This window comes from Cibotium barometz, chromosome 2 (genome assembly GCF_041138505.1).
Source record: "Cibotium barometz isolate CiBa-2024 chromosome 2, ASM4113850v1, whole genome shotgun sequence".
NCBI lineage: Eukaryota > Viridiplantae > Streptophyta > Polypodiopsida > Cyatheales > Cibotiaceae > Cibotium > Cibotium barometz.
In genome coordinates, this window is record NC_141047.1 from 12,429,166 (window position 1) to 12,501,254 (window position 72,089).

A 72,089-nucleotide genomic window follows, 5' to 3' on the forward strand; every position below is an offset into this window, starting at 1 on the left:
CTAGCCACAACATGTGTAATCTCCTATAATAGCCAAGAAGCCCATTGAAACCATCACCAACAAACTTAAAAAAACTTGTAATGCTTTTGAATGGTGGAGGGGCACCAGATATTGGATTTGGTGGATAAAGATTTCCATCAATCCAAAGATCAATGGCCTTTGCTCCTTGCATTTGAAGCTGATCGTATGAAATATTGGGTGCGACATGCCTACTGTGTAGGGTTGCGTATTCTGTCTCCAAATCAACCTGAAGGCGGATCTTAGAAGGCTTATTGGTGATGTCTTGTAGTGCCATCTACAAGAAAGTAGGCTTGTAAGCTTGGGTTGAATAGGAGTGGAAGGAGCAGGATATGGTATCAAAAAATAATGGGAAGAATGGAGATGAGGGTTGCTTCTCTAGAGCTGCATTGTGGATAGAGAAAGAAGCCAGAAAGGGAGCCAAAGAAACATAGAGAGGGTTGGCAATGGTGAGACGAAAATGCAAAGGAGACAATGTATCATGGGAAGCTTCTTTAGTGCAAGCTATGGCTGCTAAGCAATATAGAGAGAGAATACATCATGAAAAGGTTCTTCTGTGCAAGTCATGGCTACTACTGTGGGTTTGGAGAGAGAACCAAGTATTGTAGAGAGAATGCTCCTGGTAAGCTTCTTCCTTGCAAGCCATGGCTACTACTGTGGGTTTGGAGAGAGAAGGCTCATTTAGGAGTACAGACCTGCTAGCTATGGAGAGAGGACCAAGTATTGTAGAGAGAATGCTCATGGTAAGCTTCTTCCGTGCAAGCCATGGCTACTACTATGGGTTTGGAGAGAGAAGGCTCATTTAGGAGTACAGATCTGCTAGCTATGGCTTTTGGAGTAGAGAAGACGCTTTTTTCCATGGAGAAGGATTGCAGGGTGTTTTAGAGAGAAAGAGATCTGGTGTACACACAAAAAAGGGGGGAAGAAAGTGATGAATTTTTGGAATGTTTAGAGTTCGAAAAGATAGAGAAGGCTATGATAACTGACTGACAGCCCATTACAAAGCTTTAAAGTCACCTAGGTGGCCAGATCTAAGAATATCTCCTTTTTTTTCATTTTTTTTATTTTTGTGAAAAATCAAATATATGCTTTTAGGACTAGGCCTCTAGGCTTAGTCAAAGATGGATTAGCATTTTAAGCATTTCACTAAACGTCCAAATTAAAGGGCCCAAGAAGACTCCATTGAGTTCCTAATGAGACTAGCCCGGCGGTTCCTCCGAAACCAAACCCGAAAAAACTTCCCTCGCCCCCGGAAGACACGGGCAATTCCACCAGGAAAATCATCTAACAAGAGAATTGATCTAACAAGTCAAAGTCTTAACTAACCAAATTGATCCGACCGAACCCGAAAGTCACATGGTCAGATCAAGGAAGAGACTTACACTTGTGTTGAGATTCAAGCTCGATGTCAGCTTGTGTCAGTTGCACTATGTGCTGGCATGTTAGGTAGTAGCATGTGTGAGACATAAATGACCGCGTCTAGTTGGTCATAGTGTGTGGACAGTAGCTAGGGTTAGCTGAGTGTGGACACAACACAAGTAAGGTGTTGTATCTTTTGGATTATGGCTTTATGCATTGAGTGATATGGGACATGGCTTCCCTCTATAGTTAGGGTTTGACTAATCCATTAGGGTTTGCTCCTGTGTGTGTGACTCCTCTCCCTCTACTTGTTTTTCATCATGGTATTAGAGCCTGGTGCTCTCTATTAGGGTTTATGAGTGTGTGACTCCTCTCCCTCTACTTGTTTTTCATCATGGTATTAGAGCCTGGTGCTCTCTATTAGGGCTTATGAGTGAGTGAGAGAAGAGGGAGAAGAAGAAAAGCTGTGGAGCTTGCCATTGGAGCTGTGAAGCTTGGAGCACACCAATTTTCACCAAATCTAAGAGCTTGCCCTACCGCGTAAGGAAAACTGAACATCCTTGAGTGGATTTTAGGTGCAAAATCACAAACAATATCAGATTTGAGTTGCCCGAAGCAAAGAAATTTTTTTGTTTTGCAAGCTCTCCATTGAAGCTTGATTGTGGTGAATGTATGAGGCAAATGGTTGCAAATATGGCAAAGATTCATGTATTTGGCGAATGGGAATGTGTTGGCAACTCATGTGCAAGCCCTAGAGTGAATTTGGAGCAAGTTTGATGCATTGAAGTGATTGGAAAAATACTGTTATGAAGCCCTCAAAAAAACAGAGAATAGAGGTTCAATTTTGATGTAATTGGAGCCGGTCTTTTGCAAAAAAAAAATTAAAAATTGGTGGCTTGGGTGCATGCCTAGGAGTGTTGGGAACTCAAATATAGCTTCAATAGCCACAACCAGCTCTCCAAACCCCCCTAATAGTAGGCAATGCAGCCTGAAGGCCAGAAATAGGGCAGAATTGCATAGTTTTGCATAGTGGAGGCCAAATACTAGCCTAGTGGTTGATTAACCTCAAACTCTTCTTAGCAATAGTGTGATACACACAGAGGATAAGGTTGCTATGTGGTTTTTTGGAGCAATTATGCATTTTGGGGCTAATTATGAGTTGATTAAAAATGCTATAAATCGTGATTAGTGAAATAGAGGGGACTCATTAATTGACTAATTACTCTCTCAACTTTTACAATTGGTCTAATTCCTTTTACATGGAGATAGTAGACATCATTGCTAAGTTAGTGAATGCCTGGTCCCTCAATTTGGACAAGAGTTGAAGAAATTAGAGCACTTTTCCTATTGGTTTTACTGGTTTTCCTCAAAACAAAGAAGGGGATTTGATATTTCTAGTATGTATGCACCTTGGTTGGTGTTAATATGCAACATTGAGCTTGTTCGGGTGTCAATGGAAGTTATCCACACTTGATTGACCACTATATTGCAATTTGAAGCATTTGGAAGCCTTGGAAAGCACGCCAAAATAGGGTATTTTGGACTAAGTATGCCAGTTCAATTTGAATGCAATTAGTGTGATTTTTTACATCAACAGTGAAGTTGGTTGAGTACTTTGGAGTATTTGGGACACTTATTGGAGTGTGGTTGATCTGAGGAAGGCTCCTTTATAGAATTGGACGTGTGTAGAAGGTGAATTCTCATTGAGCAAATATGTCAGATAACCCAGTATAGATTTAAAAAGATGCAAGGGAGAAGAGAGCTTGAGCTCTTGCAAGCACACACACACTCACAAAACCCTAATAGAGAACACACAAGGTGAGAGGCTAAAGATCTTCTTCTCCTTCACTCAACACTCAACACACCATATACAAAGATAAGAGTACACACCTATAAAAAGATACTCAACCAAATACATACTAGGATTCTCTATAGTGTGAACCCAACTAAATGAGCTGGCGCTATAACTATGCCACTCTATAATGGCTGTCACACAGCCTGTCATCCCAATGGCCGCATATCACCCATGATCTCACCAGCCATGCCAGTGGTGTAAGTGTGGGGCCTATCCCCCAAGGGTGGGTCATCAGTGTCCACCGCCTCACTAGATGAGCTCGATATCTCAACACTCCCCCTTGATCTCAACTCTCATGTGTGCTGACATAAACATGGTCAAGGTCTCCTGCCAAGACCTCCTCTCTGACAAAATGGTAGTGGACCTCTATATGCTTTGTGCGATTATGAAAAACTGGGTTCCTGGCCAATTGTATACTGCTAATGTTGTCATAGAAAATGACAACTTGTCTATCCCACTGATAGACCCAAATCTGCAAAAGTAGCTTTCTCAACCAAGCTACCTCACATGCTACCATAGCAGTACCTCTGTACTCGGCCTCTGTACTGGATAGAGCAACCGTAGGCTACTTCTTGCTGCTCCAAGTCATAGCAGCACTCCCCAAAGAAAACATGAAGCCACTAGTAGATCTCCTATCTGAGATACTACCAGCCCAATCAGTATCTGTGTACCCATGTACACATTTCTCTGTCCGAGTTTCATAAAATAGTCCACAATGAAAAGTAGACCTCACATACCTTAGTATGTGTCTCAATGCATCAAGGAACCTACATAAATTGACTCACCAACCTAACAGCATAGCTCAAATCCGGCCTGGTGATCGTCATGTAGATCAAGCTTTCTACTATGCGCCTATACATAGTAGGATCCTCCAAAATCTCTCCTGAATCTGCACTCAACTTGCCATTCTGATCTAATGGCACTGAGATAGGCTTACAGCCTGTCATGCCATACTTGGAAAACGTGTCCAAGCTATACTGTCTCTGCAGTACTCCAATACCATGTGGTGACCTAATCACCTCAATGCCCAAGAAATATCTGAGCTCCCCCAGATCCTTCATCTCAAACTTCTATCTAAGCAAGATCTTTACATCAAAGATCTCTGCATCATGGTCCCCTGTAATGATTAAGTCATCTACATAGATGACAACAAGCACAACCCCTCTATCACCGTGTCTCACATACAGCGAGAAATCTGCATTGGCTACATGAAAGCCAATAGTGACAAGATATTCAGAAAATCTTGTCAGACCATGCTCTCGGTGATTGTTTTAAGCCATACCAGGCTTTCTTCAACGTGCAAACATGCTCGGGGTGACTCACATCCTCATAACCAGGTGGCTGTAACATACACACTTCTTCCTGCAAATCCCCATACAAGAGTGTATTCTTTACATCCATTTGATGTAAAGACCATTGCTTTGACGCAGCCACTACTATCACAACTCTCACTATTGCCATCTTGGCAACTGGGCTGAAAGTTCCCTCATAATCAATGCCATATGTCTGCGCATATCCTTTGGCTACCAATCTAGACTTATACCTGTTTATTCTTCCATCACTGTTATGTTTTACTTTGTACACCCACTTGCATCTAATGTCTTTCTTGCCTTCAGGCAATTGCACTAAATCCCAAGTCTCATTTCCATATAGTGCATCCATCTCCTCATCCATAGATTTTTCCCAACACACATTTCCAATAGCCTCATCAATGCATGTGGGCTCTACAACCTACACAACCTTTGGCAAGTATGCATGTGGATGTGCCACATAACCATTATAGGTAAACCTCTACACAGGATTCTTCACTCTCCCCAGATCTTTGCAGCTTTGCATTCATGGCTTCCATAGCCTTCTTTACACCAGGTGTTCTCATAGCTAGGATCCTAAGCTCCTCATCAAGGCTCATCTCTGAGCCACTAGACTCTCCATCAACATGAGAATGCCCTGCAGAAATGTCAGGCATACTAAGGGGCTCAACCACTTTCTCTAGCTTCTTTTTCAACAGCATACCAGCTTCTCATCTCATAAAAAACAACATCCCTGCTTACCCTCAACTCATATGTAGCAGGGTTATAACACTTGTATCTCTTTTGCTCAAGGGAATATCCATTAGGGAAAAACGGAGCTCATTTTGGGGCCCTGTAAGAAATTCACTATTTTTCGATTTATTTCTCTCCTAAAAGATCTCAAAAATAATAAAATATGGAAACGTGGCTCAGAACTGTCAGTAAGGACCACTGAACTGTCAGTTCAGAAAAGAATAAGATAATCTTTTGTCTAACTAACACGATTTTGCATTAAATATCTCCTTAATTTTTTTTGTTTCTCGAAGATTTCGCATCTCTTTTGACGACGTGTGCAGGCCTCTCATAAAGAATCCATCACTGAACTTAATGATTGTATGGATACCACCACACTTCCACAATTCATGTTACAAAAAGACTATGAGATTGACAAGCCAACTTTGCAACCTCAGAAGCACAAAAATGGCCGATACTAGTGAAGTACAATCTCAGAAGAAGCGATTATATCATCTTCACATTGACTTAGAAGAACAATATGCTCCAGCACAAAAAAGACGAAAGGATGCGGTGCTAAATGCTCAACGGAAAAATATGAGAAGAGAAGGGCTCCAACATATTGACTTATGGTGTGATGGAAGTATATATCCAAAATGTCTAGTACAAAACTCTACACCTCCATTTGTCAATCCAACCACACTATTGAGGTTTGCGGGCGATGGACAAAATGGACTTCTTGGTTATATTTCAGCACAGTTTGCATTTGCAGAAACATATAAAACAATGTACCTACAAGAAAAGGGAGCCAGGATTCAAGAGATAGCTATTCGTGCAAAATTGGAGCAGCAGTTGTTGCAGAATGAAATTGAGGAGCATTCAAAGAGTAAAAAAGAGTTAACAAGATCAAGAAGGAAGAGAACCATGCTTGGAGACAGACAACGAAGTAGGAAGATTAAAAACATTGCAAATTTGAAGGCTGGGACTGGTGGATGCAAGCGAAGAATTCAGGAAGCAAGGTTAGTTTGCAATTTTTTATTTTTTAAACTCAAAAATGCTCTCAAATGACTATATGTATTTTGTCCATTAATGCAAAACAGGATTGGAAGTGTTGAATAATATAGGCATATTGTGTTGTTACTATATTGTTATTATAGGAAAATATTGGAGCCTGCAAAAGAAAATATGGATCCCAACCTTCTTCCAGTTAAACAAATGAAAGGATTGCTTTCTTGTGGTGTAGCAAAAGGTTTGATTGAAGAAAAAAAATACAAAACAGTCAAACGCAATGTTGTAGAGGACTTTATATCCAATAATCAAGTTGATGGTACTACAATCCAAGAGGCTCTTGATGTTAGTGGAATTAGCAGGAAGGGATATAGTTCGATTTTCCATGCGATATCCTCAACTTTGAGAGATCAAAGGATTAAACGAGTTTTACTGCCAAATCCAGCAACAGTGTGGAAGATAAGAGGTCATTTGAATGAAAGTATAGATGAGTTTATTGGACCATATATCCATATTGAAGAAATATTTCATGGTGCTAAAGGAACCACTGTGTATGACCTTTGGAACAATATATTTGTAGATCTACAACAACTTCAAAGAAGAATGGTCGAGTTTTATGGAATAACATTTGAAGAGTGCAAAGGCATTTTGAAATTTGTTATCAAACTAGATGAGTGTGAGGTTGTAAAGGAAAAGAAAATGGAAAGGATTACTATCACATTGATGAATGGAGCACTTGATACATCATTGAATAAAGCGAGTTCGAAGTATTTTAGTGTGCAGTCGGAGAAACACATATGGTGGTTGGGCTCATTCCAGGTATGATCATTTTTTATTTTGTACTTGATTTTAGTCAATGTTTTCAAATCTTTTATAGTAAGACTTTTGTTTTGTATAATCACAGGTAAAGACAGAAGACCATGAAACACTAGATTGGGTGTTTCACCACACGGAAATACCAAGAATAATTAAAAGACAGGTGCAAGGAGAGAATCTCCATGTTGCAGGAAAAGGTGATTTTCAAGTAGAGTGGCACATGGCGGGGGATCTTAAAACACTTAAGTGCATGTATAATAACGTTAGTAAAGGAGGTAACTCAAAGTCTCCTTGTCTTTACTGCAAAGAATCAGCGCAAGTAATGGATTCTAAATGGTGGAAGAGAGCACCTAATAGAGATAAAATTGACCCTGACTTCAAGGCCATTCTTGACATTCCACTATGTAATGTTCACATATACACATTGCATGCTCTATGTCGAATTATTGAGAAATTGGTATTTTTTTATATTGGATTTGCTTGGAAACTCCGTCCCGAAAGAAATAGAAAGGATGCTCTTCATGCATTGAAAAAAGTGTTATCCGATATAGGTCTGCATGGAGGTGATGTTCATATCACAAAGGATTTTAAAAAGTCTACCAATGGCAAGGAGGTACCAATCAAGCCCTCTATTGGTGGTGTTAAGGCAAGAAGATTCTTGTCTCGACCCAAACACAATAGTAAGCAAGTAAGGCAAGGTAGAACAGTTTCAAGGATTAGTTATGGATTGTGGAAGCAAGTCCATAATGCTGTGAAAGATCATGAGGCAGATGGGGAAGCACGAAATGTGAAGGCAGAGGTGTGGAGGTCTCTTGATCAACTCTTCATGTTCTGTGACAATGTAACATGGACAAAGAGTGATTACAAGAACTTTGAAGAGGCAATAAAACATTTTGGGAAGTCAATGAAAGACGCATGGACAGCCTGCAATATAACTCACTACATGGTAAAGTGATGTCTTCTTCTTTTACTTAAGTGTGATCCTCTTTTCTTTTATAACTTACTATGCATTCTTATGTCTTTGTGAAAACAGCATATCATCTACAACCACCTTCCCTATTTTGTCAAAAAGTATGGATGCCCAGCAATTTGGTCTACCCAAGGCATGGAGAAGTCTCACTACATGGCACGTAATGCATTTTTCAGACACACACAACACTATGGAGGGAGTCAAAAGGCAAATAGTCTGAAGGAAGTCTTCCAATGGTTTTACCGAGGCATTCTACAAAGGCTGCATGCTAAAAGAAAAGTTGCTAGCTCCAAAGTCAAGCTTGCTTTTATTCTAGCCCAAAAGCAAAGACGAAGACAAACTTTGGACAATTCAATGGCAGCAGAGAGACATAGACAGTGGAGGGATTCGAAGATATTTAGAAACCATAAATGGACAAGTAAACATGAATAGCAGTTTGTAACTTATTGGTGTTATGTCCACATGTTTTCAAACTCAATCAATAGATTTTTATTCTGTGGAACAAGTGACTCTTGGTGTAATGCCTATATGTTTTGAGACTCCATCAAAAGTATTTCTTTTGTGAAACATGTGATCTATATTAACAAGCATCAATACATCCATATATTAACACACAAAAAATTCAATCAATACTACTTAATTATGCTAGACATACTGTTGATCCTTACCAATAAAGTACTGAGTGTCAAACACTTTTAGAAGCTTTTGAGTGTGGGAAGAGTACTGAAGTGTCGTACGGTGATGGGACAAATGCAAAAGGGTACTGATCGTCCGTACGGACAAGGAACTGATGAGGATCAAAGACTTTGTACAAATCAGTTCAACTTCAACATAATGTTTGTGCTATATTTGATGACTAAATCCTATTACTCCCAAGGCTTGCGAGTCGGAACTCTCTTTTTGAACTTGATTGGACTCTTTTTCTTCCTTATTGGCTTGATGTCGACTTTTTGTTTATCAATGCTTGCCTCTGTTGCTTGTCTGAGAGGGGTATCCTTGTCTTCAGCTATCTCCACGTGTTCTTCTTCTTGGATTGTGTGGCCTGATGCAATCATGGGTGGCTCTCGAAACCTTATGAGCTTGTGTTTTCCATAGCCCTCTAGACATTTGGGCTCCTTAACACCACATGCTAATGCATAAGAAGTGTAAGACAAAAAGTAAGAGGCCCTAGAGGCCTGCTTATTCACATAATCCCCAAATATATCTATGGCGGACAACCTCTCTATTAAAATGATCTTTTCCTTTTGCCATGGAAGATCATGTCCACCTAAAACCCTAGACAAACATTTAAAGAAGTAAACAATGGCTTCTCCATTGTTGCTCAACTGCCTATGGTAAATCAATATCTTAGCACTGCCTAGATCATGAATATAACGAGCTAGGCTTGACATTTTGCCAAACCCAGCCGGCCTGCTTCCACTTGATCTCTGGAGGAATGTGTCATCCTCAATTTGTAGCTGCCATGTATCAAAAGATTATAGTGAGACAATGATACATAACTACAAAACATTTAAACACAACATAAAGTATTTGATTTGAAGTAATAATATCATACCCTCTCATTTTCATCAGCAACAAGAAGTTCATCTTTCCAAAGATTTATTCCTCTCCCCTCCAGTCCAGCCTCTTCTTTAAGTTTTTCCTTATGAAGTGATGAGAGATTCATAGCTTCCTGGGTGAGCTGGAAGGCAGCTTCATCTGGCTCTTGGAAACTTTCAGCCTCTTTGAAACAAATAGTAAGGGCCTCTGCAGGATCAAAGGTTGTTTCCAAAGCTAGCAGTGAATGGTCATCCTCTATGCCAACCTCCTTGTCAAGCCTTGAAGCCTGGGCAATAAGGGAAATGGCATAGTCCTCCCTCAAATTGAACATACACTCTATATCATGGAGGAAAACATAATCTTTACCACCAATAAAGACACCTGGAAGCATGGGCACTGCATAGTTGCTGCTCTGAACATCAAAATCTTCAACTGGCTGTGCTGCCCTAAGAGTTTCAGCCCTCAGTTGAACAAGGTCAAGAGCAGCCACTTGCAGCCCCTCATCCTCGAGGTTGATATCTTCTTCCTGCTCTGCCATATCTGTTGCCATAGGAATATCCTCTTTTACCTCCGCTACAGATATATCTTCTTCTTCAGTCTCCTGCCCTTGCTCTTCTAGAGATTGCTGTTGAAAGACAATGTACATAAGGAATGCCATGTTTTCCTCAAGCACTCTACACTTTCTGGTGTGCAAGTTACAGCTGAATTTATATTCCTCAGGCAGGCTATCAAACCTTCTATTCACATGGTACCTCAGCTTGTCAATGGAGACAATATGATTTAAATGCACAAATACCTTTTCACCTTCCACAATCCTTCCTGCCTCTGTCAGTTGTTTGAAGGTATCCCAATGGTCTGCAAGGAAATCTCTGTGATGGTCCAAAAGAGAGCTCATAGTGAACTCCCTGTTGAAAATACTGTGGTATATGTGGAAGTTCCTTTGAGCCTTGCACTTGTGAAGAAAGTCAAATAGGAGCAAATCTGGAGATTTGTCCTCTTCTGGTTCCCTTTGTTTTGAAAGGGAAGACTCACCTTTCTGCTCTAGTCTCTTGCTTTTGCCTGAACCAAAATTTATATAACATGAATTCTATATGCTCACATATGCAATCAGATAATGTATAGGATATCACCAAACAAAACTCTTCATAAGCACACATGAATCACCTGGTGATTGCTGTGGTCTGAGTATAGCAGCAGAAAAGTCCAGCTTCCTCTTGAAAGGAGGGGCCTGAGGATCAACTGTTCCAAAGCAAAAACATTTCTCATCATCAAGAAAGACATCTCCATGGACATAGAAAGCAAAACATTGGAAAGGGTATAGATCTCTGACCTTTCTTTTCCTCTTCCATACTGTTGGAATAGCCCTGGAGATTCTCCTGCTCTCTTCCAAAACTGAGCTGTAGCACTGGTAACCTGGAGATCTGGTAATGGTAGTAGTCTTCAGACAGGTTGCAGAGTGGATGGAGTGTGTTGGGTAGAAAGTGATCAAAGTGGGAAAGAAAAGGATGATGGGAGGGTGCTGGCAGGGATGGAATACAGGGAGGGAAAAGTGTTAATGGATCTAATTATGAAATCATGATTGGCACAATTTCCAAGGCAAAAAGTGACCCACAAATTTCAAATTCCAAAAGATCTGGTGGGACCCACACATGTTAAAAAACGACTATATTTCACACATGTGGTATTTAATAACTCCTTTATTTGTATTTTGTAATAATCTACTCTCCTAACTCAGTTCTCTTGCATCTCTACCTCCCTACTCTACACCATCAGCATCCAGACCAGCAGCAGAGGTTCATAACCAGCACAGGATACTCATCATCAGCACAGCACACTTGCAGATAGCTTCCAGGTTAGTAAGAAAATCTTTTTCCTTTTCTTCTTGTTTAATAGTATATTAGGGTAAGGAACTGATTGATGTGATGTAGGTTACACATTATGATAAATATTATATGCATTTTTTAGATTTTCTCCACTGCATGTAGAAGCAGGAAGACTTTTTATTTGGACCTGTTGAATGAGAGTTTGATCACTTCTTGATGTCCATAGGCTCAATCCATGTTGCACCAAGCTGCATACACACTGAAATGACTAAAGGCATGCTGAAGTATGTTGTCTCTAGAATTTGCAGCAAAACGCGAGGAGAGGATTTTAGAAATCTCAAAATAGTGCAAATCGCATTTTGTTGCAAATTTTAAAATGCTTCTTCATCCACCCATTTCATTGTGATTTTGTAACTTTCTAGGGTATTCAAGGCTGCATAGTTCTTCTATAAACTCAATACATAGTTGAAAAGATAGAGAAATCATCATAGGGATGCAATAGCATGTTGTTTCAAGTATTTGCAGAAAAACGCGATTTTGAGCTGTTAGAAATTTCAAATCATCATAATCGCGTTTTGTTGCAAATTGTTCAATTTTGCTTTATCCAATTTGTCATCACCTTCTTTTATCATTCTATGTTCTCCATGTTTCTAATCTTTTTCTATTGCTTTGTATGGACCTTTTCAGAGTGATGGCAAGAACCAAGGCAACTGCAAGGAGGTCTGGCAAGGGGCCAGGGCTTGCAGCAGCAGCAGCTGGGGCTGATGTCAAGGAATCTAGTGTGCCTACAAAAGGAAGAGTTGCACATGGCAGGAAGGGGAAGCCAATGAGCATGCTGCAGCAAAAGTCCAAGAGGTTAAAGCATTCTGCTGGTGTGCTAAAGGAGATCAGGAAACAGCAAAAAGCTATAGGCTTTGCAATCCCCAAGGCACCTTTTCAGAGGCTAGTGAGAGAAATTTGTGATAGCTGGCACCTTGGTTTCAGGTGGAACAGGACTGCCATTCTTTCCTTACAGGAAATGGCAGAGGATTACTTGGAGAAGTACTTTGAAGATGCAATGCTTGTAGCAGCCCATGCTCACAGGGTAACTCTGATGGCCAAGGACTTCAACACATTGTCCAGAGTGAGGTGGAGGTATGACAAGCTGGTCCATCCTGTGGAATGGCAGGACATTAAAATGAGAGATATATTATTAATTCCACCTACAAGGAAATTGAAGGCAGACAAGGTGAAGGTTGTTGAAGTGACCCACTCAATGAGCACCAGAGGGAAAGCTGCTTATGAGGAGTCACTGAAGCAGCAAATAGAGGAATCCAAATCTGCTATAGATGTGGAGACTGTACAGATGGAGCTACAGATACAGAGAAGGTTGCAGGAGCTGGGCCCTAACATAGTTGTCCATATTGAAGATGATTTTTCAGAGAATAATTTTGACTTGACAAAAGCATGCTTGGCAGCATTGGCTCATAAGAATGAGTATTGCTCAGATACTATCATTCTTGCAATGCTCTAGTAAGTGTCTTTTATTTTACATTTGTTTGCAAAACAATCCTTATTGTACCTCCTCCCTTACACCTTACCTTAATTATTGTTTTGTCCAATGTAGCATGATGAGAAGCTGGCTGAACCATGCTGTACAGCATACAGTTTATATTATTGATCCTGCAATTTCCTTCAAGTTAAGAGATCCAAAGGAAACTCCCATGGATATTTCCAATTGGTTCAGACACTGTGATTTTGATCATGTTGATATTTTGCTACTTCCATACCATAACAAGTATGTGTGTGGCTGCTTCTTTTGGGATTTTCCTTCAAGATTGAGTACTCTTGTAGCCTTTGATTTCTTAATGCTTTTTTCCTTATGCAGTGACCACTGGAGCTTTGCTTCTATTGACATCCAGCAGAAGCAATGCTTTTTATTCAACTCTCTTAGAAACACACACAGAGAGGTTAAATTGTAAGTGGTTTGTGTGCTATTTTTAACTTTAAACTTCATTATTTGGATTTAATGCACACTAACTGAATTATATGTATTGCAGTTGTATTAGAAGACTTCTAGATGCATTGGATCAGTGTCCTCCTAATGTCAATCTTTTGGATTCAATAGAGCCAATAGATTTAGAGGTAGAAAGTTGTTCCCTCTACTGATGTCTATTTCATGCTATGCCTTTGAACTTATTGAATAATTTTATTTTGTTCAGACATTAACAGTTTCTAACATATCTTTCCAACTATCCAGACACCACAACAAGATGATTCAAGTAGCTGTGGCTGGAGAGTGCTGATAAGTGCCAAATATATACTTTCAAGCTATTTTGAGATAGGACAGCCAGAGCTTGTAAGAAAAAATAATTTTCATTTAGCTTCAAAAAATTTGATATTGGTACAAAGTGTTCTAAATCATCATATCTCATTGCAGATGAGAGAAGATAGCTTCAACTCGAGCTATGTGTATAGTTTCAGAGCTGATATAATTTGGAAGTTTTTGAAGTATGCCTTCCCTAAACCTATTGTACCAGCTACTGTCGAGTTAGGTGAGAGCTCTAAAGTCTGAGAAGGTGTCATACACCTTGATGACACAGATGATGCAGATGTGGTGCCACAAGAACAAGGACCTAGTGCTGATGAGGAGAAGCCACAAGAACAAGGACCTGCTGCTGCTGCTGATGTTATTGAGGAAATGATGGAGCAACAGCAAACAGATGCTCCAGGGGCAGTAGAGGAGACAATGGAGCAGCACCAAGAGACTGTACACGACAAGATGGAGCAACAGAAAGTAGATTCTCCAAATAAAGATGATACGGTGAGCTTGGACCATGTAGAGCAGCCTCTAGATCAGCCTGTAGATAAATAGAAAATTGTTGTCAAGAATATGTTCTACATATGTAATTAAACACTTTTGTACAGAATTTTACATTTCTGAATATAATACCTTTGTTTATGGAGTCTGTGTTATCTCAATTTTCAAATTTTCAATGTCTTTGCATTTTATTGATCTCTCTCTTCTTTTGAGCACCTGCAAAAAAGCAATATGAAACAATAGGGTAAAGTAAACTAATAGTAGTGCTTAATGAGACTAGGATAAGTCACATGGTATACCTTCTTATTGTTGTAGATAAATAAAAAGTCCTTTGAAATAGAACCTTCTGTCTCAAATAGAATGTCATTACGCAATTGAGCTAGGGAGCAACATTGTCTTAATGTGATATTGACTAGCACATCACCATTCTCAACAACATCAATATCAAGAAGTTTATTTTCTGCACCAAAAGAATCTTCATCTTGATCCATTGGGACTAGTTTTGTACCTAGCATTCGACTGCGCTTATAATAAAAAGAAAAAATGAAATTTTGTGATGCAACCATGTACTTCAATTGCATAGAAGGTTGGACAACCTCACAAAACACTGAACTACATGTCTTCTTATCCCAACCTTTATCCAAAAATTGTGGCATGCATGCCAGACTTGTTGCTTTAACTGTGAACATTGTTTTTGAAACCTTCACTGGAAAGGTATTAAACAAGTCTACAAAAACTGTGAGAGGCATGCACAAAGAAATTTTTATTATCCTTGTGGCAATATTGGGCCTCAGAGCTTTCTGTACTTCTTTGAAAAGCTTGGCTCTATATGCCTCTGTAACACTAAAATGTGGGAGAGGCCAATCCACTGAATTCCATGCTGGAAGGTCTTGTTTTCTTAACACACCATGTGTGTTTGCATTGTCCAGCAACTGATAAAAATGATCAGTAAAAAATATACCGGATTGAGCTAGCTCTGTTGCACATCGACCTTCGTATTGTTGTTCTCCTATCGATCCATGCAAAACATCTATAAATCCCAGAATACAATCGATGTTTTGCCATGTCTCATACGATGAAGGGTATAAATCTGAAATAAAATAACACAAGAATATCAATAAGTAAAGAAAGAAAGCTTTGTCTTAAAAATCCATGCACCTCATAAAGAACAAAACCACAATAGAAAAATATACAATTAGGCCTGTGTTGCGGAAGATCATTTGGATAGTCTCGCAAGACAAGTTCTTTATGCATGTACACATGCTGAATCAAAACTTCTTTCACCGATAGCTTTCCTCTGGTGATTTTAAAATCTCGTACTCTTCCCTTCCATGATGCCAAGAAAATATTTTTTGTCTAGGGTCTCTTTCTTTTACTAGGTTGCATGAGCACCCATGCTCCTTTCGAAACAATAAACCTTTCCCAAGTTCCTTCCGTTTTGACTGTACTTGAATTCTCTACCGAAGAAATAGAAGAAGCAGGTCGACGGGGTAAGGATGTGTGGTATAATTCTGCCTTCATAGCATTATCATCCACAGAGCGTCTTCCACAAGAACGACCATAGTTTTTATTCACCATGGATACCTTGTGAATCTGTAACCACAGCAAAGTAATGTAAACAAGATAACAAAGTGAAGTTTCAAGAAAGAGAAAGTAGGCAGACAGATAGTTGACAAGAAACATCTTACTCTAAGCCAAACTGGATCAAGGGAGCAGTTTTGGAAAAGAAGAGGTTGCTGCACAATGAGGTAGTGGTGTAGAATGGTAGACCTTTTGAAGGAAAGGCAGCACAACAATTCAAAGTTCAAAGGGAGGTGGAAGCGGGAAGGCCCTTGTCAGAGAAAATGTCAGACTAGATTCTATCGTCATGTCCAAAGATCTTGTGAGAATAAAAAACCAATCTCCACATTAATGTAGCACGCTTGTACCTACATAAAATATTGTTTCTTTTATCTATTTTCTTTTATTTTTGTGAATTTCCAACGTTACGTTGGCCCTCTGTTCATTGGTTGAGAGCTTATTTTTCCAAACCGTAAAAGGCCCCAAAATGAGCTCCCTTTTTCCCTAATGCAATAAACACACATTTTTCAGCTTTTGGATCCAGCTCATCTGGCACATGCACATACGCAATGTATCCAAAGACTGTTAGATGAGACAAATCAAGTTTTTTGCCAGTAAACCTCTCCTCTAGAGTTACATCATGTATGGCTGCAGTTCGAGTCCTGTTCATGATGTAAACTACTGTAGAAACAGCCTCAGCCCAATAGCTATGCGGCATATTCTTCTCTTCCATCATGCTTGCACAATCTCAGCAATGTGCCTGTTTGTTCGCTCAGCAACTCTATTTTCCTGCGAAGTGTATCTGCATGTAAACTGTCTCCGAATACCATTATTCTTCAAAAATTCAGAGAACTCATTGGAGAAGTACTCTCCCGCTCCATCTGACCTTAGGCACTCTACATATTTCCCTGTTTTCTTTTCAACCATAACTCTGAATTTTTGAAAATGAGTGAACACCTCACCCTTCTCCTTCATGAAGTATACCCACATTTTCCTTGTGTGGTCATCAATAAATGTAACATAATACCTACAGCCTCCCATAGATATGGTCTTCGTAGGACCCCATACATCTGAATGCACAACATCTAGTGCATTTCTGCTCACATTTCTGTTACGTGGAAATACATGCTTTGTTTGCTTTCCAAATTGGCATGCTTCACATATTCTCTGCATCCCTATTAACTTTAATCTTTGGTAGCCCTGTCACGATTTCTTTAGTCTGCATAGACTTCATTCTCTGCACATTCACATGTCCAATTCTCTGCTCAATCATCTGGCCAACTGAAACTATATTCTTTGTTATGTTCGAAACATGAAGTACATCTGCAAGGTACTTGACTTTGCCATCCTGCATAGACAATGGCACATCTCCAACATGGGCAATTGGATGAGCAGTGTCATCCCCTGTTTCCATAAAACTTGGTCTTTCAAGGTTTTTCATCTCCTTGAACCACTCCCCACCATGACTTGTCATGTGGTTCGAAGCACCTGAATCAACGTACCATACATCATCTTTATGTGCTACTTCAACATTTTGAGACATGGCATTAACGACATACTGCATACCAAACAACCTTTCATTATCCTCATTGTTTCTACTCGAGGATGCATAGTTGTTTTGCTACAATTTTCCATTTTGCATGTTAGCTTGCTTCTTATAACAATCTGCCTGCACAAGTCTAGGCTTACCACAATAAAAGCATCCATGTGTATCATTATACTATCTTTGCCAATTTCCACAACCTCTTGGACTCCCCCTGCCTCTAAATTGGCCTCTTCCACACCTGTGTTGTTGTTGTTGTTATTGTGAATTCTGGGACTGTTGTTGTTGCTATTGGTGGCCATAATTCTGATTTCCTGTTCGGCCACCTCCTTGACCGCGTCCACGGCCTCATGTACCTCGTCCTCTTCCTGAACTTGTGTAGAAGGCCTATTGCTCTGAACTATTTTTGTTTTATGAAGACTGTTGGTCTTCACCCAAGCTCTTCTCTTCTATAATCAACATAGACACCAAATCTGTGAAATTGGGAATGTTTTCCCGAGTCTGAATAGACGTCTTGAATGCCTTGTATTGTGGCCCGAGACCACGTAGACAGACTTCCACCTTATCATCATCATCTACTGAAACACGAGTAGATGCAAGGGATTCCACAATACCCTTTCTCTTCAATGCATAGTCATTCACAGTCATACTCTTTTTCTCCACAGTATGAAGTTCATTTTTCAACTATATCTTTCGTGCCTTGGTATTCGTTTCATAGAGTTTTACCAAGGTGTCACACGTCTCCTTGGGGAACTTGGCATCCTGTATGTGCCCAATCATGGTGTCCTATATTTGAAAGATAGAAAGGTAGAAAATGCATCAACATGAAGGAATCCGTGTGACGAGAAACATTAAAGGACATGAAAAATACAAATCAATACAATGTGATACGAGGTCTTTCGAGATCCTTGAGAGGTAGCATATCGTGTTATAATGATTTTAATAGAAAAGGACCCCAATATCTTAATATTGCATTAATTGGTCTGAAAAATGATATTGAAACTACCCCAAAAAAAAGATCATAACAGCGATATGAGGCCATCATACAAAATCATCATTATGCCCTTCTCACATTGTAATGATTTAACACAACCATCATTAAACCTCGCATTCTAATTATGCCCTTCTCAAGTTGTAATGATTTAACACAACCATCATTAAACCTTGCATTCTAATTATTTGTTGAAAAGGTGCAAAAGTATGCATGAAGTACCCAGAGACATATAACTAAATGGGGCCAAAAAGTGTAACGACAACGATATGCAGAGAAATTGAAACACAAGAAACATTTGCTGAATCAAACATTGAAGACTTTTAAAACGTACCTCGAAGTTATAAAAGGGAATAAAAGTGGTAACGACAATGATCTGAAGAACGCATGAAAAAATTCAATGAGAGTAATCATGACCTTATTTTGTGCAATTCGGTAATCAGTGTGGGTACGCTTTATCTAATGATATTTACATGTGGCACTCATGCAGCATTGGCCATTGCCTAACTTAATCTTCATCAAAATAGTTGGAACCATGTGTCAACCATGCATTTTGGAAATGTGTCACACATGCATTGGGTGTAATCATTTTGCATGATAACTATTTATTAATGCATACACATTTCATTCTACTTCTCGTTTTTGCTACTTCAATTGTTCTATGATCTTGTATACAATCTCGTCTATGCTCTAAGCTTTGCAAGCTCAACCTCTTCATCCTTAGCACTTACTTCAATCAAGGTAGCTATAGACAGCTTGCCACCCCATAATGCGAGATAAAGACTTTCAATGTTTTTTGAATTTCCTTTCTGCATTATAGTGCATCCGTTCATTTTATGCATTTCAATACATACAGTTATGAGCCGAGAATAAATCATGTCTATCAATCCCATGAATCTATGCAAGAAAACGATAGATTGTTACATTGCAAGGATGGGGTTGATGTCGGGTTGACGCTCTTAGACCCTTGTAATGTCAAATTTATGGAAATACTTTTGAAAAAACTTGAAATCCATTACCGTTTCAATCTACATTGTTGTTTACATGGTGGTGTTTTGAATTTAATAACTACCATCTATTTACATTTTGACCCCATCTTGATTAACTTTTACTTATGACTTGTAATTACTTTCATATGAAAATCTCGTTTCAATCTACATTGTTGTTTACATGGTGGTTGTTTTGAATTTAATAACTACCATCTATTTACATTTTGACCCCATCTTGATTAACTTTTACTTATGACTTGTAATTACTTTCATATGAAAATCTCATTTCCATTTGGGATAATGGTTGGTGTAGGTGTGGAAGGAAGAAGACACACAATGTCTTAGGGTCTCGTGCTATGTCAAAGGTCCATTCCAAGTATGGCCAAAGAGATGCCTCCTATGCCACCCCTATCATGAACCACTTCATTGTCAAAGGGAGTCTAGATATTCTAATGCCAAGCGAACATTTGGCCTAGCAAAAAGACTCTAATATCGATGGTGTGAACGACAACAATCGCTCACACATGCTACCCACCACAATCTCAAGGGACTGCATCCGAGTTCCAAAGAAGGATTATTCTTATGCACGTATTACAAAATGCAAGTAATCCAACTACTGCATGTAATGTCAATGCCCACTAAATGCAATTGAGATGAGTACAATGGATAATTGATGACAAAATGTTACTAGAAAAAATGTAAAAATCGATGATAATAAAGCTGATGTAGTTGAAGTTGTTGATGATGAACTTGAAAATGCAATTTCTAAGATAATGACGACTTTGTCTACAAAGAAAATACTGCTCAACTATAGAAAACCCAAAATTGAACAAAGAGAATTCAAGCTAACACTTCCTCGAGATGTCTACAAAAACCTTACACTATGAAATAAATATTCTCTAAATATGTCCAAAACATCTCAAAATTTTCCAAAACACCTCGAAATGTGTAAAATGTATATTAATACCTTCTCCACCAAGGAAGATAGCTTAATCTGAGGGTGATGTAAGGTAGACCTTCTCCACCTAAGAGGATAGCTCAATCTCAATTAAAAGAAAAACTCAAGGAGAAGATGATAAGGGGGTAAGGGCCAAGAGAACCTGCTCTAATACCAATTGTTAGAGTAGAGATGAAGGTAGCAACACACATAGATGCTATAAGTAAGGAGAGATAGAGAGATGAAGGTAGCAACACATATACATATGCAGTAAGCAAGGAGAGATAGAGAGAAGTACAACAGTCAAAGTACATTGATGAGAATAAGTGAATTACAAGTGAAGCAACATGATAAGGTCACTTACACACACTCATCAGAGTGTGTAAACATGCTTGGGATAAAGAACCTCTAAAGAGGGAAAAGGTGCCTAGACCCATTATTAGCCTACATCTACACATCACTACCATATAAATGGCTACAAAAGGCTACAAAAGAAGCTATAATTTTCTCCCATCTACCACAAATACTTGAATGTAGCACAAAGCATCTGTATAAGGAGCTAGGGTAGTAGCTAGCACAACCTCTCTATCCACCACACTGGTTAACATTATTTTTAAGCGTGGTTACGCTTCTTGTAACTCATTATATGTAACCATGCCAACCCCAGTCCATGAAAGGGTTGAGGAGGAGGAGGAGATACTATCCTACAAGCAAGAGCAGAGGTCAGAGCTTGATTATGGAGATCACTTTCTCTTTTCCTTTACGTGATGTACTAATCACATTTGCAGGACTGGTATTATGACACAGCCTGCCACTCCATGGTCTATCAATAGACCCACTAGATGAGGACTCTGCTGGTCCACTCAGAGACTGTGATTGCTGACCTGCATTCTGTGCAACCACACTTCCACTCACATCAGCCCCAACAGCTTCTTTTTCAGCAGCATACCAGCTGCTCATCTCATCAAACACAACATCCCTGCTTACCCTCAACTCACGTGTAGCAAGGTTATAACACCTGTATACCTTTTGCTCAAGGGAATATCCAATAAACACACATTTTTCAGCTTTCGGGTCCAGCTTAGTTCTCAGCTCATCTGGCACATGCACATATGCAATGCATCCAAAGACTTTCAAATGAGACAAATCAAGTTTTCTGCCAGTAAACCTCTCCTCTGGAGTTACATCATGTATGGCTACAGTTGGAGTCCTCTTCATGATGTATACTGCTGTAGAAACAGCCTCAGCCCAATAGCTATGCGGCATATTTTTCTCCTCCATCAATGCTCGCGCAATCTCAGCAATGTGCCTGTTTTTTCGCTCAGCAACTCCATTTTGCTGCGGAGTGTATCTGCATGTGAACTGTCTCCGAATACCATTCTTCTTCAAAAATTCAGAGAACTCATTGGAGAAGTACTCTCCCCCTCCATCTGACCTTAGGCACTTTACATATTTCCCTGTTTGCTTTTCAACCAAAACTATGAAATTCTGAAAGTGAGTGAACACCTCACTCTTCTCCTTCATGAAATATACCCACACTTTCCTTGTGTGGTCATCAATGAAAGTCACATAATACTTGCAGCCCCCCATAGATATGGTCTTCGTAGGACCCCATACATCTGAATGCACAACATCTAGTGCATTTCTGCTCACATATCTGTTACGTGGAAACACATGCTTTGGTGGCCACTCTTGATCCAAGCAAGAGTAGAACCCTCAATCCCTCAAGCCAAAGGATAGCTCAAAAAACCCCATGTAAGTTAGAAAATCTACTTTTTCTAATTCTATTCTATGGTTTTATGATTTCTTGCTTCTTTTAAATTGAAATTGGATGTTATGCCTTGATGGAAAGGCTTCCCCCGTCTCTTCATTGAATTCAGCCCTTCTTTATCCAAGATGTGAAATCAAATAAATAGAGTTAAATTTTTCGTATTGTTTTCTCTTAAAAAAATGGAAAGTGATTAAATTAGAGTGCTAAATTCATCTTGGGGTAAACTCTAAGTAGATTTAGAGTGTAAAAATTGAAAAATGGTCAACCATACAAAGGTATTATTCTCATTATTTTTGATTTTATGCATAGCAAGATGCATAAAGGAATTTATTTTTATTTCAAAAGAGTTATTCTCATTAATTTTGATTTTAGGAATAGAAAGATGCATAAAGGATTTAATTTTATTTTAAAAGTGTTATTTTCCTTAAAATTTAATTTATGCATACATAGATGCATAAAAGGATTTTGTTAAAAGTGTTATTCCCACTAAAGTTGATTTTATGCATAAGAAGATGCGTAAAGAATCTTTATATAAAAAATTTAGAAATTATCTTGAATTCTATGTTTAAAAGAATGTGATGTGAATCGATGTGATGATAATCAGATAAATGTAATATGAATAGAAGTGATGAGAATGTGATGTGGATAGATGTGATGAGATGTGATGTGAATCAGATGGATGGGAATGAATGGATGAATAGATGTGATGAGAATCAGATAAATGTGAATGAATGGATTGATGGATGGGATATGAATAGAAGTGATGAGAATGTGATGTGGATAGATGTGATGAGATGTGATGTGAATCAGATAGATGGGAATGAATGGATGGATAGATGTGATGTGAATTAGATAGATGGGAATGAATGGATGGATAGATGTAATGTGAATCAGATAAATGTGAATGAATGGATGGATATCATGTGAATCAGGATGTAAATGAATGATATGGGATGGATGTGGATTTATGTGAAGAATGGAAGTGGATGTATGTGAAAGAATGGATGTGGATGTATGTATGTGAAAGGATGGATGTAGATGTAGGTGGAAGGATAGATGTGGATGTGTAAGTGATAAGTATGGATGTGGAAGAATATATGTGGATGTGAATGTGATGAATATGAACGAGAATAGAGGCGATGAGATGTGATGTAAATTGGATGTGAATGAATGATAAGGGTGAATGTGATAGCCTATAAATTGGTGGAGCCTATAAATTGGATGTGAATGAATTATACGGGATATGAATGAATATGATAGCCTGTGAATCGCTGCTCCTTGATTCTGATCTGGTAGTACCTGGATTTGAGATCTATTTTTGTGAACATTTGGATCCCACTTAACCAATCCAAAAATTTATCAATCCTAGGGATATGATACTTATTTTTAATTGTTAATTGATTCAATCCTCTATAGTCAATACAAAGTCTTAACATTCCATCTTTCTTCTTTTGAAAGAGAACAGGCGCACCCCAAGGTGAGACACTGGGTCTGATGAATCCATGCTCTAACAGTTGTCTTTACTACTCCTTTGGCTTCAGGGACTGGCATTTTGTATGCACGCTAGGCTACTGGTTGAGCTCTGGGGGTTAACTCGATCTCATGATCTACTTTGCAAGACGGAGGCATCTAAGTCAGGTCTTCTGGGAACACATCTGCATACTCACTTAACCACTATGGTTCTTTAGCCTTGCATTTTATGTCTACCAGATTCATCTTAACGACATAAACACCTTGCCTCTTTCCGAGCCCTTTTAGCAATTTAAAAGCTTTGACTAATTGCAGCACTCGGGATCCAAAAATTCTCGCTCCTTGAACTTTATTCTCATGAAAGTCAAGGAAAGAGATGGCTCCATTGTGACAATGAATGTCAGCCTGATATGGAGTCAATCCATTCCAAGGATTCCATCATAGATTCCCAAGGGTAGGACTCTGAACTAGAAATCTATTACGTTCCCATCTAGATCAAACTAAATAAGGTCTGTCTCAAGGTGTGTGAAAAGAATCTTTCCACTGGCCAATTCCACTTGCATAGGTTTCCCTGATTTTTTATGTAGGACTAACTTACGTAGACATCCTAGGGAAATAAAAGAGTGAGTACTTCCTGAATCAATCAAAAGCTTGAATTGCTTACCCTGGTACTCTGTTGGAGTCTGGAGGACTGAAAAATTGACGATTATTCCCCTGATGCTCAATTGCAGCATAGATCTGTCCTTTTTCTTCCTCCACTTCCTTAACTATAGTGACGGCTCTAGTTGCTACAGTAGTCTGAGGGGGAACTCTCTTTCTTTGGTTACTTCAATTCTGGGAGAGGGAGTTCGGAGACTGCTTTGCATGGAGACTGCAGGCTGAGCTGGCACTCTTCTACGGTTACCCTGATTTTGGTACGGGGGACCCTGATTGGACTGATATATGAAGGAGTTTGCCTCTGAACTCCCTCCTTGGCCCACAGAAGGAGATGGGAAATCCTTGAGCTGGTGCCCAAACCTCTGTTCTCACTTTGAAGTTTTTTCCTCTGCATTCTTGAAAGAGCAGGGGTTCCTGAGAAAGAGCTTCGAGGAAAAGATCTTCCTTCATTCCTCCTGAAACTTCCTGTCTCCAGATTCTGATTGGGACCTTGGTGTCTCTTTGGAGGAGGAAGGTTGGAAGAATTTCCTGGTGTTTGGAATCTCTTGAAGGATGAGAGAGCTAGCTTTGGCGGGACTTTAACGATAAAGGCTTTGGCGAAGTCCTTCGCCATCCTTACAACTTCAGCCATGGAAACTGGCTTGGCATTCTTGACCATGGTGTCTAAAGGTTCGTTCATTCCCCGAATGAACCTGGCCATAAGTTTCTCTTCATCTAGCGGTGGCGAGTACTTGAGGAGAAGAGCCTGATGATATTCTTCAATACTTTTGCTCCCCTGGTTTACTCTAAGAATTCATTCATCATGGTTTCTAAAAATCCCGGGGGTCAAAATCTCTTCCTTAGATAAGCTTTGAGATCATTCCAGGACTGGGTACATTCCTATCCAGATGGTTGGTATCACAATGGTTTCTCCATGCCACCTTGCCTGTTTCCACAATCTTCAGCCTCGCAAGAGCCATTTTGCTCATCTCATTGTATCCGGTCACTTTAAAATATTCCTACATGGCCTCGACCCACTTCTTCACAGCCTCTCCTAAGTTCTTTCCTTCAACTTTGAAGGTGTTGAGATATCGAGCTCGTCTAGTGAGGCAGTGGACATTGATGACCCGCCTGGGGGATAGGCCCCACACTTACACCACTGGCATGGTTGGTGAGATCTTGGGTGATATGCAGCCAGTGGGATGACAGGCTGTGTGACAGCCATTCTAGAGACTGGCATAGTTATAGCGCCAGCTCATTCAGTTGGGTTCACACTATAGAGAACCCGTGTATGTATTGGTTGAGTACCTTTCATATTGTGTGTACTCTTATCTTTGTATATGGTGTGTTGAGTATTGTGTGAAGAAGAAGAAGATTTCAGCCTCTCACCTTGTGTGTTCTCTATTAGGGTTATGTGAGTGTGTGTGTGCTTACAAGAGCTCAAGCTCTCTTCCTCCCTGCATCTTTTCATGGTATCAGAGCCTGGTTCATGCTAAGGGCTGAGCTGCAAGCAAGAGAACCACAGGAAGCGGTACGAGGGTAAGAGCTTCAACTACTCTTCCCTATTTGTCTTGGTGACTACACCCTTATCGTTGGGAGCTCTACGGGAGGCACTGGCAACAACAATCTCTGATTGAGGAGCTTTCTTCGCGAGAGTAAAGCTATTGGACAGAAATTTTTTGGGCCAAAAATGCGTTTCGGGCGCGTTTGGATCTCCGTTTTTCTGAAAGCAGGCGATTTCGAGCACTGTGGGTAAGTCATCAATTCTCTGCAGAACTCTGTTTTAAGAACTGCAGGAAGACAGATTGAATATGCAGACACTGTGGATGCTGCAAAGAGGTCTACAGTTGCAATTGGGTGTATGTATGCACATTGAGGTCACTGGTTGTGACATTTGAGAGTACTATAGTACCGCTGCAGGAAATACAGCAGTTTGTGCAGGACAAACCAGAGTGCTATTTCTCGTAAAATTGTGTGTTTGGCAAGATGTCAAATGATGGGACAACCCAGATTGTGGCTGAGAAGCTAGATAAGAATAACTTCCATGCTTGGAGGTTCAGGTTGACGAATTTCCTGATGGGAAAGGGCTATTGGGACTACATAGAAGGTGAGCATGAAGAGGCACTGGAGATATCGGACATAAATCCTACTACTGCAGACGTGAAAGAGTTTAAAGACTGGAACCAAGGAGCCAGGAAAGTCATGTATTGGCTTTCCATTAGTATACAGGACACCATGATTGGGCACATTCAGGATTCCAAGTCCCCCAAGGAGGCATGGGACACCTTGGTAAAGCTTTATGAAACAAATACCAAGGCACGTAAGATATAGTTGAAGAATGAACTTCATACTGTGGAGAAAAAGAGCATGTCTGTGAATGACTATGCGTTGAAGATAAAGGGTATTGTGGAATCCCTTGCATCTACTATTGGTGTGTCAGTAGATGATGATGATAAGGTGGAGGTCTGTCTACATGGTCTCGGGCCACAATACAAGGCATTCAAGACGTCCATTCAGACTCGGGAAAACATTCCCAACTTTACAGATTTGGTGTCTATGCTGATTATCGAAGAGAAGAGCTTGGGTGAAGACCAACAGTCTTCACAAAGCAAAAACAGTTCAGAGCAACAGGCTTGCTACACGAGTTTAGGAAGAGGACGAGGTAGAGGAGGCCGTGGGGACGCGGTCAAGGAGGTGACCGAACAGGTAATCAGAATTATGGACAGCAGCAGCAACAACAACAGTCCCAGAATCAACAACAACAACAACAACACGCAGGTGGAAGAGGCAAATTCAGAGGCAGTGGGAATGAATAGACTAAATTCTCTAAACCCAACCTCAAGAATATCTTGAATAGTTCCACAATACTTAAGATTTTCCTCTATGACATTGGTATCATGTCTATTAGCTCAGCTCGACTCTCTTTCCATCACACTACAATCAAATGTGTTTCTTTTAGAATCTACACGGTTGGGCAAAGTGCCTACCCTTTGACCACATTGCAGTATATAGTTTGTACTAACATTAAACAAAATCATGGCATTTAGTATAGTGTATTAAACAAGGTATACAACAATTGAAGCATGAGACGGAAATGAAAAATATACTTACTTGAGGGTCACATCCTCATGTATGCTCATGCTATTCTCTTGTGATCATCTCTCCATTTTTTGATGTCATCGATATTGCCATACAAAGCCATTCTATATTGATCACATTTGGTAGAGGTTGGAATTTGAGCGAGAATGGCAAGCGGCTATTTACTCTTCTGAAATCTCTTCTAATCTAGACGAGGATGGCAAACGTGTATTTGCTTTTCTAAAATATCTTCTCTCATCCTTTCGTCTATTGATTGCATCCTTGTATCTCCCAATCCACTTCTCCATGATGGGATTGTTTAGGATGCAGAATGTATTCACCTTTTGGCATAATGCTTCATCCATTCTTCATTGCTTTCCTTTTCCTTGTGATACATTAGTGATCATTCATTCATCCTCCTCATTACTCCAAAATCGTGGCATGGAAGAATCTATACGAGAGAGAGAGTTTTTGAGATATAACTAAGAGAATCTTGCATAAACCATCCCTTTTCTACGCTTGCTTCTAGACTTTCTCTTTGTCCCACAAAGTCCTTTAAGGTTTTCATAAATCTTTCAAGAAAAAACATCCATCGAACATGAACACCACCACAAAGCACCACTTCATCAACCAAATGCACTACAAGATGCAATGGGTTAGTGAGAGTTATTCTAGAAAAGTTCTCTTTGTTCATACACACTAGCTCAATAGAATTGAGACGAGCCATATTAATGGATGTAGAATCTATCTCCTTTAAGGATATGTATCTACATATGTAGCAATCATGTGTACTATTTGTTATACATAACTTGTGATTGCATGAGAATACCAAATACTATTTGTGATTGCATGAGAATACCAGATATTAAATATAACTTAGCTAAATTAAAGAGAAGATTCATACCTCACCAAGATTCCTATTTTGTGAATAGCCTCTCTCACCTTCTTGTCTCCACAACCAACAATTTCAATTGGAATAATAAATTATGCATAGAAAACAATGGAAGCTAGTATATGATCTTACAAATTATGTACCATAAAGAGAATGAATAAGCAAATACTTGTATACCTATAATATCTTGTGCCATTCATGTGTCTTGAGGCCATATATTTGTACCTCTCCTTTATTTTTGGTCTTTGTGAGGAACCCTTGAATGGATGCATTACTCCTATTGGTGTATGAAAAGAGGCAATCACACTTTTCACCTTATTGTCCTCCTTCTTAGTTAATACCCATGATGCTTTTAGTAGGACCATGTTACCACTCTCACTTACAATTGGCCATGCAATATGAAGGCTTTCAATGTTTTGTAAGTCATCCTTTTCACCCTTTGTATCTCTTTTACCAATTATGGTCCCAAATATTTGTTGCCACATTCTTGAAGATATTATGCATGGGATCTAAGAGATGATTGATCTTCAACTCACACAAATATGGAAGTCGAAAGAAGATTGAGTGTCTAGACATCCCATCGGGTGGTAGATTGGGGGTGATTCTCCATGCCTCAAACAAATCTCTACCTCTCATCACAAGTGGTGAGACATCATGTGGCACATACTTGGGATGTGAAGGAGGGGGAAATCGATGATACCACCTTCTTTCGTGTATTGGGTCTTTCAAAAAACAAGTGATGGTCCACGAATCGAACATGCATGATGTCCAAAGGTTGCCAAACCTATTTTAAAATCGAGATGATTGAGAGGTAGAGATATAAAGTTTAAAGTTATCTATTTTAAGTATGTACCTAAGTACTCCAAGAACCTGGGATAGTCATGCATCGTCCAAAGAAAAACTCATTTCACCTCCATATCATGCCTATTTATTGGCCTTGAGACATCATGCACTTTGATACCTTATCATAGTGTCTCAAGATCCTCAATCGAAGGCTTGAGGTACACATCCATGTTTTTCACCTTGCCAAGGAGAGAAAGCATAATATGAACTTTCTTGATTACCAACCATGGAGGGAGGTTGCAATTCACCAATACAATAGGCCAAGTATACCATGATGTGGACTTGAAGTCATATCGGTGAGCACCATCCATGCCCAAGCCAAGATGTAAGTGACCGAGCATACAAGACACCACGATGAGTATATACAGGATGGCAAGTCACCCAAGGAGGCATGGGACACCATTCACTCTGATACCAGCTGAAAGATCCATGCCCCCTCTGGCGGGGGTGCTAGCAGAGCAGAAGTAGCACTTCTTAGGCGGGGCAGGATCCCTCACTCGGGGCCTCGCCCCACAGATATCCGGACAAGAGACTAATCCCTTAGTTCTTCAAAAATTGAACCTGGAAAAACTTCCCCCTACCGGAAAGCACGAGCAATTCCTCCAGGATATTTGTACTCTAACGTAGTCAGGGTCATTACATACTGACCAAACTGATCCGACCAAACTTGTGAGTCACTTGGTTAGATGAAGGAATAAACTTGCACTTGGACCAAAGAAACCAACCATTTTTTCCCCATCGAGAGGCATAGCCGCTGTTGATTCTTTTTCCATAGAACAATTACTATCCGGGATTTACTTCATCTATCGTACTATAACAGAATTGAGTCTCATTATACGGATCCATCAGTCCAGCAGGCTACCCATCCAGTCCCATGGGTTAGCCAACTGCCCACCAACCATTATAGTGATGGGATCCAATTAGGAATTTGGTTAGGTTTTGTCCTGGGTACCAAGGAAAAGAGTTAGGCCCCCTAGCCGGATACTCATGCAAATTTAATGCCAGTCACACCTAGCCGGATACTCATGCAAATTTAACGCCAGACACACCACTTACACACCCAATATGAAATTTCCTTTTTCAGAGATTCAGCTATCTTTAAAACAATCATTTAATGAAACCATAGTGTCACTCATCATAATCCTCCAAAATATCCAGTTGAATCCTAATTTCCAATCATTCCTTCATCGGTGTACCTATGGCATCATTGGCAACAACCAGAATGCTCACCACCTGTCCCTTAGGGGCCTTTTTTCGATAGTTCCTAGCTCATAGTACTCAACAATATATTCACTTATAAAAATCAAGATGGAATCTCCATTGAAGATCAGCAAGATCAACCAACAGATCCATATAAAAGAGCCATGGACTCATTCGTTGAGGATGAGCAAGGTCAATCAACCAGATCCATTCCCGATTTCAGAAAACAACTCTTACTCCTTGTTCCAATATCTTCCCCGACGCATGTGTGGGTATCTTCAATGACCCAGAGCCCGAGCACCATATGGTCAGCACCCTCTAGGATCTTTTGCAGGTCATCTAGCACTTCACTCATAGGCCGCTTCCTTGGTCCCTCATCCACCGTACCGAAAACTCACCATTTAAATCGAACTAAGGCTGGGGGTCAAGACCTCGAGCAACCTTGATACACGAGACGTCCTCCGTTGACTCTCCGTCAACTGTTGCAACTTGACCAATTAGGTCTCCAAACGACCTCATTCTCAAGACGGTCAAAATGCTTTCCCACCATTATTGACATAAAACAGTCATTTAAAAACATGTTATAAATATAGTTTCTATAATGAACTCTCGTCTTTCACATTATTCCACATCTGTCCACATTACTTAATCCATATCCAATTCATATGTATTCCTATTCTCATTACTTAATCCATATCCAATTCATATGTATTCCTATTCTCATCCAATCACATCATTTTTCATCTCATCACATCTTTCCTCATTTATCCTCATCACATCTCATCCACTCGCATCTACCCATATTCACATCCCATCACATCTCATCCACTCGCATCTACCCATATTCACATCCCATCACACCTCATTCATTTACATCAAATATCATTCATTCACATCTATCTCAATTTACATCACACTCATTTTACATCCCATCTCATTCATTCTTATCCCGATTCACATCTCATCCATTCACATCCCATATCATTCATTTACATCGGATCACATCTCCTTCATTCACATCTTGATTCACATCACATTATATCTCATCCATTCACTCACATTGACATCACATCCTTTCACATACACATCCACATCCATTTTTTCACATACACATCCACATCCATTCTTCCACACACATCCACATCCATTCTTCCACATACACATCCGCATCCATTCTTCCACATACACATTTGCATCCATTCTTCCACATAAATATCCACATCCATTTTCCACATACACATCTGCATCCATTCTTCCATATACACATACACATTTGCATCCATTCTTCCACATACACATCTGCATCCATTCTTCCATATACACATCCCACATCCATTCTTCCACATCCATTCTTTCACATACACATCCACATCCATTCTTTCACATGCTATTCTCATTTAGTAGCTTTTTTTAGTTCGATTCTGATAATGGGACTTTTTCTAAATCTCTACCAATTTCTTAGCCTAATTAAAGGTTCCTTTTCTCGAACGACTATTTCTATATTCCTTCTCAATTCCTTAATTTGATTATATTCAATATTCCTCTTTTGAATAAAAGAATATATGGGATTTACAGAAATCAATTCCACCCATATTTCCACTTTTCATAAATAATCATAAACTGATTTATACTAAAAATTCCTCTTCTTTCCATTTAATTTCTTGGATCTCAAATACCATGGGGATTCCTCTTTTTTTCATTCAAATATTTGCATTCCAATGTCATGGGAATTTCTCTTTTATCATCAATATTTCTCATAATAAAATACTCATTAATTCAATATGCTAGGAATTTATCTTTTTCCATCTAAATGATGGAATTCCAAATGCCATAGGAATTACTCTTTCACCATTTAAATATTTCTCATAGATAAAATAAATTTATCTAAAATTCATCTTTGAATTTAAATAAAATATCCCATTAATTTCAATATGCTAGGAATTTCTCTTTTCCCATCTAAATGATGGAATTACAAATGTCATAGGAATTCATCTTTTACTATTCAAATATTTCTCATAGATAAAATAAATTTATCTAAAATTCATCTTTGAATTTAAATAAAATTCCCATTAATTTCAATATGCTAGGAATTTCTCTTTTTCCATCTAAATGATGGAATTCCAAATGTCATAGGAACTCCTCTTTTACCATTTAAATATTTCTCATAGATAAATTAATTTTATCTAAAATTCATCTTTGAATTTAAATAAAATACCCAATAATATCAATATGCTAAAAATTATACTTTCCTTGTTTAAATATTTGAACTCCAATATGGTGGGAATTCCTCTTTCATCATTTAAATTTATCTATGCAAAAGAATAAATTTAACTAAAATTCTTCTTTAATTTTTAAATAAAATATATATTATTTTAGCATCCCAATTTTTCTCTTACTTCATTGATATACATGGATTTCCATTGTCATGGGGATTACTCTTTTAACATAAAAATGAGTTACTAGAAATTTCTCTTTTTTCTAATTAACTATTTATGCATAAACATAACAATCAAATTTTTCATGATTATAATGAGAATCATTCAATTAATCTAGGATGATTAATCCTAGAATATGGTAGGAAGTCCTCTTTTCATATTATGAATGAAAATGATTTGTGTTAGTTTTTTAAAAAATTTGCCATAGCTTCGCTCTGCTATTACTGATAATTCTCAATAATTTTGAAAACATAAAGTTTACTAATATAATATGATAGAATAACCATTAATTGGATCAATATCCAATTATGGACTTGATTTCTAATTTTTTTATGAATTAAATAGCATAAGAGCATTAAAAAGCCACTTATTTGACCTCGATTTGACAAGCATAGAAATTACTTTTAGATTAGAGGATTGCTTCATGAGAAGCTTCATTTGAATATAGAATAGGTCATAGGAATGACCATTCTTTGGGGAAGAGAGAGACATGCTTTTAAAAAAAACATTTAATTTAAGCATAAATGGAAATTTGTGTGTTTTATCACTACAATTCATTAAAGAACTTTAATTGTATTAAAAAGCCATTCAATTGAATGCTTCTCAAGCTTGAGAGGGGTTGAGAAGAGAGAACATGTGGAGATTTTTAAAAAAAGACCATAAACCACACTTTACCTCCTAGATTGCTTGATTCTTTAATAAATGTAGAGGCCCCCAACCAATCAATTGGTTTGGTATGTCGATGAAGACTCCAAGGAAGATTGAAGAGAGAGAGAGAGAGAGAGAAACTCCAATCTCTCCAATTTGTAGAGGAATTTTAGAGGATAATTAAAAATATCATTATTTTAGTATAATACTGGCATGGTATAGTTCTCATTTTTTTTTACAAAGGACTAAGGATCTATTTATAGGTGAGGGAGGCCTCTAACCAAGTCCAACTAGTTTCTAGAATTTTCTAGGTTTAGTTTGGTTGAATTTGGACAAGATTTGGACCTAGTTTGGCTCCCTTTTGATTTGTTTGATCCAAGAGAGAGGAGAGATAAAAATATCACAATATTTTTGAGTTTAAAACTCCACCACACATGTGAAATAGGCTCCTCCTTGAAAAGCCCCCATCTCCTTACCAAGGTGTCAAAATTGAATCATTATACCCAAAATATCTCATTTTTTTAGTAATATTCATAGTTTTTTTACAAATAAACCTTGTACTCAGTCAACTCTTCATCTTAAGTGGGCATTTACTCATTTTTGGATATTTTTATTTTATAAATTGGATTTATCTTCTCCCCACAATTGGATTGATCCTATTGGACCCCATAGGAACCTTAATTGGACTATAATCCAAAAAAATATGAAAATCTAGACCCTTAGGCTAAGGTCCTTTATACTTATTTTCAATTAATTCCAAATGCACATTGAAAAGTTTTTTTTAAATTTATTTCAGGGGAAACCATTTTAGACACTAGGAGGATTTTTATATCAAAAAATATCTCAATTTTGGATTATCTCTCTCTAGACATTTTCTCTCTCTAGATCAAAACAGGGTAAAACAGAATCTTTCTTTTATTTCAAAGAGGGTAACAATTACAAGATCTAAAGAGGAGGTTCTTACACCTGTACACCTCAAAAGCTGGAGGGAGGAATCTTACAAATCACTACAACGCAAAATGAGCATCTAGATATTGATAAATATCTTGTATTGGATCCAAATGTCAAGGATAGTTAATTCCATTCTGTTATGATGTATAGGGATGTAGTTCAATATGAAGGAAACCTTTCCATTGAAGAGGAGTTTCAAGCTATTTAGCAAAGACATAATATTTCTTACATGATGGTAAAGGATGGGGAGTCCTCATCGATCCAGGACACCAACTCAACAATCAACATATGGACAATGATTTACTTGTGTTAATGACAAGAAATAGAAGGTATGCTTACAACAAATTTTATTATCGTGCTAAAGTTTCTTATTACATTTGTTTTGTTACCTTAGACAATATTGTTTTTTAGCTTGTGGTGTTTAAGGATGATTTTTTCATGTAGTGCAGGAAAACATGTGGGAGCATTGGGAAAGGACTCAATATTGGGAGAGTACATTAGTCGATTGATAATTCCACAACTCATCATGTTCCACAAGAAATTATCAAAGGAAAATGAAGGATTCCCTTTGTTTACAATCAAGATATTATCTAGATACCTTGGAGGTCATGTCATCAAATGGAATGTAGACAGTCATTCTTTTAGAGAAGCAATTATTAGCACTACAAATCTTCGGACAGGGCCTCGGGGGTATATTCACTGAGGAGTAAATACTTCCTAGCATATATTGCATACAATTTAACATCTGGGAATAAGGATCCCAATATGTTAAGTGATTATGGAAAAAGGGAGCTTCTAAGATTCTAAAAACCTAGGGCACCTCCAATTTTACAATTACAAGATGTTGTAGAGCCATCTTCAAAAAGTGAAGGCTTCATGCACCCGAGGACGTAAATCAGCATGATGAGGAGTAGTAGTAGACCCCTATCTCTTGAATAATCACTTTTATAGAAGTTTAAATATTAATAATTGATCTATGGGTATCCAAAACTTTCCATGTCTTTTTTTTTTGCGTTGCCATTCTACATGCTTAATACTTGCATTAGATCTCCTCCATATATATTGCTTTCTTTATTTTTGCATAATTTTCACTACTTGTTTAATTTTTAATGCTTTGAATTATTCCTTATTTTTTGTTGTATGAAAAATCTTCCTATGTGTCCACACTGATGCAATTCATCTAAGTTGTTAGCTTTTCCTACTCCTTCACCATGTCTTGTATGGTTAAAATTGCCTGGAGCATGCTTGATAATGTTTTTTCTCCTTTCCTCAGGTTGATGATATTGAAAAACTACCATACTTATTTGCAAACCAAGGAGTATGATTGTAGATAATATGCTATAAATAATAAAGCAATACATTAATTAGTATATTATTCAATATATAGTTTAAATATTTATCCAATGTATAATCAATATGATACCATATAGTGGGTGATGTGTTGATCTTTCCATGCATCAATCATTGATAGCTTGAACTCATCTAGAAATGTTTGAAAGATGTCATGGTCCATCTTCTTCCACACTTTCTTGTCACAAAACTTAAACATAGTGTTTAGAGATTTCCACATGTTGGCTTTACGTGTTCTTGCTTCACCATTATTTGCATGGTCTACTACTGCATTTTGTGAATGCTCTTCAATTGGTTGTATTTCACGATCTATAGTGATCATCTTCTTCTATAACAAGGATCATCCTTTGGTGTTAATGGTGGAGAAAGAAACCTTCTTGATTTAACACCCCTAATGGAAGGCTTCTTAGGTAATCCTTCCCACCCTTGGACCTTGTTCAATCTTTACATGTCCACCATGCAAGTGGATGTCTGATAGAACTTTCTCTAGTGCATTGATTGATTTCACCTTTGCTAGACTCCATGCAAAACATGTGTATAAAAATAAGAGTTTTTCAATGATTCTGAAAAGAGCTTGCATTGTACAAATGTGGACTCTTGACCACAAATGGAATATCAAGCATTGGCTTGTAGTTTGGGTCTTTAGAATTCCTATTTGGTGCCTTCTTCTAATACCTCTTATCAAACACCTTTGCACTTCACATTTAATATATGTAGGGACTTTTTGAATTCGTTGTTGGGTCGTGCTACCCTTGACACATTGTACATACATTTCAGAGTTTTAAGATCACCTTCCATATGCCACTCCACTTTATATTTTCCCATGCCTTGCACATCCAAAATTTTGCCATTTCTCTACTCGCTTGATCTCGGCCGTAGGTGTCTTATGAGAAACCCAATGTGAAATATCAAAATTCTCTGAGTGTATATGCAACACACAAAAAACATAAAATGCAACACTCATTGCTTATTATAGACTTTCACAGATTGATTTCTAATAAATTTCACCTCAAAGCTGGACCCCAAGGAGAACCCCAAGGAGAATATATTATTTTGAGATTGAACACAAAACCATCTAGGATCATCCTTTTTAATAGAGAGGTCAAGTGCCCTGTTGATCAATATGATGGTAACCCTTTCTAACTTTCTTTCCTTCACAATTTGACACTCATCAAGATTTAGCACAAATTTGAGGACACCATCACATTCTTCAAGAGTAACTTTAAAAAATTAGGCAACATACGATTTTGTAAGGCCTCCAAATTGTAAAAAATATTATTATATCTATTGTATACCACATCTCCTTTTGGCATATAATATGTGTCTTTAATGTGAAATGGGGTTTTCAATGCTTGTAGTACCTCTTCATTTATTTATCTATAGTTATTTTTCACTAAAGAATGATTTAGCAAAACAATGATTTTTTTATACTAGAACCCTTCATCATTTCCTGCAAAGTCTTATAAATGGTTCACTACCCTCTATGTGATATACTCGCCTCATCAAGTATTTCTTGAATGTCATGTGGATTGATTTGATTCTTTTTAATAAAGTATTTGATCTGCTTTTCTTTGACCTTCTTATATTTATTTTCCTTCATCATTGCTTTTGCATATCGGAGATCTAAATGAAGACTAAAATATATGCTAGAAGGTTCTATTTATTGATTCTTTATCAGGGTGCAGCAGATATTATATCAAATTGAAATGAAAAAATTAATATACATTAATATATGTAATAATGATTAAAGTTTATAAAATATTGTAATAACAACAATCAACCGGTTAATAGAAAGGAGCTTACTTGATTGCATGTATTCTCTTCATGATGCAACCACCCACTAGTTTCATTTGGTCAATATCCCTAAGTTGTTTTTGTCTACGTACACCTAATGAGGTTTTCTTAAGTATTAATTCAGCCCTTTATTTTTCAAGTCCTAGAATGGTTTCTTTGTTGCTTAATAGATTTTGTACACATTGCTCCATGATTTGCTTCAAATGGAGGTTCTCCTTATGAAACAGATCTCTTTCTAATTTAAGAACATTGGTTTTTGCTTCCAAATGATGTGTATGCAAGCAATAGGAGCCCATTATAGCCATCTCCAACATAGTTAACTAGAGATGTCATATTCTCAAAGGGGCATGTGGAGTTTGTAAAAGGGTCTTTTGGATATAGCCGCCCATCAATCCATAAATTTATGTTTTTGTTCCTTCCAACCTTAACAATGTTTTCGAAGCAATAGACAAAGTATTGGGTTTATTTCTTTACTTATAGGCTCATATTCACGTTCAAGCCCTATGTACAGGTTGTAAATGTTGCTCCTCTCTGTATTCCTCCTTCTCTTGATCCCTCTACCATCCTCTTGACCCCCTCTGTTTTGCTTTGCTCTTCATCCCCTTTGATAGAAAAATCAAAATGGAAATAACAAGGTAGCCAAAACAAGAAAAAGAAGTAAACTATTGAACTACTTTTGATGATCTTGGTTCAAATTTTAAAAAATATGCTATTTTGGCATCCATGTAAATTTTTTGAGATATGAGCCATTGGACTTTGAGAACTGGCTAAATCATAAATTTACTTCACTTTCATGTAGTTCGTACTACATGAACAAGAAAACTTGATTGAAAAGTACAAAAACTAATAGTATTATATCATTCTCTATCTACATTTAGGAATAAAATTATACCACTCTCTATCTACATTTAAAAATAAAAATATATCTTCCATATCTTAGAAAGTGGAGAGAAAATATGCCAAAATCAATTTCAGGTTATTTTTTAGGCTTTTTGGACTCTCTCTCTCTAAGCTGAGTTGACACTTCTTAGAGGGCCCAAAGTTGAGTCCAAAATTCTCATAATGACTAGTATACCACTATGAGAGTGAGCCAAAAGAATGAGCGACAAAAATAAAGCGAGGTACCAAAAGCAAGAACGTCGGTTTTCGAGCAAGAACCTCATCGTCATTTTTTATGGTTTGCAAAAACCGAATTGCTTAGAGAGTGGTGAGGGGGAAAATGAAAACTTTTCTATGTGCCTTGAAGTGTCATTTTCCAAGATGGTGAGAAGGTGTACGTTGAGCGAGCAAAACACTTTCCAATAAAGAATTGTGTTTCTTTAATTTTGCAAATGGAACATAGTTGAAATAAAAGGTACAAATTTGATGTGTTCTCTCAAGTGGTGGTGGGTCGATATTGTCAGGTCTTCGAGCACTCGTCGTCCACATACATGCATCTCCTTCTCTTTTTTTTTAAATGGTGGCATCATACTTAAGGCATGTGACCGTTTGAAGAGTTGCATCCACTGTGTAGCCACGGAGAGTGCTACAAAAACCACAAACACAAGTACACAATACGCACATCTTGTAATGGTGCTTGAAAGAACATGTTCACCACTTTCTTGTCAAACCAAACTTTCATCCTCCTACTAACATTCAATAATACCAATTGAAAGGAAAGAAATTGAAATAAGCAAGTATATGATTAGCATGTGTCAAACCAAACATATTGCTTCAATATGGATAAGGCTTCAGACTTGTGCCTCTGAAGAGAAAAACATATGTGAAACAAGAGAAATCATCAACAAAGGTAATGAAATAATGATAGTGAGATTTGGAGGGAGGAAAAGGTCCACAAATATCCCTCTATGAATGAGATCTAAAAGGGCATGTGAATGTATAGAGGTAGAGATATGAAAAGATTGTCGATGATTCTTGCCCCCAAGAGCACAATACTCACAGATGCCCATATGAGGACGAGCTTTAATATCCATACCTTTGTTGAGATCATGACAACAGTGAATATCAAGAAGCTTTGCAAAATCCAAATGGACAAATCAATGATGCCATAACCTGCAAAATCAAGATCTCCTAGAGCAGTACAACATTTGCAACATCATCATTCAAAGAGAGCTCAAATAGATTACCACGTCGAGGAGCTACTACGATAGTATGCCCATCCTTCTCAATTCGACACTTTGTATGATCAAAACCAATAAAAAGAACAAGATCAACAAGCCAAGAAACAGAAGGAAGATTTCTTTGAGGATCTGGAACATGCAAAACTCCTCACAATATTCTGGTAAAGGAAAGGGTGCCAAGATATGGATCACCAACACCCATGACTTGACAAGTAGTGTCATCAGCAAGATACACCAATTTCTTAATTGGAAGAGCATGATAATCATGAAGCCATTAAGATTGGTAAATCATAATACAATAGCACCAGAATCAACAATAAAAAGAGAACCATCCTGAACAAGAAGTACTCTTCCAAGAGAAATATCATGAGATGAACATAGTTTACCTCTCCTAATGATTATGTTCATCATCACTACTTGTATATTTATCATCATATGTGTGATTGCGATCTTGATCATATTGCCTTTTTAAACAACAATGAGATGGATGATCTATGTATGACCACAATAGTCACAAGGAGTACGATTTTTGGAGGAATTTAAACAAGGTTGCTTGGTGATAATGCCATGTTCCTCATCATATTGACGTGCCCAACAATCAGAGATAGTACAACCATTCTTTTCTCACAATAGGAACAATGTTTATTAGGATAGGAAAGTCGAGAAGAATTTCCACCTTGATAAGAGCGATCACCACAAGTAAAACACAAAAAGGAACAATTACGAGCAGTACAAGTCGTTTCCAAATCTGTAGCTTCTTGTGTATTTAAAACAGTGTCAGAATTCTCTGTACAATGTTCATGTCATTGAGAATATTCAATGAGAGAAATACAAGTAGTGTCAAAATCAATGCCATCCTTGTTAGACAGAATAGTGACAATATTATCATATGAATGATCCTTGATCGTATGAAGAAGATGTGTAACGAACTAAATTCGTGCAATAGAAGCACCAGCAGAGCAGAGCAAGTTGATTGATGATGTCTTTGAAGGATTCAATATGTGAAGTCATAGGAGTACCGATTTTGTATTGTACATTGTTCAGGAGATTACAAAGATAAAGAATTTATGTAACAGATTTCTTCTCAAAAGTAGTAAGAAGATAGTGCCATATATCACGAGAAGTAGGAAGATTGAATACATCCAGCATAAGAGAATCATGAAGAGAAGATATACCGACGAGATCAGCTTTATCCTCACGATGGATCCAACTCGAGTAATCAGTTTGCCATTGCTCAAAAATAGGACCAACAGTAATAAGAGCGTTATCCTATTCTGCATCAACAGGTTGAGACGGATAGACAAGATTGCCCAAAATAATATCAGAAAGATCGTCACCTTCAAGCATCAACATCATCTTGGCCTTCCATCTAAGAAATCCTTGGCCTTGAAACAGGGGAACAGATCGTAGACCAAATGGAAAAATAGAGTGACTTAGAGAGAAAGAAGGAGGAAGAGAGTTACACCATATACACTCCCAAAAGACTAGTCCATATTGACTATGAATCTGTATATATAGGTGAGATCTAGGTCAAGTGAGGGTGTGATATATATAGCTCCAACACTACCAAAAGAATAAATGGAACCAGTGTAGCATGGGGATTTACCTTCCTTTTCTTCTTAAGATTACTGACATGTACTGTGTGAGGTTCTCTACTATCCATTGATCTTCTACCAGATGGTCTATCAATAGGTGGTTGATGTATCTTTTCCAATGGCAAGTTTAAAATCCTACCATTGAGCACAAGTTTCTACTATTTGATTATCTCCCTTATTTTATTTTGTTGAGTTGGGAGTGCACTTGTAACAAGCTCACCACTAGGAGTGATGATGTCAAGCTTCTCGTTGTCATCTGAAGAATCAGAATCCTCCTCGCTTGACAAATTGATGTTTTTATGAGATGTCCTCTCACCTTGAGAGCTTGTATACATAGAAGTCCTTCTAACTTCTCTATCTTGCCCTCCTTTCCCATGAGAGTCAAGTACAGAAGACCTTGGAGCCTCTTGGGGGGTGACCTCTAAGTTAGCAACGTTAGAGGCTACAGTAGTCGGAGTAGAGAAAGGTCCTAAGCTCACTAACATATTGTAATTTTTTTCCAATGCACAAGTCAATTGCATAGGACCACAGAGACCCACTTGAAGATTATTTTGGCTCATTAGAAACTCTCTAATGTTGTTCGTATCTCTGTCTTCCCCTGTATAATCCACCTTTAACACTTTACCACAAGATATTTGACCTCTCAGAAGATTACCCTTACCAGAGTGCCTAGAAATGATGAAAAAAAGACCACCATTGACCCCAAAAAGACTCCACTCATGTTGAAGATAATCAAGAGTTTTAATCTATTCACATCACATCTCATCACACCTATTCACTCAGGGACCGCTTTGTCGGCCCTCGCCCATCGTACCGGAAGCGCACCATTTTTCAACCATACCGAGGTTGGTTAAGGCTTTGCCGCGTGAGCCGTCCTCCTTTGAACACTCCCCATTACAACCGAACTTCCCTTAGAAAAACATATACCAATTGCTCTCTCCAGCATTTTGGCGTAAGACCGTCCTTTAAGAAAACAAGGTCTCTATGCAAGTTTTCAGTTTGATTTTCTTTTGAATACAAGGAGTATTTCTTGAATACAAGGAGTATTTCTTTTGAATACAAGGAGTATTTCTTGAATCAGTATCCCCAAAACTTCTTGATCGAAATTTTGAATTTCATACCAGAATTCCTCGAATTCTATAACCTTGATCCATATATCAATTTGAATGGTCTCAAACTTAGTTTCAGATTTGGCGGAGTTTTGAGTGTATTTTTCTAAACTGGTCACACCTTCTTTCCTCCTCGAAACTGACAAAAGAGTTTGGTCTTGGTCATAGTCTGATTCAAGGTTCGAGTCGGATAAGATTTTTCCTAAACTATCTTTCTCAAAAAGGTTTGATAATTCAGTTACTATTTTACTGATTCTCTTTCTTTAAATATTCACTTAACTGATTTCTAAATTAGTTACGAATTCCAATGAGGATTAGATTAATCATGTATCTGAATATTTCGATCTCGATAGACTTCATGAATTTTCTTTTTACAATCCGTGCGAATATAAAACGATAGAAATTTCTCTCTTAGAGCATTTAATTATTCATTTATCAAATACTCATAGAATTTAAACATAAAGTTTAAAGAATTATAATTTTGATATAAAAATTCTTTATGCATCTATTTAAGCATAAAAATCAACTTCAATGCAAATAACACTTTTATATATAAAAAAAATCCTTTTATGCATCTATTTATGCATAAAATCAAATTTAATAGGAATAACACTTTTAAAATAAAAAGAATTTCTTTATGCATCTATTTATGCATAAAAATCAATTTTTATAAGAATAACGCTTTTATAATAAAAAAATTTCTTTATGCATCTTTCTATGCATAAAAATCAATTTTAATAAGAATAACACTTTTATAATAAAAATTTCTTCCTTTTTGCATTTTTCTATGCATAGACAAATTTAGTAAGAATAACACTTTTGTAATAAAAAAAATTCCCTTTATGCATCTTTCTATGCATAGAATCAAATTTAATAAGAATAACACTTTTATAATAAAAAAGCTTTCTTTAAGCATCTTTCTATGCATAAAAATCAATTTTAAAAAGAATAACACTTTTGTAATTAAAAAAAATCCTTTATGCATCTTTCTATGCATAGAAATAAAATTAATAAGAATAACACTTTTATAATTAAAAAAATTCCTTTATGCATCTTTCTATGCATAGAATCAAATTTAATAAGAATAACACTTTTATAATAATAAAAATTCCTTTATGCATCTTTCTATGCATAAAAATCAAATTTAATAAGAATAACACTTTTGTAATAAAAAACATTCCTTTATGCATCTTTCAATGCATAGAAATCAAATTTAATAAGAATGACACTTTTATTTTTTTTTAAAATCCATTATGCATCTTTCTATGTATAAAAATCAAATTTAATAAGAATAACACTTTTGTAATAGAAAAAATTCCTTTATGTATCTTTCTATGCATAGAAATCAAATTTCATAAGAATAACACTTTTATAATTAAAAAATCCATTATGCATCTTTCTATAAATAAAAAATCAAATTTAATAAGAATATCACTTTTGTAATTTAAAAAAATCCTTTATGCATCTTTCTATGCATAGAAATCAAATTTAATAATTAATATCAGTGATATCCATGCATATTCATAGGTGATATGTACATGGAGTAGTTAGAATATTTCTTTTAGATGCAAAAATGGTGGGAATTACTCTTTTGGAATAACATAAAAACAAACTTTCTTTTTCACAAAATTCTAGAGAATTTTGCCATAACCTCCTTTGTATGGCTAACCATTTCTCATTTTTATCTTTCTTTCCCTAACTTACTTAACCCAATTTAGAATTATAGAACTCTAATCTACACAATAGTTTAATTAATCACTTAGTTAATCTTTCTAGGATTAAGAAAGGTTGGAATGTAAAGAAGAGAAGGGGGTGGCCTTTTCATCAAAGGAATAGTATTTGAATTTAATTCAATCATTTGTAAAACATAAAAATCAAGAAAACCATAGATTTTTCATTAAAATTTATAAACAAAGTAAGAAAATTAGCTTACATGGAGCTTGTAAGCTCTCCTTTGGCTTGAGGGATTGAGGGTTCTACTATTGTTTGAAGCAATAGTAGCCACCAATTTACTTTGGAGAGGATTAGGCCAAAAACAATTGAATTATTAAAAAATTCAATGTAGATGGCTCAGGACAGGAGTAGAGTAACAGTGCATAAACACCATTAAGCTTTTACAAAGGGGAAGGCTTCTATTTATAGGAAAAAGTGAGCCTCTAACCAAGCAAAGAATTGAATTATTAAAAAATTCAATGTAGATGGCTCAGGACAGGAGTAGAGTAACAGTGCATAAACACCATTAAGCTTTTACAAAGGGAAAGGCTTCTATTTATAGGAAAAAGTGAGCCTCTAACCAAGCAAACTGATTCTAGAATTTTCCACATCAGTTTGGTCAATTTTTTTGACCATTTTTGGGTCAATTCAGCTTACTTTTTGGATCTAGTTTTGAAATAGGAGAGAGGAGAAATGAAAATATCTCATTTTATTGATTAAAAAATGGGAGCAATGATGACAAAAAGGCACCTACTTCATGAGGGAAGATCCCCACACTGAGGTGTCAAAATTCAGTTTTTAAATTCTTTTCTTTGGTCCTTAGTCCACTCTTCATCTTATGTGAGCATTCACTCATTTTTGGGGGTGTTTTTCTTATATTCTTTAATTTATCTCCTCCCTACATTTGGATTAATCTTATTGGTCCATAGGAACCTTAATTGGACCATAATCCAAAAATTTCAAAAAATCTGAACCCTTAGGCTAAGGTCCATTATTCCTATTTTCAATTAATATTCCAATTGCACATTAAAAAGTTCTTTTTGAATTTCTGTTTTAGGGGAAACCATTTTAGACACTAGGAGGATTTTTATATCCAAAAATATTTCAATTTTGAATTACCTCCCTTTAGACAAGGTAAAATAGGATCTTTCTTTTATTTCAGAGAGGGAAATAATTATAAGATCAGAAGGGAAGGTTCTTACACGTGTACACCTCAAAATCTGGAGGGAGGAATCTTATAGAAACTATGCTTTTTTAGGCCTAAAATAATAATTGTCTCACACAGCCATTATGCATGCTTTTTTGGGCTCAAGGGCGGTCACTACTTAAGTACACTATTGGACAAGTGGGAAAAACCAGTGAGGTTTTACTATAACGGCCCTTCGGGATGGGGGGGTGCCCCCCCCTCACCCCCTGGGTATGCACCCTATCAAGTGCCTATAAGTTATTGGGGTAACTGCACAAGGTGACAGCGCCTCCAAATATAGCTCTTCTATGGTTAGGTTTAGAAATAACTTATTGCACATACATGTAAGCTAACTAACATTGTGCTAGCTTAATTAAAAACCATCTCATATGAATTTCCTAAAAAATAAAGAGTTCTTCCATTGAATCAACTTCTCCATAAAAACTTGATGTTGTGCATCAACTGGATGCATAACATCATGTTTGTGTGAAAAAGTTTATACAACTTTGCATAATGTTTTTCAAAGTTGATGCACTACATCAACTTTTGATGTTGTGCATTAACTCGATGCATAACATCAAGTTTGTGTGAAAAAGTTGATATGGTGCATCAACTTTGTTGTTGATCCAATGCACCAACTTTGCATACACAAAAAAGTTTTAAAAAGTGGATGCATTTCATCAAATTTTCTACACCAACTAGATGTGTATCAACTTGATTCATAGCATCAAGTCTATGTGGAAAAGTTGCTACAATGTATCCACTTTTAAAAACTTTGTTTGTGTATGCAAAATTGATGCATTGCATCAACTTTGCCACACAAACTAGATGTTGTGCATCACATTGATGCACAAAATCAAGTTTGTGTGGAAAAGTTGATGGCATGCAACATATTTGTACACACAAATAAATTTTCTTAAAGTTGATACACATCATCAACTTTGCTACATAAACTTGATGTTCTGCATCAACTCAATACAAAACATCATGTTTGCGTGGAAAATTTGATACAAAGCATCAACTTTGCATTTTTGTTTTTCTTAATAAAGTTTATGAAATGCATTAACTTTGCATTAAAAGATAAACTTCTTAAAATTGATCCATTGCATCAACTTTTCCAAGTCACCTTAATGTTGTGCATCTTTCAAAAGTTGATACATTGCATCAAGTTTGCAAAGCCACCTTGATGTTGTGCATCTTCTTAAAGTTGATACATTGCAACAACTTTGCCAAGCCACCTTGATATTGTGCATCAAATTGATACAAAGCATTAGCTGTTTATACAGAAACTTGATACAAAACATCAACTGATGCAATGCATTAACTTTTATACAGAAACAAATTTTTTTGAATTTGATACATTGCATCAACTTTGCATACACAAACAGAGTCAACTTGATGTTGTGTATATTAACTCGATGCACAACATCAAGATTTTTTACAAAAGTTGATGCAATGTATCAACTTTGTGTACACAAACAATTTTTAAAAATTATGTGCTACTCTCCTAATATATAAAAAACACTAAAACTGTGTCCACTCTTTGTGTGAATTTTCTTTTAAGAAAAATACTTTAGAAACTTTATTTATATATCTTTTAAGATTTATTTCAAACTAGTTGTTGTTATTAAAATTTTGTTCATCGAGATAGACATAAGTATATTCTATAATAGTTTTTCTAACATCTAAGTTAAAACATCTTCTAAGTTCAAACAAATATTAAGAATGTTATGTTACCCCCACAAATAAATCTTTTAAGTAGTAAGAAGAAAAAGAAATCTTTATGAAATATTTCTAAGGATCAACATTTTGTGTACCTTGCCATGGTTGGACTTGAAAGTTCAAATTGTTCTCCTTGTTGCTTTGCTTCTTGTGTGCACAAATAGTGCTCTCTCTCTTTCTTTATATATCTCTCTCTCACAATGCGAGGTGACCAAATAAACCTCTCAACTTCTTATGTAGCCTCATAGTTCCAAAAATAGTAGTTATTTAGTGTTTTAATTCTTGGGTTTCTTAATTAAGTGCCACCTTAATTATGTATTAAAAATTTAATGACTTTCTATATGATGGCCACATGGGCTATTAGGTTCTCATTTCTCATTTGTTAGCCAAGGAGAAAGACATGACGAGGGACATTCTGTTGGTCATTTCCCCTGCACAAGTGGGTGGGAGCTCATCCGCTACCATCGCATCACATTCAAAGGGTCTCTCATTCTAATCCTATTCCTTGTCTAAAAAACTCAAAATAGAGATAGTGAAGTGGACACTCCAAGCCATGGGCAATCACCAGGATTATCTTTTACATCATATGAAGCTACGAGCATAATAAGGAGTCCTTACTTTGCTTCTCCAAGTAAAGCCTCCACACCACAACAAGAAATAAATGATGGTAGTGAGCATGATGCCTTGGATACCATTGAGCAGTTGACATCATCTCCAATGTATCGAGGTAAGACCTACCATGGGTTGAAGCAAGATACTGAACTAACCTTCATCTGATTAAACCAGATAGAAGGGAAACTATTACAGACTTAACTTGAATGAATCAACGCTTTTTTCCTAATTGAATCAGGCACAACCATTGATCTATTCATTAGAGAAGTCTTCAGGCTTTTATTTAACTACTCGAGTTCTAAGCGTATTCCTATTAATCAATTTTATTATTAAAACTCTACAGATTTTGGCCCATGGGTTAGCCACCGCCCAACCACTGGAATTGGTAGCACCAAACAAGTACTCACCCATCCATAATTGAAAGCCTTTCTTAACTTTTGCTTTAGAATACAGATGCGCACACACTCCCCTTTAAACTTTAACTTTTAAAACAATCCATTGATAAACAATTATTGGCTACAGATGTCTTAGGTGTCCTGGCACTTCACTCAAGGACCGCTTCGTCGGCCCTCGCCCACACCATTTTACACCATACCCAGGCTGCTGGTCAAGACCTAGGTAGGTTTTTGCCACGTGAGCTATCCTTTGAACACTCCCCGCCAGCTGTTGCAACCGAACTTCCCTTAGAAAAACACATATACCAAATGCTCCCTCCAGTATTCTGGCGTAAGACAGTCCTTTAAGAAAACAAGGTTTCTATGCAAGTTTTTTGTTGGAATTAGGGTTGCAAGAAAGCATACAAAGCTTGGAGAAGAAGCAGAAAGAATGCACACAACATGTATTGGATTGTGTCGATGTACAAAAGATTTGTTAGCCCTAGAATAATGGCCGTATATACAAGCCACGGGAAAAAACCTCCTAAAGAGGGAAAAAGTGCCTAGGCGGTCCTAAGTGTGTTCACACACATCACTGCCTATATATATGGCAACAAATCCCCCCTAGGAGTGATGGTATGAACGAGAGCTGGCACTCATGTATAGGGAAGTGCCATGCCCAAAGTAGATCAGTCCACAAAGGGGAGCAAGCCCAAAGCTTTGCAGAAAGCTTCAAACTTCTCACGAGGAAGCGCCTTTATCGGTGAGGTTGTCCTGTGCTGGTACATAGGCCAAGCTGATCTCTCCTACTGAGAGTCTCTCCTAGTGAGACTCTCCTACTGAGAGTCTCTCCCTGACATAGTGATAATGCACCTCAATGTGCTTTGTGCGAGCATGAAAAATTGGGTTTCTCGCAACTGCCAATGCGCTCTGATTGTCAGTGTGTAGATAGAGGTGGCAGACTCCTATCCAACACCCAAGTCAGCCATAAGCCGTCTGAGCCACACACACACTTAACCGTAGCTATGAAAGCTGCCCTGTACTCAGCTTCACAAAACAACTAGAAGTGGCCACAGTAGGTTGCTTCTTGCTCAACCAAGATATGCATGAGCTACCAAGCATGAAACAAAAACCACTTGTGGACACTCTTGTTTCATAGCAACCATCCCAATCTGAGTCCGAAAAAGCATGTAAATCTAGCAGCAACGATTCCCCCTTGGTATAAAACAACCCAAGATGTATGGTGTCGCTCAAGTAGCGAAAGATGCATTTAACTGCCTTCCAATGTTGAGACCCTAGGCTATGCATAAACTTGCTCACCTGTGAGACTACAAACTGAATGTCCGGCCTCGTAATGCATACATAAATGAGGCAACCAACAGCTATCTGATAGAGTGTGACATCAAAGTGATCTCCAGCAGCATGAAGACTCAACTTCAAACTTGTCTCCATTGGAGTAGCAATAAAGACAATATTAGATAATTTGGAAAAAATCTCATACTTTGGGAATTACCTTTTCAACATAGTTTTGGCCATATCTTGAGCATATTAACTCCAAATTTGTCGGACGTTATAGAGTTAGATCCTACTCTTCAAGATCTTTCTAATGATATGTCACATGCTGGGGTTTTAACAAAAGCTTGGATAGGTTCACCATGATCCCATTTTTCAAATGGGAATGGGATTTTTCCCAAATTATCTAATATGGTGTTAATAGGCTTGCAGTCTTCAAGGCCAAATCTCCGTAACAATGTCTCAATATACTTTGTCTGACACAAAGCAATACCTCCATCACAGTGCTTAAATTGTATCCCTAAATAATGATGCAAATGCTCCAAATCTGACATCTCAAAAGAGGCATTCAAATCAGCCTTAAAATCAGCAATATGACTCTCATTTGGTCCTGTGAGAAGCATGTCATCGACATAGAGAGCAATGATTAGATGTACAACATCCACACGTTTAACATACAAAGTGCTTTCTGTTGAACTATTCTAAAAACCATGTGCAGTCAAATATGCATGTATCTTTTCATACCAAGCTCGTGGAGCTTGCTTTAAACCATATAAAGCCTTTTTCAACCTGCACACTTTGTTTTCTTGCCCTCTTTGAACAAAACCACGAGGCTGCAATACATACACCTCCTCATGCAAATCTCCATTCAGGAACGCAGTCTTTATGTCCAACTGATGTACATTCCAACCATTATGATCTACCAATGCACAAATGCTATGAATGGTAGTCATACGACAAGTGGGAGCAAAGGCCTCATCAAAATCAATGCCCTTTTCTTGAGCATAACCCTTTGCAACAAGTCTAGCCTTATAGCGATCAACACTGCCATCTGGCTTTCATTTCAACTTAAAAACCCACTTACATCCAATGACCTTTTTACCAATAGGCAAATCACACAAAGACCATGTACCATTCTTCATTATAGCATCATATTCACTTTGCATTGCAGCCAACCAATTTTCTGATTTTTGTGCAAATGAAAGAGGTTCTTCCTCTTCACACATACTAGACACAGCCAAAGCATAACAATCTGATGCATAAGAGGCATGCTGAAAACCTGAACGAGTGTACGACTAGGCATAGGTGCATCAATTTTACTATCACGCAAGGTTTGCACCAGCCACTTAGGCATACCTCTAGCCTGCTCATTTTCAGTCCTATCCTCATAAATTACATCCTGTAAATCTGCATCAGAAATAGGCTGATCTATGATGTCGTTTGAAATCTGCATAGGCTGAATATTTGCCTCATTAGGACTTACATTTGAATTCCCACCTGTAAATAGAGGCAACAACGTATCAAATACATCTTGTGAGCTCACACACCTCTCTTTGGTACATGATAACAAAGGCTGCACAGCATCTTCCACAAAAACAACATCTCGACTAATCAAGATACGCTTTGACTGCGGATGATACAATCTGTAAACCCTTGCTCTCAGCACTGTAACCAACAAAAATGCATTTGACAGCTTTATCATCCAATTTTCTACGTTGTTGCACAGGCACTAAAGCATAGGCCAAGCAACCAAAGATGCGCAGAGGTGACCAATAGAAGGCTTCCTGCCATGCCAAGCTTTGTATGGAGTAACAGACTGCAAGGCCTAAGTGGGACACCTGTTGAGTACATATGCATTACACATGACAGCCTCAAGCCAAAACGCATATGGCAAAGCTTGGCTCTTGACCATACATCATGCCATCTCCATAAGTGACCTGTTTTTCCTCTCGGCAACACCATTTTGCTGAGGGGTATATGGCACTGTACATTGGTGTTTTATCCCACGACTAGCCAGAAACGCATCAAACTCTTTAGACATGTACTCCCCCCCTCGATCAGAACGGAGGGTGCCCACAGTACAATTGGATACATTTTCAACCATAAGCACAAAAACACTTCCAACTTTGCCTTCATTGGATATACCCATGAATGCCTTGAGTAATCATCAATGAAAGTCACGAAGTACAAGTGTGTACCAAATGACAGAGTTTGCATAGGCCCACATACATCACTATGTACAAGTTGCAATTTGCGAGTGGCCCGCACAGAACCATCCTTTGCAAAACGTTGAACGCTTCATTTTGCCCAAATATAGCCCCTTCACAAACATGTTTTAATGGTGCCTCAAGAGGGGGCAATGAAGCAACCATATCAAATTTCTGCAAACGCAACAAACTAGCAAAGTTCAGATGACCCAAACGAGCATGCCATAGTTTTGCATCTAAAACTGCCTTTTCATCGGAACTTGCATTTGTTGAATCTTTCACACACTTGTCATAAGAATTGAGCCCATCCTGCCCACGAAACAAGGTGCCAGATACAATAATCGTATCACCAGAAGTCAAATCATGAACAGTACATCTGTCATCCACAAATTTGACTACAAGTCCAAGTCTAGCAAGTGCAGAGACAGACAATAGATTCTTCTTTATCCCTGGCACATATAGAAATTGCATTTGCTGAATCTTCCACACACTTGTCATAAGAATTGAGCCTATCTAGCCCATGAAACAAGGTGCCAGATACAATAATTGTATCACCAGAAGTCAAATCATGACCAGTACATTTGTCATCCACAAATTTGACTACAAGTCCAAGTCTAGCAAACGCAAAGACAGACAATAGATTCTTCTTTATCCCTGGCACATACAAAGCATCTGAAAGTATGAAAGCGCTGCCATTAATTTTGCAGTAGTAAGCATAATTTTACCAATGCCCTTCAGTGGGTAAGAAGCATTATTGGCATGTGACAGTATTCCCATTAGGGACAGCCTCAAGACAAGTGAACATATCACGATGCGAGGTAATGTGCTTTGTAGCACCACTGTCAAAATATCATACATCAGAGTCAACAGAAACTGCAAAACATGCATCATGTACAGATGGGTCATACTGGTAATACACGCTAAACGCCCATTCTGTATCCTGCACAACATTTACAGAATCTGCATTTGTAGAAGCATCCGCTATTGTGGCTACATTTGACTCTTTCTTCTTTGCCTCTTTAGCCTTTAGCTTAGGGCAATTCTTAATGACATGATCAATTGCCTTACAATAGTTGTACCTAATTTTTTTATTGCCTTTATGAAGAGCCTTCTCAGACATATTGTTGCTACCTGTGGAAGGAGAAGAAGTTGCAGACCTACTAATAGGAGAAGAAATAGTGGAAGGGGCTGCCTTACTACTTCTGGGCAGTAACAAATGCCTGATCAACTGCACGTTGTCTAGCCCTGTTTTGCCTGGACTGCGCTTCTTGCAAGAGCTTGTTGAGGACTAAAGTATCATACTTGACAACATCAGGTTTGTCCTCAGTAACAAGTCTCCACGTGGAAGCAAAAGTCTGATATGACTCAGGTAAAGCATCAAGAACAATCTGCACAAGAGAATGATCAAGAATAATCTCACCTGTAGAAATCAACTGTTCCTTGAGATCTTTAATCTTAGCAAGAAAAACATTCATGTCATCATCTTCTTGCATAATATTCGATTCTAGCTCTTTACACAGGTAAGAGATTTTTGCCTCGTTATGACCTGCATACAAACCAACTAGAATATCCCAAGCCTATTTTGTTGTTTTAGCTGAACGAATATGTGGAGTGCTGTTACGTTTGACAGAAAGTGCAATCAAGGCATGAGCCTGTGCATCTTTACCATCCCAACGAGCTTGTTCAACGCAGTGGGTAAAACAGCAGCAACAATAGAGCTGCTAGAACCTGCAACATCCTCAACAGATCCTACATCCACAGAACCTGGACGTACATCCATACCCTGCACAATGTTCCACACTCCTTTTGCAATCAAAACATGCTGCATCATGTATGCCCAAAGTGGGTAGTTGTTGTCTCCATCCACTTTGTCATCAGCGCAGACAACATGCAAAATACATCATTGCTGTTATTATCAGCCATGGCCACTGACTGAAATTGATACAAAAGCTACCTCTAATGAAGTAAAGGCTGAATAGAAAACAACTCATGCTATGTAGCACGGTCCACAATAGAATATGTATGCCTGTTTTGCAGAAAACTGCACTGTCGAAATTTTTACACAAAATGACGAAAACACCTGTGCAGAACTTGTAATGCAAAAACCGAGCCCGGAACGACCTTAGATGTTTTGCAGAGTATAGAGACCTGCAAGCGCTCGTGAAAGCTCACCTCAATCGGAGAACGTGAGTCGGAGGGTGCTAGCGACGTAGTCCTGGGAGCCGATGCCTGCTCTGATACCAATTGTTGGAATTAGGGTTGCAAGAAAGCATACAAAACTTGGAGAAGAAGTAGCCAGAATGCACACAACACACAATGTATTAGATTGTGTCTATGTACAAAAGATTAGTTAGTCCTAGAATAATGGGCGTATATACAAGCCGAGCGAAAAAACCTCCTAAAGAGGGAAAAAGTGCCCCGGCGGTCCTAAGTGTGTTCACACACATCACTGCCTATATATATGGCAACATTTTCAATTTTGATTTTCTTTTGAATACAATGAGTATATCTTAATTCCGTTTCCCAAGACTTCTAGATCACAGGTCTGGATTTCCAAGCACAATTCCTCAGATTCTGAATTCTTGATCCTCAGATCCTCAGATCAAAATCAAACGTCTCAACAGATTCGGTGGGTGATTTGAGTGTAGATTACTGAACTCGTCACATCGTCTTTTCTTGAAACTGACGAAGGAATATGAAACGGTATAATTTTCCTTCACTGAGTATTTACTTATTCATTTTCTAATATTCATGGGATTTAAACATAGGATTAAAGAGAACTCTTATTTTGATATAAAAATTCTGTATGCATCTATTTATGCATGAAATCCAACTTCTATGGAAATAACAATTTTATATAAAAGAAAATCCTTTTATGCATCTATTTATGAATAAAAATCAAATTTGATGAAAGTAACACTTTTATAATTAAAATAAAATTCTTTTATGCATCATTTTATGCATAAAAATCAATATTGGTGAAAGTAACACTTTTATAATAATAAAAAATCTTTTATGCATAGAAATCAATATTGGTGAAAGTAACACTTTTATAATAATAAAAATTCTTTTATGCATAAAAATCAATATTGGTGAAAGCAACACTTTTGTAATAAAAAAAGTCTTTTATGCATCATTTTATGCATAAAAATCAATATTGATGAAAGTAACACTTTTCTAATAAAAAATTTTCTTTTATGCATCATTTTATGCATAAAAATCAATATTGATGAAAGTAACACTTTTATAATAAAAAATTTCTTTTATGCATCATTTTATGCATAAAAATCAATATTGATGAAAGTAATACTTTTATAATAAAAAAATTCTTTTATGCATCTATTGATGCATAAAAATCAATATTGATGAAGTAACACTTTTATAATAAAAAAATTCTTTTATGCATCTATTTATGCATAAAAATCAATATTGATGAGAATAACACTTTTATAATAAAAATAATTCTTTTATGCATCTATTTATGCAAAAAAAAATTAATATTGATGAAAGTAACACTTTTATAATAAAAAAATTATCCAATATACATCTTTCTATGTATAGAACTTAAATCTAATGAAAATCACTCTCTTATAATAAATAATAATAATCAATATGCATCTTTCTATGCATAAAATTTAATTTTAATGAAAATAACACTTTTATAATGAAAATATTTCTACTATGCATTTTTCTATGCCTAGAATGAAAATAACACTTTTAGAATACACAAACGATGGTGGGGATTACTCTTTTTGAATAATAAACGATAAAACATATTTCACAAAATTCAAGAAAATTTTGCCATAACCTCCTTTGTATGGCTGACCATTTTTCAAATTTTCCTAACATTAAATTACTTAAAAATTATCCCCAAACGGTTTAAAGCATTCTAAACTAATCAAATTCCACTTTTAAAGGAGAAACAATATGAAAAGTTTATTTCCAACAATTAGATTACTTTTCTAGGATAAAGAAAGGCTGATTTTAAGAATGAGAGAGGGGGAAAGCCTTTCCAACAAGGCATAGCATCAGTTTATCATTTTAAAGATAGTAAAAATTAGAAAACCATTAAAAGAATAAAGAAAAAGTAGGATTTCTAGCTTACATGAATTTTTGGGAGCTTTCCTTTGGCTTGATGGTTTGAGGGATCTACTCTTGTTTGCAACAAGGGTGGCCACCAATTCTTTAGAAGAGGGAATGGTCAAAAACTAATGAATTATTAATAAATTCACAGTTTTTGGCTCTGGGGAGGAGTAGAGTAACAATGCATAAAACACTATTAAGCTTCAACAAAAGGGGGAGGATTTTATTTATAGGAAAAAGTGAGCTTCTAACCAAGCAAACTGATTCTAGAATTTTCCAGATTAGTTTGGTCAATTTTTGACCATTTTTGGGGCGGTTTAGCTTACTTTTTGGAGCAAGACTTGAATTAGGAGAGAGGAGAGATGAAATATCTCAATTTTTGGGAATTTAAAACTCCACCACACATGTGAAATAGGCACCTCCTTCATGAGGGGGAATCCCCACTCTGAGGTGTCAAAATTTCATTTTTTTAGTATTTCCTTTGGTCCTTAGTCCACTCTTCATCTTATGTGAGTATTTACTCATTTTTGGGGAGATTTTCTTTATTTCTTATATTTATCTCCTCCACACATTTGGATGAATCTGATTGGCCCCTCAAAACCTTAATTTAAAATTCTCAAAAAATCTAGACTCCTAAGATAAGGCCTTTTGAACATATTATTATTTATTTCTAATGCACCTTCTGAAAATCTTTTTGCACTTCTGTTTTGGGGGAGTTTATTTTAATAAGAAGAGATATTTTTCCATCCTAAAATATTTAAAATCTGAATAATCTCTCTCTAGAATATTTTATCTCTCTAAGCCAAAATAGATAGAAACAAGACCTTTTATATATCTGAAGAGGGATTTGATTACAGGGGAAGATACTGGACATCTTGAGAGGCTGGGGAGGAATCTTATATTCTCTACCACTTGAAAAACGCAAGATGTTCTCATCTCACAAACTGGGGGTAATCTCGTAACACTTCCGCTTCTTTCTCCCAGGTGGCATCTTCAAAAGGATAGAACTTCCATTTGACCAATAATTCTCTTAGAATTCTGTTCCTGAGAACCTTTTCTCGAACATCAAGGATTTCTTCAGGTGTTGGAGTTCGATCTGCCCTTGGGTTGAAGAAGTTAAGATTTCATCATCATCAAGCACATGATTTGGGCTTGATATATACTTTTTAAGAAGGCTGACATGAAATACATTATGTACTTTGAGATGAGGAGGCAGAAGAAGCTCGTAGGCTAAGTCACCTTCTTTCTTTGTAATCAGATATGGTCCACAATATCTGGGGGATAACTTCTTGTACTTCCCAAGAGATAGAGAACTTCTTTTGGGGCGTCCTTTGGGATCCTGAAATTCCGGTTCCTTGAACTTTATTTCTGTGAAGGTCACAAAAGGAAATGGTTCCATTATGACAATGAATGTCAGCTTGATTTTTATGGAGCCAATCCATTCCAAGGATCCCGTCAAAAACTCCTAAAGGTATAACTCTTAACTGAGAGTCAATTAAATTCCCATCGAGATTGAACTGAATACGATCTGTCTCAAGTTGCATAGGTTTCCGTGATTTCTGATCTAAGACTAGCTTATGCAAGCATCCAGGGGAAATGAAAGAATAAGTACTACTTGAATCAATCAAAAGCTTAAAAGGCTACCCTGATACTCAGCTGGAGTATGAATGATGAAGAATTGACAGTTTGGCCCTTCGTTTTCAATTACTGCATAAATTTTTCCTCTTTCTTCTTCCACTACTTCTGCTATTGTGACTGCTCAGGCTACTACAGTCTGAGGAGGCGGAACTCTTTCTCTTTGGTCGCCCTAGTTCTGGGAAGGAGTTCTGAGGCTACTCTGGACAGAGGCAGATGGCTGAGCTAGAGTTCTCCTGGGATTGCCCTGATTTTGACGAGATGGACCCTGATTTGACTGATAGGAAGGGGCTAGTCTCTGCACTCTCGATCCTTGACTTCCCTGTCCCCTTAACATGGCAGGAGTCGGGCAGTCTTTCAGCTGGTAACCAAAACCCTGACATCCAAAACACCGGTTCTCACTTCTGAGCTCATCCTTCTGAGTCCTTGAAATAGGTGGGGCTCCTGAGAAAGTGTTCTGGGGGGGAAGGGTCTTCCTTCACTTCTGAATCTTCCCGCATCCTGATTCTAAATTGGGCCTTGCTACCTCTTTGGGGGAGGAAATTTTGAAGTACTTCCCGGGGTTTGGAATCTTTTAAAGTTAGAGGGTGCAGGCTTTGGCGGGACCCTAACAACAAAGGCTTTGGCAAAATCTTTTGCCATTCTTACTACTTCGGCCATTGAGACAGGTTTGGCATTCTTTACTAAGGTGTCCAATGGTTCGTTCATTCCTCGAATGAATCTGGCCATCAGCTACTCTTCATCCAATTACGAGGAATATTTGAGGAGAAGAGCAAAAGCTTGATGGTACTCTTCAATTGTCTAGCAATCTTACTTTAGCTCCAAGAACTCATTCATTTTAGTTTCAAGGAAGCCTGGAGGACAAAACCTCTTTCTGAGGTAAGCTTTAAGATCGGTCCAGGTCTGGGTATTTCGGTCGAGACGGTTAGTCTCGTAGTGATTCCTCCAAGCGACCCTGGTTGTTTCCACAATCTTTAACCTAGCGAGAGCCATCTTGCTTCTCTCATTGTAGCTAGTTACATCAAAGTATTCCTCCATTGCCTCAATCCACTTTTCCACTACTTCACCTAACTGCTCCCCTTCACCCTTGAAGGGACTAGTTTGGGATCTGTGCAAGGCTTTTGGAACATTCGGATCTAACTCTTCGTTCATCGGTTAGAGGATCTGGTTGCCTTGCACGGGCCGCGCGCCTCATGACTCTGACAAAACGAGATTTTCGTCAACTTAACTTTGACAACAAATTTATGATTATTTAATTTTTATAATTTATTCTTTAAACAGATAATTATTTCATCATACATCATGAAGCAAGATTTACTCTGATAATTTTATTAACCATATTCACAATCATGAAAACAATTTGGAATTTTTATTACAAAACATCATTTATTATCAAAAGTTTTCGATATATACATAGAGCATCAGAGATCCCAAAATCACTGCCTCAATCGTATACGCATAAAGAAGAGAAAATGCGAAGGAGACATGCCATGGTACATACGATTCATTACAGAAAGAGGTGATGTAATTCTACTTCTAGGGATAAAGCGGCTAAGAAGCCTAAAAACTTGGCATGAAATTCTGAAGTTCTTGGGTGAATGATCAAAGAGTTGAACATGTTGAACAAGCCCTAGCCTTATCAGAATCATGGCTAAGGAAATATTTTGCCTGAGCCTCTCACGCTAACTCGTACTGACATTAATACATCATCCTCCACAAAACCACATATACCGACATCGCTCAAGAGGATCAGGAAAGTAAAGACTCTCAAAATGACATGCGAGTCTCACTCTACTTACTCGGGTCGTAAGCAGAGTTGATGAGGTGCTCGAATGTAAAGGCCATCATATCTTGACTCTGGGAGAGTTCACGAATGCCAGATAGATTCAGGGTATCCATCTATAAATTTCCAATTCAATTTATGAGTTTTCAATTTTTGAAGTTCATTCAACATAAATTTAACAAACGAAAACATTATTTCTCAGATTTACTTTAAAATTTTAAGCAATTTCTAATGCTGTTATGTAAATTTACAACAACGCTCTAATACCAACTGTGAGATCCCACTGCCCCCTCTGCGCATTGGATTCCCGGATGGTAGCAGTAGCGGAAGTAGCTTCCTCTTTCGCGGGGCACGGTTTCTCACTTGGGGCCTCGCCCTCGAATGTCCGAGCACGAGACTAAGCTGGTGGTCATTCCAAAAACCGAAACCGAGAAAATTTCCCATGCCCAAAAAATGGGGACAATTCCACCATTTTTATTTTCTTAATGAATTTTTCTAACAAGGTCAAGATACTGAACTAACCTTCATCTGATTAAACTAGATAGAAGGGAAACTATTACGGACTTAACTTGAATGAATCAACGCTTTTTTCCTAATTGAATTAGGCACAGCCGTTGATCTATTCATTATAGAAGTCTTCAAGCTTTTGTTTAACTACTCGAGTTCTAAGCGTATTCTTATTAATCAATTTTATTATTAAAACTCTACAGATTCCAGCCTAACTCCATCCGGCCCATGGGTTAGCCACCGCCCAACCACTGGAATTGGTAGAACCAGACAAGTACTTACCCACTCTAATTGAAAGCCTTTCTTAACTTTTGCTTTAAAATAAAGATATATGCACACACTCCTCTTTAAACTTTAACTTTTAAAACAATCCATTGACAAACAACTATTGGTTACAGATGTCATAACTCAAAATTTCCATTCAATCCTTGTTTCTCACAAAATAGTGTCACTCTGGACTCTCCCTTGAGACTAGCACCTCAGCAACGAGATCCAGTAAAACATAATAATTTTTTCATCGTCATACATAATATATCTTCCACGACATATGCATGGGTATCATAAGAACCGCGAGCCCGTGCATCGCCTGGTCAGAACCCTCCAGGATCCTCCTTAGGTGTCTTAGCTTTTCACTCAAAGACCGCTTCGTCGACCCTCGCCATCGTATCGGAGGCACGCCATTTTACACCATACCCAGGATGGTCAAGACCTGGGCAGGTTTTTGCCACGTGAGCCGTCCTTTGAACACTCCCCGCCCCAGCTGTTGCAACCAAACTTCCCTTAGAAAAACATATATACCAAATGCTCCCTCCAGCATTTTGGCGTAAGAAAATCCTTTAAGAAAACAGGGTTTCTATGCAAGTTTTTAGTTTTGATTTTCTTTTGAATACAATGAGTATATCTTAATTCCATTTCCCAAGACTTCTAGATCACAGGTGTGGATTTCCAAGCAGAATTCCGGGTTGTTGCAAGATCAGGGTGTCCAGTTTTATCCGGTTTATGCTGGAGTGGGACAATGCTTGGAGAGTAAATTTTTGGGGGACAAGGTAGTTAAAATGAGATCAAGCAAATAATAGAAAATACGCTTGCCCTTGAATTAACCCAATATAACTTAAATTAATATAAATTAGTCTAATTAATCAAAATTAATAAAAAATATGATGAAATGATAAGCAAATGATCTTTCCATACTTAGAGTGATCCAATTTATTTTCCCATAGATGCACCATTACAAGTACACTAGTCCCTATAGGTTTAGATGATTTACATCAAGAATGTAATTTTACTAATTAGATTATTAATATTTGCAGGCCTTCTAATAGTCTGGAAGAATTTTGAAAAAGAGATCATTAAAAATCCAACCATTGGATTTGTAATTTTTACTAACCACCATATTCTACTAATGTCTCAGTATCTACCCACTCTTTTGATCTACAAGATTGAGAATTTTAAGTGGTAGCTATTGTGGGTACAAAAAGTGGCGTATATTATAACACTTTAAAGACCTTGAAATATTTAAAGAAAATAGACAAATATCTTAAAATTTTCTCAAAAAATCAATTTAAGCTCCATATTATGTGAAGATCTAAGGTACAAAGTGGGAATGTCATATGAGTTTATATGTAAAAGATATTAGCATTTTATGGAATCAGTTCAAATTTGGGACATGGTGTATACATTGACTTTGTACCTAAGAAAATGAGGACTTTTGACTATCTAATGCTTAATCAAATTATGCATTGTATTTCCAACTTTGAATATGATGTTCCAACAAAAGAACTTGAAACCAAATTCCTTCATTTACTAGGAGAGGTTAGCCACTAAAGGTAAACAAATGCCTGTTTTTTACTGTTTACAGGGTGTCTGAGTGGACAAAACTGGGCACCCTAATCTTGCAACCACCCTTCCTCGAATTTTGAATTCTTGATCCTCAGATCAAAATCAAAGGTCTCAACTTAGTTTGACATTCGGTGGGTGATTTGAGTGTAGATTACTGAACTAGTCACATTGTCTTTTCTTGAAACTGACGAAGAAGTTACATCTTGGTCATAGTTTGATTCAGGGTTTGAGTCTGGAAAAGTTCTCCCTGAACTATCTTTCTTGAAGGGTAATATTTCAATTACTACTTTACTGAATTTCATTCATTGAGTATTTTGCTTAACTGAATTCAAAACTAGTCACGAATTCCTATGAGGAATAAATTAATCATTTATCTAAAATTCTGACTTCGATAGTTTTTCTAAATTTTCTCATTATCATCCTAGAGAATATGAAACGGTATAATTTTCCTTCACTGAGTATTTACTTATTCATTTTCCAATATTCATGGGATTTAAACATAGGATTAAAGAGAACTCTTATTTTGATATAAAAATTTTGTATGCATCTATTTATGCATGAAATCCAACTTCTATGGAAATGACACTTTTATATAAAAGAAAATCCTTTTATGCATCTATTTATGAATAAAAATTAATTTTGATGAAAGTAACACTTTTGTAATTAAAAAAAAATCTTTTATGCATAAAAATCAATATTGGTGAAAATAACACTTTTATAATTAAAAAAATTCTTTTATGCATCATTTTATGAATAAAATTCAATATTGGTGAAAGTAACACTTTTATAATTAAAAAACTCTTTTATGCATCATTTTATGCATAAAAATCAATATTGGTGAAAGTAACACTTTTGCAATAAAAAAATTCTTTTATGCATCATTTTATGCATAAAAATCAATATTAATGAAAGTAACGCTTTTATAATAAGAAAAATTCTTTTATGCATCATTTTATGCATAAAAATCAATATTGATGAAAGTAACACTTTTATAATAAAAAAATCCTTTTATGCATCATTTTATGCATAAAAATCAATATTGATGAAAGTAACACTTTTATAATAAACAAAATCTTTTATGTATCTATTTATGCATAAAAATCATATTGATGAAAGTAACACTTTTATAATAAAAATTTCTTTTATGCATCTATTTATGCATAAAAATCAATATTGGTGAAATAAAAAAAATTCTTTTATGCATCTATTTATGCATGAAAATCAATATTGATGAAAGTAACACTTTTATAATAAAAAAATTCTTTTATGCATCTATTCATGCATTAAAATCAATATTGATGAAAGTAACACTTTTATAATAAAAAAATTCTTTTATGCATCTATTTATGCATAAAAATCAATATTGATGAAAGTAACACTTTTATAATAAAAAAATTATCCAATATACATCTTTCTATGTATACAATTTAAACCTAATGAAAATCACTCTTTTATAATTAAAAATAATAATCAATGTGCATCTTTCTATGCATAGAATTTAATTTTAATGAAAATAACACTTTTATAATAAAAATATTTCTACTATGCATTTTTCTATGCCTAGAATGAAAATAACACTTTTAGAATACACAAACGATGGGGATTACTCTTTTTGAATAATAAAAGATAAAACTTATTTCACAAATTTAAGAAAATTTTGCCATAACCAGCTTTGTATGGCTAACCATTTTTTATTTTTTCCTAACCTTAAATTACTTAAAAATTATCTCCAAATGGTTTAAAGCATTCTAAACTAATCAAATTCCACTTTTAAAAGAGAAACAATATGAAAAGTTTATTTCCAACAATTAGATTACTTATCTAGGATAAAGAAAGGTTTATTTTAAGAATGAGAGAGGGGGAAAGCCTTTCCAACAAGGCATGGCATCAATTTATCATTTTAAAGATAACAAAAATTAGAAAACCATTAAAAGAATAAAGAAAAAGTAGGATTTCTAACTTACATGAATTTCTGGGAGCTTTCCTTTGGCCTGATGGTTTGAGGGATCTACTCTTGTTTGCAACAAGAGTGGCCACCAATTCTTTAGAAGAGGGAATGGTCAAAAACTAATGAATTATTAATAAATGCACAGTTTTTGACTCTGGGAGGAGTAGAGTAACAGTGCATAAAACACTATTAAGCTTCAACAAAGGGGGAGGCTTCTATTTATAGGAAAAAGTGAGATTCTAACCAAGCAAACTGATTCTAGAATTTTTCAAATCAATTTGGTCAATTTTTAACCATTTTTGGGTTAGTTTAGCTTACTTTTTGGAACTAGACTTGAATTAGGAGAAAGGAGAGATGAAATATCTCAATTTTTGGGAATTTAAAACTCCACCACACATGTGAAATAGGCACCTCCTTCATGAGGGGGATTTCCACTCTGAGGTGTCAAAATTTCATTTTTTTAGTATTTTCTTTGGTCCTTAGTCCACTCTTCATCTTATGTGAATATTTACTCATTTTGGGGGGGATTTTCTTTATTTCTTCTATTTTTCTCCTCCACACATTTGGATGAATCTGATTGGCCCCTCAAAACCTTAATCTAAAATTTTTAGAAAATCTAGACTCCTAGGATAAGGCCTTTTTAACAGATTATAATTGATTTCTAATGCACCTTCTGAAAATCTTTTTGAACTTCTGTTTCACGAAAATTTATTTTAATAAGAAGATATATTTTTTCATCCAAAAATATCTAAAATCTGAATAATCTCTCTCTAGAATATTTCTCTCTCTAAGCCAAAATAGGTAGAAAAACAAGATCTTTTATATATCTAAAGAGGGATTTGATTACAGGGGAAGATACTGGACATTTTGAGAGGCTGGGGAGGAGTCTTAATAAGGAGCATAATAAGGAGTCCTCACTTTGCTTCTCCAAGTAAAGCCTCCACACCACAACAAGAAACAAATGATGGTAGTGAGGTGAACATGATGCCTTGGAGACCATTGAGCAGTTGACATCATCTCCAATGTATCGAGGTAAGACCTACCATGGGTTGAAGCAAAAAGCATTCTTGTGTGCAGATAGACAATTAAGAGATGTAGTTAAAACAGAATGTTGCAAGCAAGAATGTCTAACAAAGTTCAGGTTGCAAAAGTTAAAGGCATTACGAACACGCTATTTTGACATGAGCAGTGGAGAGCAAGATGCACTTCTTAGTGGGATGCTAATACCTTGTTTGCATGGCAAATTTAAATATAGCCTTGGCTCTTATTTGGCATGCAGGAGAGCGTTTAAGGTTGCTTTGAGTCTTGGAAAATGGGGCAGACCAAAGCAGTTAGATACTTTATTAAACATGGGTCCAACGGGGCAAAATTCTTTAACATGGCTTCATTGTTATTTTAAGCAGAATGTATGTCAACAATAGGAAGGTTTAACTTATCTGAAAATTTTACAAGGTGAGAGGTATTCTCATTGTATAGAGATGCTATGACAACTAAAGAAGAGTAGTATACAAGCTACTCTTATTTTACCAGGATTTGGATAACCTTCTTTGCCAACGTGACTATCCCATGAAAAGTTTGAATGGGTGTGTGGAAAACTAAAAACAAGAAGAAAGGTTGCAAGTGATCCAGATGAGCGAAGGATAGTCAAGGATGCTTTGACAATTCACAAGGAAGAGAAAGCAAATGAAAGAAGGAAGGAAATGGACCATAGAGAAAAGTGTTTTTCATCTCCAAAAAAGTATCTTGGGCTAGTTATTAATGGAATAGAGCAGAAAAAAACTTGCTTGCCTCAATTTTCTAGGCTGCCTAAGGACATTAGAGAAGGCAGTACACTTGTGCAAATGCATTTGGTTGGTTTCCTTGTATACAATGATCAAGCTCACCAGAGGGTTTTTTTCACATATCCAAATATCCATAATGATCTGAATCTAACCATCACAATTATTCATCATGTGATATCTAATTGGGAAGGTACATTGCCAAGCATATTATATTTATAGCTAGATAACACTGCAAGAGAGAATAAGAATCAAATAGTTCTTGGATACCTAAGCATGTTAGTTTCCTTAGGGTTGTTTAAGAAAGTGAAAGTGAATTTTCTACTTGTGGATCACACTCATGACCACATTGATCAGATGTTTAGCATGTATTAAAAAAAATTATCTATCCATAATGCATTTACTTTGCCGACCATGATGACACTTATAGAGAAATCTTACACACCAAAGCCAGTGGTGGTAGAGCATTTGAAGGAGACAATGGATGTCAAGTTTTTTTGTTAATGGGCCAAGGATTTTAAAAAGGAGGTGCTTAGAGCACTTGAATGATCTAAGTTATCAACATGTCTTTATAATTAAACCTGTAGAAGAAAGTGGATAAACTTCACTATGTGGAAAGATTTTCTCTCTACTGAATGGCAAGGTAATAGCTATCAACAATGTGTATAAACTTTACTATGTGGAAAGATTTTCTCAAATATTGGTTTTGGATTGGCAAGGTAATAGCTATCAACGAAGATGAAACTGGCAAGCATACATTGTCAAACTAACAATGCACTGGATGACAATAACTCATGCAAATGCATTTGAGGGAAAGTATATCTTGGAAATGGTAAATACAACAAAAGGAAAGGGTAAGCGCAAGAGGGGAAAGAACACTGCTAGCATTAGTGTACTACCACTTGATGAGGTAGATATTTTGGTGTATGAATTTACTCTCACAAAAGCAGGTTACTTGAGAAAGTCAACCATTTCTATTTTACAAGAGAAGATCCCTTGCTTCAATAACTCTGAACTTGGTAGCACATCCTTGGGTATGCCAACACGACACGAGAACCCAAGGAGGCTTAGCTTCAGGTATACACATGGAAGAAAAAAATGTCTTTGTGAATAGTGATGAAGAGGATGACTCATCTACCTCCTCAGGGGGAAGGCACCCCAATGAGTGATGGTGATGGTATGATGATGAGGAGCCATAACTATGCCATGAGTATCTAGAGAATATCTCCTTTTTTAGAGTTGTATTAATTACTTTTCTGGATTGAAGATGTCAATGAAAAATGGTCTCTATTTGGTATATTTTTTAAAACTTATTATTAGATTTTAAGTTGTAATCTCAAAAAGTAAGCAAAACCATGTCTTTTTTTAATTACATTTTTGTAAAAAAATAGGCAAAGTGTCCTAAATAGGCAAAGTGTCAACTGCAATAAGGAGCAATAAATTCACTTATCTTCTTTGTAGAACTCTTTTATATGAAGAGAAGAAGTAGAACAATTTTCAGCCTCTCATCTTGTGTGTTCGCTTCTAGTGTTTGTGAGAGTGTGTGTGTGTTTGAAAGAGCTCAAGCTCCCTTCTCCCCTGCATCTTTTCATGGTATTGGAGCCTGGTTCATTCTAAGAGATGAGAGGCAAGCAAGAGAAACACAGGAAGCGATACAAGGGTAAGATCTTCATCTACTCTTCCCTTTTTGTGCTGGCTACTACACCCTTGTCAGTAGGAGCTCTTCGGGAGGCACCGGCAAACGAACTCCGATTGAGAAGCTTCTTCGTGGGAGTGAAGCTTAAGGGAAACTATACTGTCCTTCAGAAAACGCATTTTGGGTGCATCTAGACTTCTGTTTTTCAATTTGTAATAAGCATTCATGGGCACTTTAGGTAAGTTTCAAATCTCTGCAGAATTCTATTTTTGGTACTATAGGAAGGGTGATCAGTTTTGAAGACACTGTGTGTACTGCAAAGTGTTGAAATATACAAGTGAATAAGGTGTGTGCGGGAACAAGCCCTTGGCTAGAGGCTATAAAAGAGAATCTGTAAATGTCAAAGAACCTGTGAAAAGGTGAGAAGAATCTACTAGGAGAGAATAAAGGCTAGCATGAGGAGATTTAGGAGGTGTGGAGATATTCTGGGAGAGGTGGAGATAATCAAGCAAAAGAGGTGGAGTGAACAAGGAGAAATGAGTGGAATTAGATGCTTGGATGTAAACTCTATAAATTGAGGCATTGGCCTAATGAGAATTTGTTGGTTTTTTATTATCCATGCCTACAGTAAGCTATCAGTTAATTGCTCACTAATCAGTGATCACATCTTAATTATCATCTAATCTCTTTGTTAATGATATTGATTCTAGCATTTGGTCCACCATAGCTCATCACATTGCTATAATTTTAACATGGGATCAGAGCCTAGCCTAGAATCCATCAAGTTTATGTGCCCATTATCTAACTAATTAGGATTAATAGATGATTAGAAAATAATTACTTTTTTAGCTATATTCAACTAGCTCACTCTACCCCAGCCACCAGTAGAGGGGCTTGATCTCCCTCCAAGAGAAAAATTAGCTCAAGCCCTTGTAGACATACAAATCTATCTCATTTGTGCTCCAGCCAAGAGATTCAGCGCAGCAAACCGCCTACCATAGCTCACAATTTTTGCTAATCTGCACGCGCCATTTTTTTTGAGGAAAAATGATATCTCTTCTTCTCCAGTTGTAATGGGTCTACTTCCTCTTGGCCCTAGGGGTTTTCAAGGTGCTCTACAAGTTGGTGAAGTCATAATTTGATTTGATCAAGTCTACAGTGAGATCCAAGCTCTTCATCAAATCTGCAGGTGACTTTGGTAAAATAGAGATTAAGCATTCAATGTTTGGTCAAATCTTACGTTTCTTGGCTTAATCCTCTACTAGATTGATTGCTATTGATGGCCTTGAAAGCATTTGAGCTCATTTGAACTCTAAGGCCTCAGATCTGGGCTCCCTGCATACTCTATTTTTTGCACACAAAACAGAGGATTAATTTGCCAATTAGTGATTAATCAGTGCTAATCATTGTATTTTGGTGCAATTGAGGGTTCAAATTAACCACCATTAGGTAGTTGATTTAGATTCCTATAACTTGAGATTGCAACTCGGAGATGGTTTGATACTCTAATCATTCTATACAAATTGGTTACCCTTGATTTAATCTGGTAAAATTATGCTGATAAATTTGTGGTAATCATCATTTTGCATTTAATCCTTGGTTAATGCCTACAAATCACACTCAAATTCAAGATTATTCACAGCCATAGTTTCATTTAGGAATGTGCATAAGAATGAATGCTATATGTGAAAAGATGCAGGGGAGAAGAGAGCTTGAGCTCTTGCAAGCACACACACACTCACAAAACCCTAAAAGAGAACACACAAGGTGAGAGGCTGAAAATCTTCTTCCTCTTCACACAATAGTCAACACACCATATACAAAGATAAGAGTACACAACAGTCAACACACCATATACAAAGATAAGAGTACACATAATATGAAAAGGTACACAACCAAATACATACTAGGGTTCTCTATAGTGTGAACCTAACTAAATGAGCTGGCACTATAACTATGCCAGTCTCTAGAATGGCTATCACATAGCCTGTCATCCCACTGGTCGCATATCACCCATGATCTCACCAACCATGCCACTGGTGTAAGTGTGGGGCCTATCCGCGAGGCGGGTCATCAGTGTCCACCGCCTCACTAGATGAGCTTGATATCTCAACACTCCCCCTCAAGCTCAACTCCATCTCATGTACACCAAGCAAAGCCCTGAATCTGTGGAGCTTCTCTATACCCAATGCTTTGGTGAAGATGTCAGCAACCTGATCCTGTGTGGTGCTGACATAAACAAGGTCAACGTCTCCTGCCAAAACCTTCTCTCTGACAAAATGGTAGTGGACCTCTATATGCTTCGTGTGCAAGCATGAAAAACTGGGTTCCTAGCCAACTGTATACTGCTAATGTTGTCATAGAAAATGACAACTTGTCTATCCATTGATAGACCCAAATCTACAAGTAGCTTTCTCAACCAAGCTACCTCACATGCTGCCATAGCAGCACCTCTGTACTCGGCCTCTACTAGTGGTAGAGCAACCATAGGCTGCTTCTTGCTGCTCCAAGTCACAACAGCACTCCCCAAAGAAAACATGAAGCCACTAGTAGATCTTCTATCTGAGATACTACGAGCCGAATCAGCATTTGTGTACCCATGTACACATATCTCTTTCCCACTTTCATAAAATAGTCTACAATTCAAAGTATACCTCACATGCCTCAGTATGCGTCTCAATGCATCCAAATGTGGCTTCCGAGGAACCTGCATAAACTGACTCACCAACCCAACATCGTAGCTCAAATCTAGCCTCGTGATCGTCATGTAGATCAAGCTTCCTACTATGTGCCTATACATAGTATGATCCTCCAAAATCTCTCCTGAATGTGCACTCAACTTGCCATTCTGATCCAATGGCACTGAGATAGGCTTACAACCTATCATAGTATACTTGGACAACATGTCCAAGCCATACTGTCTCTGTAGTAATCCAATACCATGTGGTGACCTAATCACCTCAATGCCCAAGAACTCCCCCAGATACTTCATCTCAAACTTCTATCTAAGCAAGATCTTTACATCAAAGATCTTTGCATCATGGTCCCCCGTAATGATCAGGTCATCTACATAGATGACAATCAACAAGCACAACCCCTCTATCATTGTATCTCGCATACAACGAGAAATCTGCATTGGCTACATGAAAGCCAATAGTGACAAGATATTCAAAAATCTTGTCACTATTGGCTACATGAAAGCCAATAGTGACAAGATATTCAAAAATCTTGTCAGACCATGCTCTTGGTGCTTGTTTTAAGCCATACAAGGCCTTCTTCAACCTGGAAACATGCTCGGGGTGACTCACATCCTCATAACTAGAGGTGGCTGCAACATATACACCTCTTCCTGCAAATCCCCATGCAAGAACGCATTCTTTACATCCATCTAATGTAAACAATGCATTCTTTATATCCATCTGATGTAAAGACCATTGCTTTGATGCAGCCACTGCTATCACAACTCTCACTGTTGCCATCTTGGCAACTGGGCTGAAAGTTTCCTCATAATCAATGCCATATGTCTGTGCATATCCTTTGGCTACCAATCTAGCCTTATACCTGCTTATGCTTCCATCACTGTTATGTTTTACTTTGTACACCCACTTGCATTTCAATGGCTTTCTTGCCTTCAGGTAGTTGCACTAAATCCTAAGTCTCATTTCCATATAGTGCATCCATCTCCTCATCCATAGCTTTCTCCCAACACACGTTTCCAATAGCCTCATCAATGCATGTGGGATCCATAACCTGCACAACTTTTGCCATGTGTGCATAGTGATGTGCCACATAACCATCATAGGTAAGCCTATGCACAGGATTCTTCACTCTCCCAGATCTTTGCAGCTTTGCATTTATGGCTTCTATAGCCTTCTTTACACCAGGTGTTCTATCTCAAGATCCTCATCAAGGCTCATCTCCTCTGAGCCACTAGGCTCTCCATCAACATGAGAATGCCCTATAGAAATGTCAGGCATACTAAAGGGCTCAACCACTTTCTCTTTACCTTTATGTAATTTACTAATCACATTTGTCGGATTGGTATTATGATGCAGCCTGCCACTCCATGGTCTATCAACTGAACCACTAGATGAGGACTCTCCTAGTCCACTCAAAGACTGTGATTGCTCACTTGCATTCTGTGCAACCACATTTCTACTCACATCAACCATAACAACTTCTTTTTCAGCAGCATACTAGCTGCTTATCTCATCAAAAACAACATCCCTGCTTACCCTCAACTCACGTACAGTAGGGTTATAACACCTGTATCCCTTTTGCTCAAGGGAATATCCAATAAACACACATTTTTCAGCTTTGGGATCCAGCTTAGTTCTCAGCTCATCTGGCACACATGCACATATGCAATGCATCCAAAGACTTTCAGATGAGACAAATCAGGTTTTCTACCAGTAAACCTCTCCTCTAGAATTACATCATGTATGGCTGCCAATTGGAGTCCTGTTCAAGATGTAAATTGCTGTAGAAACAGCCTCAGCCCAATATCTATACGGCATATTCTTCTCTCCCATCAATGCTCGCGCAATCTCAGCAATGTGCCTGTTTTTCCGCTCAGAAACTCTATTTTGCTGCGGAGTGTATCTGCATGTAAACTATCTCCGAATACCATTCTTCTTCAAAAATTCAGAGAACTCATTGGAGAAGTACTCTCCCCCTCCATCTGACCTTAGGCACTTTACATATTTCCCTGTTTGCTTTTCAACCATAACTCTGAAATTTTGAAAATGAGTGAACACCTCACCCTTCTCCTTCATGAAGTATACCCACACTTTCCTTATGTGGTCCTCAATAAATGTCACATAATACCTGCAACCTCCCATAGACATGGTCTTCGTAGTTGGACTCCATACATCTGAATGCACAACATCTAGTGCATTTCTGCTCACATTTCGATCACGTGAAATACATGCTTTGTTTGCTTTCCAAATTGGCATGCTTCACATATTTTCTGCATACCTTCAACTTTAAACTTTGGTAGCCCTGTCACAATTCCTTTAGTCTACATAGACTTCATTCTCTGCACATTCACATGTCCAATTCTTTTATGCCAAATGTCTATGTCTGCAACAATTCTTGAACCATTTACAAACATCATAGCACTCACTTCAGGCATGTTTACATTCAATGTAAACATTCTGCCCACTCTGTTGCCTTTTGCAACTAGCCTACACTTGTCTTTAAAGTCTTCAACATAACAACCACTAGGGTTAAACCGAACCTGCAAACCTTGCTCAATCATCTGGCCAACTAAAACAAGATTCTTTTTTATGTTCGGAACATGACGTACATCTACAAGGTACTTCACTTTGCCATCCTGCATGACAATGGCACATCTCCAATGGGCAATTGGATGAGTAGTGTCATCCCCTGTTTCCACAAAACCTGGTCTTTCAAGGTTTTTCATCTCCTTGAACCTTTCCCCATGACTTGTCATGTGGTTCAAAGAAGCACCTGAATCAACGTACCATACATCATCTTTATGTGCTGCTTCAACATTTTCAGACATGGCATTAATGACATGCTGCATAACAAACAACCTTTCATTATCCTCATTGTTTCTACTCGAGGATGCATAGTTGTTTTGCTGCAATTTTCCATTTTGCATGTTAGCCTGCTTCTTATAACAATCTG

General features: G+C 37.3%; 1 long non-coding RNA gene across 1 annotated transcript; it reads left to right on the forward strand.

Annotated features, from left to right (window-relative positions):
• Nucleotides 1–13,267: 13,267 nt before the first annotated feature.
• On the forward strand, nt 13,268–13,747 carry LOC147640651 (uncharacterized). Its single transcript, XR_015267417.1, has 3 exons — nt 13,268–13,366; nt 13,449–13,533; nt 13,649–13,747. It is a non-coding gene; the product is annotated as an uncharacterized LOC147640651 (long non-coding RNA).
• Nucleotides 13,748–72,089: the final 58,342 nt, after the last annotated feature.